The 72,089-nt window shown below is 34.7% G+C and overlaps 1 long non-coding RNA gene across 1 annotated transcript; it reads right to left on the reverse strand.

Annotated features, from left to right (window-relative positions):
• Positions 1 to 11,611: 11,611 nt before the first annotated feature.
• LOC141392031 (uncharacterized) lies at positions 11,612 to 49,236 on the reverse strand. The gene is made up of 3 exons (XR_012409767.1): positions 48,069 to 49,236; positions 35,589 to 35,620; positions 11,612 to 12,021 (listed from the first exon to the last, which is right to left on the reverse strand). It is a non-coding gene; the product is annotated as an uncharacterized lncRNA (long non-coding RNA).
• Between the last annotated feature and the right edge of the window lie 22,853 nt (positions 49,237 to 72,089).

A 72,089-nucleotide genomic window follows, 5' to 3' on the forward strand; every position in this document is an offset into this window, starting at 1 on the left:
CCAGCGTCCGCAATAATTGAGATAGAACTCTAAAATTTTGCAACCGAGTTCTTTTCATAGGCAGGTCAAGTTCCAAGATCTGCTATATAGGTCCACGTTTTGGTATATCCCCGGTACCTCCCGATTTAAGGTATTTTGAGGATTTTAGCTAAATTTTTAGACCGAACTAGCTGTAGTTTGACATTTGAGTGGTCCCGAAACTTCTCCAGCAAAAATCGTCAATATAGGTCCATGTTTTGGAATAGCCCCCATATGACGGAACCCCCGATTTTCGGTATTTTGTGGATTTTAGCTAACATTTTAAACCGAAATAGCTGTAATTTGACACTTGAGGTTTTCAGCGGTCACGAAAAATCGTCAACATAGGTCCATGTTTTGTTATAGCCCCCTATTTTCAGTATTTTGAGGATTTTAGCTACAATTTTTGATTGAACTAGCTTAAATTTGACATTTGAGGTTCTCAATGGTGAGGTTACCGGCGGCCCAGCCGAACTTAAGGTTTTAACTTTTTATCGCATCAAAGTGTTAGGTATAAAAATAGTGACCGTTAAATCTTACGGGACATTTTTTATGTCAATTAGTATAGCATTATTCTTTTTTAAACTAAAGTTCAAAATAAAACCCGGTTCTGGATTTTCTGAAATCACGTATTTCGTAGGCCCAACGTATCGTAACAAAATGTATCCTTTGACCATAAATAAGGCACATCACAAAATCCCGAATGTGTATTCGTAAATAAGTAATCAGTAAACAGTTAGTTTGTTCAAATACTTAGTAGCCCGCCTCTTCGTGTAAGTCATACGTACGTTTGAAAATCCCAATTCTTATTCTCCATTACCACGGTACATGGTTGTCCTTTTTTCCTTTTTGTTGAAAGCCAACCAAATTGATGTTGTTCAAATTCATAGCAAATACGTCCAGTTCTTTTTTAGGAATTTCAACTTTAACTAAACGTTTCAATGACCAAGCAAATGAGCTAGCTCAGTTGGCCAATCCTTATGGTCAGCTTTTGCTCACCTAGCACCGAACATGTTGGCCGATTGTTTTGTGTATGGATCGTGGTGAATTTTTGGACACAGCATTCCTGTTGTTCGCTTACATCTTACATCTGTTGCAGACAAAGCAGCAGCAACAGCACTATGAGTGTCGCAGAGTGTGAGCAGTGTTTGAATAAAATCTGCAATATGCGACCCGGCTCCATTGGAAACACAATGCAAGTGGAAATCCTTTTATGGCCAATGGTAATGCAACTGTAGCACTTGTACAAGAATGCTTTTTACTATTTTCTTTTTTCAGTCTTTGTGTTTGGAATTAGCCTGATTTTGGATTACAAGACCCTACCTGCGGCACTACAGTTTGCCCAAGAATGTCTCCATTACAGGACACATTACATCAAGTGTAACTGATATTAGGCACAAGTTTGGATTGGAAAAATGTTGAATTGCGCTGAACTTCCAATGTAGCTCCCCATAAGTCGTTGACAATCAATAAGCATACTATCTACCCCCAGACCTTCCTTTTCAATAGAATTAAATGAGTTTATTCCCATATGTGCGTGCGTTAATCCACGGTGCCTTTTTTGATATTTCTGCCACATTGAAAATATTGGAGGTGGTGTTGGTGACGCTAACTGCCAGACATGGTGCATGTGTTGCTTAAATTGGTAAATTGCTGGCAACAAAACACTTTAAATTGTCAATGAGGCGATATTCACAGCGTGGTACAAACATACCACGCCACGCCATGTAGACAAGCTTACTCACTTTACGCTCTACCATCCAATATATTGTGTATGCCCATTATGGTCTGATGGAAACACTAACAACCACAACCAACAACCGAGTCATAATCCAAAAATAGTTTTTTTTTTGGAAATCTTTGGATTTTCGAACACGAAATATGGAATGCAATGTCTAATCTTTTGCTTGTTACAGCATCGGGAAAGGACACAGGCTTAACCTTTTGCATTCGTTCGATTAGTTTATGGAATATTAACATTTCTCTCTCGAATTGTACATAGTAACACAATTTGGATGTGGGACAAATTTGGTTATCGTGCTGAATACGATTTCACAATAGAACTGTAATGAAATGGATATGCTATAAAAAGGGAGTTTTAGTAATCTTTATTAACTTGGGTGCCACCATGGTGTCTGCCTTCCACACTAAATGCATTAGTGCGTTTTTCATGGTAGCATCCAATTTTTCCACCGTGATTAACAGCCCCTACAACATGTTAGCCATGTTTTATGAGTATTTCGGCTATATTTACATAACTATAAATTGGCGTTGTTCAATTTTTCGGCTCGCCGTTCATTCTAGGAAATAACATGGAAGGACTAAAAATAAAATCTCCCCCTGTTCCCTACGAATGTTCGCGGGAAATATTTTATACTATCTTAACTTCGCACCCTGTAAAAGCCCCGAAGAACCCTCTGCTCTTATGACAAACTGAAACGGAATTTACTTTAAAATTACAAGATATAGATGCCTAGTAGAAAATTCCTGCGAAAGGAAATAAACTGAAAATTTATAATGTCTCAATACCATAAGTTTGAAGAAAAATATCTACCAAAAGTCTACAAATCGCAAATCATCCTCACTATAGCCATAACCTTCTCGGCTGCAGGGTCTAACAAAGAACTTCCACTGAGCGCACGGTAACTATCGATAGGTTCCTAACCTATTTGTATTGTTTTATGTGGACCATGTTGCATGTTTTTGTATAGCACCCACATAACTGTAACATCGGATTTCACTCACTCTATGAAAAATTATGGTTCTACGAAAAACCATAATTGACAGGGGAAATTTAAAGTTTAAAAAGGTTGGTAATAAGGTAAAAACGCTTGAAATGTACGTACTAGGGTTATCACTTTTTTACAACTTCGTATCCCTGTATCATTTTTGACGAGTTTTTACCTAAGATTAGATAAAATCTTAATTATAAGGTGATTCCATAAAAAAGCTTCCGCACAAAGTCATTTGAAAATGTTTCTATGTGAGGTTTTTTGACAAACTTTTGAAGTCACTATAAGCAGATAAACTGAAAATAAGCTTTGGTGCCACACGCATAACGCATAACCTTTTGTTTCTAAATTTATCATCATATCATCGCATATATATCATTTTATATCATATATAATTTTATTTCATATATCATATCATTCAACAGTGGTTTATGCGGGACCTTTTTCAATATTTAAATGGAATAGAAGTTATTATAGTCAATGAAAGGCAAAAGGTCATTCATTCGTGCAACAGGAAATGTTTTTTAAGGAAAATTTGTTTTGCATTTAATAGTATTTCCTCAACTATTTTTTAAGGATGGTTCGTGCGTACCTTTTTTAATAATTAAATAGGATAAAGGTCATTTTAGTAATAAATAGCCAAAAGTTCATTCACTCTTGCTACAGGAAATGATTTTTGAAAAAAATATCAAAAATTCATAACCCCAGTGCGTACACTCCAATTGCTTGTCAACAGACAATGGTAGATTTTATTATTAAATTCGGCGAGGCAAGTTACGCAGTACCAAAATCTTAATACCCGATAATTTTAACATCATTCTTACTCAAGAGTGAGTTACCCAATGAGTGAGATTCCAATCGATATGCTTAAATAAAAACAACATGCATACGTTAAGACAGCTCAGGGAAAACTGTAGTACACCACGGTAAATGTAGTGAAAAACAGGGTTTCTTGGATTTTCAACCTAAAACGGACATAACTTCTTTTTTCCATAAATTTACAGTTTATTATTTAGTTAAAAGGAGAAAATCATATCGTTCGAACAAGCCATAATTTTTTTAAAATCGGGTAACAAATGGTTATGTTATAGTGATTTAAGTCTGACAAAAACGCATTTAAAAATTGGAAAATGCTTTTCGTCGTGCTTTAGGCTGCGTAAAAGACACCAAACTGCATAATTATTAGCATTTACCAAGGAGGAAATGAAATCGGTTGAAAAATAGATGAGTTATGACATTTTTTGTGTTTTAACTTTTTAGTTTTTCCTTTATAAAAGTTGGTACGTATGATTGTAATTTAAATTTGTCTGCATAATAATTACGCACAAGGTACCTATCTTTTAAAAAGGAAAAGCCAAAAAGTTAAAAGGACTGGGTTTGAACCAGTCAGCTGTGAAGACATAACAATACTTCTGAGGGAAAATAATTCAAGTTTGCTTTTCAAAAGGGCGGATAACTTATAACTGGACCAGAACAAGAGGTCTAAACATTAACCCGGAAAAAAATAAATTATTTACTAAGAAAACAAAGGTGGGAGCTTTGGAGGAATCAGTTATCCCGAATAAGACAATAAACATTTCAAATACACTTAAACAGGATTCCTGGATATGAAAGTCAAATGGAAAGATCATATCCAGTAGATATTGGTCAACCTTGAGAAGACTATAGGCTCAATCTGCGGATTTATTCCAAAGATTAATCACTAGTTATACAAAAATTTAATTAGACCGTTCCTAACTTATGCAGCTGTGGTATGATAGTAACAAATGTAATGAGAAAATGCAGAAATTCCGGTAAGTTATGAAGTGGTCATAGCCTAGGAGACCTAGCAAAAATACCTGCGGTTACAAAGATGGCTAAATGATAGAGGAGAGAACGGGTCTGGGGCTTTATACATAAGAAGCGAAAACATCAATCTCTCTTGAACTTCCGGATGATAATATGATCCTTGAGATGGAAATCCCAGCAGTTACAGAGTGTCTGAACTGGTTTAATGCTAATTAAGGTGAATCACTAGTATCGTCCTTACGGACAGTAAAATAACAATTAATGCCTTTACAAACAAAACTCGAAATTCAAGAACTGAATTCAATTAACAACTACTTCCATCATCAAAGAAGGAGGAAAATTAAGAAAATTTATACGTCTAAAGCAGCGTCGTGCTTCTTTGCTTAGACCGTATAGTGAGGGCGCCCACTGAGTTGTTTTTGCATTTGCTTCTCTCTCTCACGTACAGTGTAAATGAATGAAAACAAACAAAAGCATAATGTGGTTGTTGCTTTTTTTCACTTATACGTTCATACATGTCTTCGCTGTGGCTGTATTTCTGTGGTCGTCGCTGGTCTAAAGGGTCAACTCGATCGCATGATTAGTCTTTCCGAATCGGTGGAAGAAATTATTAAAATAATATCACAAGTTTCTTATTTAGGTAAAACACATAAAGTCCGATCAACTACAAAACTTCAGATCCGAAGATCTCAATCAATACCTTCCACAACTATCAATCAATACCTTTACCTAAAATATCCAAGCTATAATCAGCGAAGAAAATGTTTAAAAAAAGCATTATGCTTGATGTGTGGGACTTCGATAGACTCCTATAGTACGTTTATATATAACCGGATTTAACAAACCCGCTGGGTTTCAAATGTCAATTCCATTCCTAATGTTTCAAATAAATCCTCATAAAGAATGTTAACCCTGCAAAAAGCTATAATATAAACATGGCCCTAATCTTTCAATGTAGCTCTTAGGTCATTAAGGGGTGCATAACCCCCAGTTTTAAAGCCTAATAAAAAACATTTTTCATGATTTTTTTCCAAGAAAACTACGAAACTTTTTTGAATTTTTTTTTTTTTTTTTTTTTTGTCTTTATCTACTTTCTGAATTTTTTTGTTGAAAAATATTACGTAGTTTTGTGCAAATAACGGTCTACGGAGCCCTGTTTTTATTAAAGCGGTTTGAGGTGTCAACTCAACCTTGCAAACTAATGAACCGATAGTCGTTTGTAAGCTTATTTAGAACATAAATATCTTATCATTCACCGATCAATTTTTGAAAAGAAAATATTACGAAAATGCTGGGCCAAAAAAATCAAAAATTTAATTTTTGGCCTAAAACTGGCGGTTTTGGTCATAAAACTAACAAAAACCTTTTAAAGTAAAAACTATGAATGACAAGATTTTTATGTCCTCGATTAGTCCACAGAAATTAGACAATCGGGTTGGCACCGATTCAAAATGTTACATACAAAACACAATAAATGTTCCTCTTGCAACGTACATACCCAGCAAAAATTCGGATTCGTTAGTCATTATGTAACCCATTACAAAGTAATGTAAACAAAAATCACTGCTTATGTTACTCCTTACTTAGTTATGAGTACGGTGGAACAGAGCGTGTGTGTCTGACTACAAATCAGAACAGTTGGTGGTGCACATGCAAGCACACGTAAGCGTTTAAACAATATTTAATGCTAGTAGGCGTGGACTAGTCTGTAGTGTGTTCGGCTACAAATCAGAAGTTCGCAAGATCAAATCCAGCAGACAGCGGAATAAAATATAATAAAAAATATGAAATGAAATTGAAAGTGAAAACAAATTCTACTTCAAATCTATTATATATTTGAGTTTGGTGATAAGTGACTGACTCATCATCAACGCCCAGCTAAAACGGCTAAAGCTAGGAGCTTTTACCAGTAGGTCGCTGTTGGTGCAAATGTGCGAGATAAGGCCGGGTTTTGCAAAATTCGTCCTGGAACCACAAAAAATAACAAAAATCCTTATTATTCACTGTTATTACTTACTTATGTACTTAGTTGGCAACACATTTGTCAAATTAAATGCTATAATTTCTTAATACCGTAAAATATCACAAACAATTTCAAATTTTCTAGGCACATTTATTTTATCGTAAACCAATATATATTGGAAAGCCAATGAAGGTTGTTATTTTCCATTGCAACAGATGTCGCAGTTGGTGATAATGGTATAAACTTCAAGTAAGCTATACAATTTTGTTATAAGCTATATAATTTTGTTTTCACATAACAGGTGTCGCACAAAAGATTTTAAAATCCAGTTAGACAAAAAATGATTACAAACGATGAATTTGTAAAAATTTTGATATTCAATTTCAAATTAAAACAAAAATTCTTTCAATAATGTTTGGTTTGTTGTACATATGAGTTGTGTTGAAGACAAAATTAGGGTATTAAATTCAGAAATCGGTCAGAAATAACAAAAAATATAAATAGAACATATGTTTTTTATCTTATTTTACAACTTGTAGTGACCATAGAATAACTTGTTATTCTGGTGGTCGTAGAATACCAAGTTATTCAGTGTGGCATGCCCTTGTTAAAATAATGGGTAAGTAGGTGGGTTTTATAGGTGACTATAGTCACGACTACCAAAAAGTGATACATATAAGAAACTATTATTTTGGGAGTTTTTTTTTTTTTATTTGAAATAAACCAATATTTTTTTACATTTTAAAATTTACAAGTAAGAGTCACCCCATAATAGCCCGACTCGAAAGAGAAACAAATAAAAATATCATTCAAAATGGCATTCGCCTTAATGAGGCAAAAATAAAAAAACATGCTGCCAATTGTTTCAGGTACCAACAGAATCAACCAGGAAATGTTTCAATCGTAGCCGTGGTATTTTTGTATTTCATATTTTTTAAATGACCAGAAAACATATCTGTGTTCACGTTTTATCGTATCGCCTACATTACGAGGCTAGCTTTTGTATTTGTAGCATTTTTATACTACACTAAATAAACGTGTTCTGAGCGACTTGAGAATCACTTTCCAAAATGTTCCCATAATTGATCCATGTGGATCCATGAAGAGTTGGGTATTAAATTCAAATGATTTTATTAATATTCCATTACGACAAAATTATTGAAAACTGTAAATATTTTAGGATTTTACCTAAGAGTCTACATCAAAGTAGTAGTGTATGAGAAACTTTTTTACTGCCCCTAAAAGATAATTACCAATGATGCCCTAAAAAGAAAAGCAATATGACATTTGAATAAAAAGCTACTTTTTTTTTGTTGTTAATTTTTTCGTTTAGAGTTAAGCTTGATGATCTGAAATTATTTGCAAGTGAAAAAGGAAAGCCAAGGACTCGAACCCACATAGTCACCAAATTACGTTACCTGGTTTCATTGGTGGTAAAGCAAATCTTCGGACGTGTCGACTATGTAATGGCTTCTCTGTCCTAGAACTTATCGTTTTTCAAATGCAAATGTGTTTTTTTTTTTTGTACATTAACGGGGATACTTGGCAACAGAAATGTATTTTCTTCATGACAAACGCTTTTTGCGCTGACTTTGAAGTTATGAGTTGGCTTTGAACGCTAACACGCCATGAAAACATTTTTTGATATGTTTTTCAAGGACGTGGGTTCAAATCCTAGCCGAGCTCAACCTGTTTTTTATTTTTCGAAATTTTGCCTTTTTAGGGCGAAGATCATTTTTTAATGATTTTTGTTAATTTTCTCGTTTAGAGTTAAGCTTGATGATCTGAAATTATTTGCAAGTGAAAAAGGAAAGCCAATGACTCGAACCCACAAAAAAAAAAATACATTTGCATTTGAAAAACGATAAGTTCTAGGACAGAGAAGCCATTACATAGTCGATACGTCCGAAGATTTGCTTTACCACCAATGAAACCAGGTAACGTAATTTGGTGACTATGTGGGTTCGAGTCCTTGGCTTTCCTTTTCCACTTGCAAATAATTTCAGATCATCAAGCTTAACTCTAAACGAGAAAATTAACAAAAATCATTAAAAAATGATCTTCGCCCTAAAAAGGCAAAATTTCAAAAAATAAAAAGCTACTTTTGTTTGAATGCACCTTACCAGAGATAATATACATACATATTTCAAAAACCAAGTATTAAATTTGAGATGGAATTTATATCCAATACAACTATTTATTCTATAAAGAATTAATCTTTAATGATCTAAGGAAAGAGAAAGAGAATTAAGAAAAGTACGTATGCCACATCTTATTATACCGTAATCTCCAGACAATGATTGGTCAACATTGTAAAACTTGCAACATTTCTTGTTGTTTTTTTTTCATATAAGCGGAAATATAAACCTAACTCCAAACAAATCATTAAGAGTTGCTATTTTGTACGCCATTTTCCTCAACAAATAAACCAAAGGCAACAAAAAACACAGAAATAATTAATTGCCAACTGGTGAATGGATGTTATGTGTAAAATTTAGTATCTGTGAAAGAATATTAATGGAGAAGACAACCGAACATCCACAACAACAACTACTACACCATCAACGGCAACAGCAGCAGCTACGAAGAATGTAACATTTACATAAATTATCTTTATATGTGTTTAGCAGCAGCTAGTCGAGGTTAATGGATAGGCAAAAAGAAACAGGGGTATGAAAACTAAGCGAAGCTTGGAAGTCAAGAAATGATAAACAACGATAACTGGAAGGGGAAGTTTTCATCATATTTTGTTGTTTGTGCTCTGTTTACTTGAGGAAAAGTTAAGTTTTAAAGTTATTTTGTACCTTGGATGCCAACAAACGAAATTAAACATAATTTATGCATAAAATCACTGAAGCATAAAACTAATGCACTGCAAAAAAATGCGAATAGAATAGCTGAACGGAACGGAACAATCATCCGAAGACAGAAAAAGAACAAAAGGCCACGGCAAGCAACAAGTGTAACGAAAATTCCAACCAAATGAAACCGAACTGAGGTGAACTAAAAGGCGGCGGCACAACATACAGACATATGTATGTACGTACCTTAACTGGACAGCTGGGCTTGGAGCTGGTGTCGTTTGTTGCAGTTGTTGTTGGCATTTTGCAGTCACATAACCTTTTATTACAACATTACGTGCCTGCCAGAACACTGTTAGTGAATTTTTGCAACAATATTATGTTATTTGATGTTTTTATCCATGGAGGGTTCTGCAGATAGCTCCCCTTATGGTTTTATTAAAACAACAAAAAAGAAAAAAAAACTGAAAATATTTACACCAAAATGTACTTGCTTAGTTAGATCAAAAGAACATGCAATAGTTCCAGACAATTGAATTTTCAATTTTCCTCTTGCCTTTTTTACTTTTGATATTGCATTTTACCTTTTACAGAACACTTGTTGATGTATTCAGAAATAATTATGTATAGCTTGTATGTTGGACGACCCTTTTTTAGTATTTCTTATGAATCCCAGTCTATTTTATTTTTACACTTGCGATTCCGTATTTGTTGGGTCGTCGTTCTCAGCCAAAGGTCTTTGACCTTTTAATTTTCTCTAAAGTAATGACGTGTGTGAAAGATATAATTCTTCAAGGTTGATAACTAATTTAAAAAAAGAAAGAAATAGATTTTGTAAACTTTGTTCTTTCTAGAGTTGCCAAGATGGGTTGCAAAATAAGCAGCCAGCCACACTTGAACGCGTCCGAAGATTTGATGTTATTGTGTTTGTGTATTGGGGGGAATTTAATGACAAAAAACAAACGACTTAAGAAACAAATATGAGGCACAAACACCAACAAAAAACAAAAGACTTAAGAAACAAACATGAGCCACCACCACTTCTAAAACAACGGTTCTTATAGTTTGTCTATTAATTTTAATTTTTCCGTTAAATTTTGACAGACAGTCGTTAAGCCTTAATGAGTAAATCTATTATTGCTAAATATTTCACAATTTGCGCCAATTCGAAACTGAGAAAATAAATTCCGTTTAGATTTCTTCGTTAAATATATAAAGGGAATGTAATTATTTGAATTCTCTCTCAATAAAGTAAGACGCTACAAAATAGAATTTGTTCAATTATTTGGTAATTGCTTGTAAAAAAATAGTTGTAGACCAATCAAAAGATTTACACGTGACTCAACATGATGATAGAGTGAAAACATAATTTCGCTTTCGCATACATACACATCATTTTACATTAACCAGGTGTCGTAGCAGGACTAGAATGTGTGTTCTCTTGTTGTCAAAATACTTTTTTTTTGTATTACAAATAAATAAAAAATATTTCAGTTCTATCAAAATATGTGTATCCAACGACTTTATTAAGGAACTGAGAAGGATATTTTATAATTTGTTGGTGGATTACTATAAAAAAAATATTGCCATTAAGAGAAGACTAAGACCGTCTGTGTGCACTTACCAAATAGACCTTATTGCACATACGTACGTATGGCATTATAAGATTTTGGTTTTTCACTTGCCAGCTATAGTATTATTAGGCAAATAATGGTTGTTTAGCATATAATAAAATTAAATTAAAACATTTTATTTGAAAATAACCCTTTTTTTGAAAAAAAATTATTAGTTTCACACGAATTGTCAAATGTTGTAGATCGATTTTCACGCCTTAGCGCTAATGTAGTGCGCTGTTTTTTTAAATGAGGAATTCATAACTATCCATGGAACGCGTCTACGAATAAATAGATCTGTATATCATCTGTGGGCTGAGCTATGGATGCCTAAATTATTACGAATATAGACGAACGAACAAAAATTAGGTGCAAAAACAGGGGGTGAGTTTATTTAAGTGGAGTTTAACTTTTCTTAATTTTGTATACACATTTTATAAACTTAAAGAATAAATATTTTTTTCACTTAAACACATTTTTTTTAAATTCTTTGTAGTTGTCAACCCTGCACTATAGATGCCACTAAGAGATCACGGGAAAGTATAGTTAAAAACTCCCGTGAATTCTTCCAGTGCCATTAACTGTGCTGAGTTTTATTCAATTTGTTCACACTTTATAACTTTACACAAGCATACATTTACATGGACATTACTTACTTACCCATTCCTTTCGATGAGAACCAAACATACATACACATGTACTTTGTTTGTAAATTTATGAAAATTATGCAAAACTTTACATTGAATATAGTTATCACTGCCAAATAAAGCTAATCAAATAAATTTGAACAAATAACAAACACAAGAATCACTGAACATAAATCCGCCAGACACAATCTACAACAAGTGTTTTGTTGTTTTTCTCATTTGCTTATCTTTAATTTCTTTCCCAAGCTTTTTGTTTTGAGGCATCGTAGCTTGGGTATAGCTGGACATGTTGCTGAATCGAATGTATGGGTAAAAAAAACATGACTTTAATAGCAAATTTACGGCATTAATCTCAACGACATAATATGCAAATTAGTTGGGAAGCGAAATCTTCATCATTTCAATACATTCGGACAAGTATTGGCAGCAGCGTGTGGTCAGGCATCTTGTGGTGGCATGCTGAAAGATACAAATAGGGTTATAAAAAGTACAACAAATAGAATATAGAACGGAAAAAAGATATAAGCCAGAAATTCACATTTCCAAAAAAAAAACTTCTCTTCTATGGCGATTTGAATACAAATTCGTTCGAACTTCTGGCAAATTCAGTTTTTTTTTAATATTTGATTCTTTTTTTTTTCAATGAAACAAAAATTTTCTACAACAACAGCAGTTTGGTAGTAGTTCGAACGAATACAAAATTTTGTACATGGAACATTTTCTCTTAATTCAAAATCTTCTGAATGAAACATTGTTTTAAGTTTGTGATCTGATCTCTCTTTTGTAATAACCCTTCATATCAACATCATTACTTTTTGGTGAATATCAGATTTGTGACCGTGTGTTTCCTCAAAAAATGGACAAAGCTCTATGTTTCTAAGGTCTTGTGGACAGTATATTGCGTGAGAGATATTCAAATATAGCCACATTAGACATCATCATTGTCACAGCTTGGGACATAACGAAACCATTCATGTTTGTATTATATTGTTAATGTTGTCTTCAAAGCAAATTGTACATGGATGGTCATTATCGTGACATTTGGTTTTTTGGCGGCAAAATACGTTAGCAAATCAGTGTGGCCAATGATAAAAAACTGAAAATGTATCCCAAATTAGAATTGGACACAAAAGTTTGCATTTCGAAGGTAAAGTCAACAATAAAAGACCAATGAAAGTTGAAATAATTCTGGATCTCTTAACCTTTTATGGATAAACAAGTCAAGAACGTCCTTTAGCTCTCCCCCACACACACACGACATCTTTCTAGCCATTTGCCTGGTTTGATGATTGTTTTATATGTTTGACAAGATAGTGTCTTAGATTCCATAAATGGCATTGATGATGATGGTGGTGGCAGGCATTTGGTGCAGCTGTGGCGCCTGGCGTCTGGCCGACACACACTTGTAACCATTCAAACACGAATGTAGTACACCGTTAAATGAGGCAAAACACACAATGGTTGCACAAAGTATTCCACGCATTGTTGTCACTACTCGCAACAGCAGCCGCAACAACAGCATCATCATTACCAATGACATCGATTGAGTGATGGCAACCAATCAACAAGCCAGCTGTTCCGATGTCTGCAATTAGAAGAGGCCAAGACAACGGAATGATACAAACTTCTTCTGGCTCTCTTGTAGCAAACATCGATCGCCTCCATTGATGACCAGTAATAAATCTAATAATTTATTGTTGTCATCAATAATGGCAAACGGAAAAAAGTTCAGAATCGAATAGCATGGCACAGCATTCATTGACTTGATTTACAAAACCTAGTAAATAAAACATTGCTGTTTTAGCACATTTTTCCGTTCATCTTTTTTTCCAATGACATTCTGCCTGTAAGTAAGTGACGCCTCATATTTCGATGTCTGTTTGATGATGATAATGATGGTTAGTTGGTTGGTTAATGTGTACTTGTTGGTCTGTGTGGCAAGTGATCTTGACCATAAACTTCATTGTTGTTGTTGGCAGTGACCAGTATCGACACTTGTTGTCGTCTAGATGACCATTTTTGTTGGACAATAAATTTTCAGCATTACCGTTCGTTCTACTACTTGGACATTTCTTGTTGTTTCTTTTGGTTTGTTGTTGTGATATTTTTCGTAATAAACGCCTGCTTATTTGAGACACCGCATACACCGCATACATACATACGTATGTATGTATGTGGCCTTATATTATTTAATGATCGTTTCATTACGTTGACTGTTGAGCGTTTGTTGCAAGTCCCCGAACAGTGCCAAAGTTTTGGCATTGCCTTGCCTTATATTGTTCCTTGAAATGACCGCCATTTGAGGCGGTTGACGTTAAGCTGGCCATACTTATTTGTATTATTGAGAGACAATTATCACTGCCTAAAAGGGATCTAATTACTTGTGGTGCCATTTGAGGCAATGACGGTAGTTGTGAGCGTTTTTGTAAATATCAATAACAACAGGGACAAGTGACAAATCGGGAAACTATGCCAAAAGTCAATTGAGACCAAATAGGAAGGGGTTACTATGATGCTTCAACATTGTATGGTAAAAAAATATTTTCTCCAATTATAATTTCATACAAAATAGGGATGAGAACATTTGCAAAGAGGACAGAGGCGTAGAATTTTTAGTTTTTTGTGAGTACCTTTTTTGTATTGAATATTTTTTTCTTTTCAAGGACTCCTGGCTTTATGTCTAAAATTTTTGATCCTTTTAATCCAAATTTATCTTTCTCCTAATGGCATCTGCTCAAATTTATTATGAGAAATGATTTCTATTTTTCCTCTTCCAATCAAATCAGGAATTTATTCCAATTAGCAAACGTATCGATAGTCCCCACCAATCATTGCAAGACATTTTCTTACATACTGACCCTGAACCAAAGCATATTATGTATTTACTATTGCCAAGGTATTGTGAAAAATTCCCCTCGACCCCCTTTCAGAATTCTATCAATCTGCATCTGCAACAAAATTTCAATCTAAACCAAACGTGCCACACACATGCACGAAATAACGAAACAATCAAAACATCAACTGCTCAGGTGGTGGCATGTGCTGCTGGCGCGATCACTAACGGTTCACATACCGACACACAGCTGGCAGCATGAACGTGATTGCCATTTTTATAATAACAGTCAACTGGGTAGCGGGCCATGGCAAACCAAATAAAATCCGTCAAGTCATAATGTCGCCAATTGAGCTTTGATAACAAAACAAAAAAGGAACAACAAACTAAAACTGAACGCTGCCGCATTGCAACTTCTGCTGCTGCTGCAGCAATCTTTACGCATTCAACATCCCAGTCCAATGATTTCGTTATCCCAATTGACAGTACAATCACGCATCAATGTAGCACGTTTATTATGATGATCGAATGGTCGACAGATGGCAGGCAATGCTACAACTACAACTATAATAAACTCAAACAACTGTAGCATGAAGTAAGTATGGAATAAGTTTGTATGTTTGTTTAACGAAGATAGCAAATGCCCACATCCAAACATCAGCTATGCGTCTAACAATTGTTAGTTGCGATTTGTGAATTGCGTATCAACGCCATAGCAATAGCTAGGACAATATTGTTCCACGGCACGACAATGATGTACTTGTAGTCCATCATCACAGTTACTAGTAGCACGAGTCATTTCATGTCTCGCTGACTGGTAGCTGCTCTTCTCTCGCTTATCGTGATGTTGAATTTTTTTTATTGAACTGAATTATGTTGATCGATGAAAGACGACTGGTGGATGGATGGTTGGATGGATCGATGGGTTTGTACGTAAGCTAACCAGATCCACATTTTGAAAGAGAACAGAAAAATCATTTAAAACACATACACACGCACAACTATACATACATTTTCCTACATACATACAAACATTGTAGATGTCTTGTAACTCCACGATTGCTTAAAATATTCATTCATGCCGAGTGAATACGTTTGATTGCCACATTTTTTCTCAATGCGTCTACAATAAATAAATTGAAAAGTTTTATGGATAACTGCGAGCTGAACGCATATTTTATAAAGCCACGAAGGAGGGTGGGGAATGTTGTTGCGTTGTGTTTCATTGATAATTGTGCGGTGTGTGTATATAAACTGAGAGCATGAATGCAACATAATTGTACGAGCATTCTGTTACACATGCGTATTCCATGATGTCGTTTTGTACGTGCTTTACATCCTCAATAGGTGATAATCATTTCTTACACTCATTACGCTTTATATTGATGTTCCAACAACATGAATCGACTAAAATTGTTAATCATAATGTGGGTCAGTGTGTGGATTTCCTTTTGAACTAATTACAAATCGAAACGCTAATAAACCAATACTTTATACGATCTGAATGCAAGTTCTGATTGGATAAATTTTATATAAACACCAAGAAGGGGGACACTCTTGAATGTTCCATTTATAGGTAATTAAGTAGACAATTTGATTGTTAGCAGTTGGACTTTCGGTCTTAAATAACTTCTCTGTAAGTGATTGGGTGTAATATAATATATGTATAATATACAACACACATCTCAGTGGTATGATATGATTTCATTCCTGCTGGGTTCTTTCTGGGGTATATTGTTTTCAAAATAGTCTGGCTCAGTCCTATTGTTGTTATTTTAATAGTTATTTTATAAAATTCACAAAAAAATAAAAAATAATTTATATTTATGTATGTTACATTACAAAAACCCTTTTTTATCGTCTTTAAGGTACAGCGATAATATTTTAATCCACAATTAGCTTGATTTTATCTCATTCTTATTTTTCCCATCTACCAGACCTTTTCCAATGACTCACAGTATAAAATCACACAAACACTCACACCATGTCTGGCATTTCAATCCAACTTAGGTGGTACACCCTCACTTTTTTCCGTGTGTTTTCTGAACAACAAACCTACAATGCACGATCTGCCAGTTAAAAACAATAGCAGCAACAACAACAACTCAATTTTATAAGAGGGGAAATATGTCCAGTTCAATTTACTTTGAATAACTACACTTAAGTTATTGTCTTGTCAGTAGTCGATTGGAGGCAGAAAGAAAACATGGAATCCAGTCCAGAGCAGAGAAAAATTTTTGGACAAATCAACATCCGTGGCACAAAAACAAACAAACAAACAAAGACACCACCAACAATTTAATTGAAGAATCATGATGAGAAAATATTTCCCTGTGCTTCATTACAGAATGTTGAAAAATATCTAAAATCTCAGAGGAAAACAAACAAAGCCGTAAGCATGGCTGTTAGCTAAAAGTTTTCTTTCTTCCCCAAAAGTCAACTACATTTTTTTCTCGTAATGGCAATTCAATTTTCAGTTTGTTTTTATTCTTCTTTTTTGTTTCTCCGCTAAGACAGCATTTCGGATCCAATAGATATGTCAAAGACGAATTTAACATTACAAAAGATTGATCATATTACATGTTCATCTCCGTTTTGGGGATTTATTTGCTTTATTGTCAAAAAAAAAACAACGAAAAAACAAGCAAACACCGCGAATATAAATGTCCATTTCGTTAGGCCTTAAGTGGCAAAACTGTCCATACACTTTACGTTAATATGACAGGAATTGATGATAAACATTAGGATAAACGAAACAAAAAAAACACACAAAACACATGTGAAATTTTAAGGCCAATTGCTGCTGTTAGCCAAGACTACTACTAGTAACAGTTAGTATGGATATGAAAACATTGAGGTACATACTCTAATATATACATATATAGGTGTGTTTGTATATATGAAATGTTTGTTGTTAATAAACTGGTTTTCTTTTCATCTATATCTAGCTGGCGAAAAGCCAAAGTGTGAGAAGAGAATTGAATTTTTGTCGAGGAGTAAAGTTCATGAGTACAAATGAACAACAAGTTTCTTGCTTAAGTCTTTCGTTTGTTTGTAATCATAAAGTACATGCATATACATACACACACATACATAGCGTTTTTTACAATAATTATTAATTAATTGAAAAAAGAAAAAAAATATCTAAAATATATTTGTTTGTCAAAACATCTTAATTTAGATTTGGATAGACGAAAACTCTTATGAAAATCCGACTTAAGATTCATAGTTGTTTTGTTGTTGTTTTTTAATAAACTGATATGACATTTGCTGCATTGTATTAATCACAAACTCTATAACCTGTAAAATTGAGCCAAATTGTGAAATTAATTGTTCTAAACAGTTTTTAATTAACTATTTTATGTATAAAGTTTCTCAGAGAGAAGATTTGTTATTCGTTTTTTTTGTGAATTTATTTATTTACATGAAGCCAACACAGACACACATACATACACGTAACTGTGTGTAAGTCAATGTGATGTGCATGACACGACCACCGCAATTACATCCGGTAATTTAATGTAATTTTAGATTTCATTTCAATCACATGCAATATCTCTCCTATAATCGACCCCCCCTCTGCTTTCGCATCGTCGCCCTCATATCAGAACTCGACGACGAAGACAGGCAAAACTTTGATTTGTTTGTAACCAAAAAAGTAAATACGCTAAACAACGAGTTGCCAGTTGCTACATTATGTCCGTCTGTTTATTTTTTTTTTCGCCAGTGTATTTGTATGTCCACCTAGGCTAACTGTCTGCCCCGTTTGTATAAATGTTGGTGTGACTGTGAGTTGGTTGGTTGGCTATCTTTGAATAGAAATTGTTGGTTTGGCTTGTATCGTTTGGCTGCTGATTAGTTTATAACATTGATCAGATGATTGCCTTTTTTAAAAGAGATCTCGAGAGGTTATCGTCATCGTAGCATTTGAGTTTTGTTTTTCTATTTTAGTTATCGGTTCACACAGAGTGAATGTTTTGCTGTTTAGAATGGTCAAAAAAGTGAATGTATTTTATTTCGATTTTATACAAAATGAACGAATGAAGTAGGGAACGAAGTTAATGATTTAAGTCATTTAACCCTTCTAAAACAAATGGTTTGACATCACAACAAAAAAACCAAAGTGTGGTGTTAATTTTCAACATTTTTGAGTGCTCTGTTTTTTTCAAAAGCAATTAAACTGTGCTAAAAATGGATTAAATGTCCGAAGTTTCCAAATTAAGTTCAAAACTCAAAATGACCAACACGTGTCACTAATAGGCTCGAATGACATAATTACATTCACACATACACTCTTGAAATTGGATCAAAATAATTGTTATTCCATACATTGACTTTTTTATAACGATAAGAATCGCAACAAAACCTACCAATACATGCGTTAACAAATGTTTTACAATAATGTGTGTTAGGTACTCAAAAAATTTTCAAATTTATTTAGGAAAACATTTTAAAATTGTTAGATTCAAGCGGGTTCTGGAGCAGAAAATAAAGATATTTATATTTGATATTACACGTGACATGCCAATTGGTAGCAATTGTTCGACTTAAATTTTCCAGCAGTAAGACTCATAATGCTAGGTCACTTGTCAATTTGCTTAAACGTCAAATGAAATCCAATGGATTTCAGATACGATTTCATTTGACGTATACACAAAGGAATTGACAGTTGAAATCCACTCGATTTCGTAAATGTAAATGTACTATAAGACACAATTGTGGATAATTTAACTGTACCAGTTCTTTACCAGTCCTTCCAAAATAATCTAATTTATTAATATATTGCCGTGTGTCTCAGAGATTTTCTTAAAAACGTTTCGTTTTTTTTATTGCTAGCTATAAGCGATGATAAATTATTGGCCATTTGTTGAATTCTGTGATGGTGCTTCCCCTTCCATTTATTGAAATTCCCATATATCTATATTTGTATTTCACAAATTCCATCACATTATAAAATCATTAACTTAATCTCAACTCTCTGCCTTTCTCTTGGAGAAGCTGCTAGAAAGGGGCGTTATTTAAAATTAAAAAATGTTAAAACCTCATTAATTGTAATCAGTTGCCGTTTAGAAAACTGAATTAAGGACAAATACAAAAGTGTTGGATGTTTAACCCAAATGTATGCCTACCTTGAGTATAATGGCGATTTCTTCATAAATCTCATTTTCTATGATTAATTACCAAAATCACAATCTTTTGACTTGCTTCTTGTTCGTTGTTCCTCTAGCATTGTTAGGGTCAAGGCTGACACCGTGGTTCAATAAAAAACAAGTTTCTACTGACATGTAACAAACATCAATACATATTGTCTTATCAGTATCAATACATACATATATATGTTTATTAATCTTTGTTTTTGTTTAAACCATTTTTATCCATCGACAATGATATGGACCAGCAAAAACATTGAGATTCAATATTAACAAAACAATTTTGCATGTAACTAAAGAAATTTTTCCAATGAACATCTTATGTGGAAAAATGTGTAGTGGCGCTTGCCCTGTTTGACTACTGATGGTTTTTTTTTCGCAATTGAACACAAATTCAAAAATATCCCTTTTTAACGTATCCTCATACGCCCTCTGGCGTTGAAAAGAGCCATAGACAAGATAATCTTACCTATCAGTTTTCTGGTTATTTGGTCAAATGCTTCATAGTTTTTAACTCAAACGTTGGAATAGAAACGTTAATGCCATGCAATGTCGAGGGTTTAGTCCAACCATGGATCCATTTATTCGTCCATTTTGTCGTTTTAATTAAAGCAAAGAAGATCATTCTAAGTGCAAACGATTTGCAATCTAACCAACTTTACATTTTTCTAAAAAAAAGACAAGTTTTTTTTTGTCCAACTTTGCCAAAATACTTCTATTGGTTTTCCAAAAGTGTAAGAAGTTAATTTTTTTAATGTATGTGAAAGGCAATTCAAGATTTGTTTCTTTAATTAAATCTACAGGGTTTACTATATTTGGTGGCTATTGTGAGTTTTTTTACATGTATAACTCAGCCACACAATAATCGAAACACATCAACACGAAAGGTAAATCAAATTTTAATCCAAACCAATTCGAGAGACTAATAATAATCTCTCCTCAATCATTCCCTTTTGTTACAGACCTGCTTTGAACCACATATTTGCAGGAGAATTCTAGATTAAAAGCTTTCGCTCTCATTAAAATCGATAGAGTCGCAATTCCTGTAATACCTTGCCTTGTGTTTGGCTGTTCTGCGGATCTGCATTAGTTTGCATTTTGCCTGCCATCCTCATAGCATCATATCCATTAACGTTGAAAAAAATACTCACAATCAAACGCACACCCATCAAGAGTGGAAAAAAAGAAGAAGAGGGATGTAAATCAACATTCACCGATCGAGTCTTAAAATCTCGGAAAGACGTGCCGAAAACTAATAATATTGATAGCTAAATAATCCCTAAAACTTGGTTTGAAAACCGGGAAAACCCGTCTGCAAATCCCCAATTAGTGTTAACGTTAGTGAAAATAAGTATGGTATGGTTTTTAGTGTGTTGAGATAATTTTGCAGAAACCAATTAATTGCAAAATTTATTATAAGCAAATCCATTTTTAACGATACTGAAATTGCTTAACTGGCGAGGATTAAAATTTTTGTGGAATTCTTGCATACCAACACTCATTTACATTATAAAAAGAAATATAGAGATTACTACAAGAATAGTGTTAATTAAGCCAATATCGTATTAAAAGAAGAAACAAAAAAAAAACGTTAGCTAATCTGAAAGTGGTACAGTTTTTAATGATCATCATTTATAAAATTCACCGCGTGTAACATTTTTTTTTTTTTTTGCATGGGACAAATGCCTATTACGGTTTTTTTGTAATTCTTCTTTGTTAAAAGTGTAAGTGAAGCGAGAGATATCTACTGATGAAACAGAAGATCGCTGATGGATCAGTTTGAGATCCATTCAGCAAACATTTCTCATCATTCATATTTGAACTTCAGCAACATTTCTCAATTACACACACACACTCAAGTTAAGCTCTTAATTGAAGATTGATTTCTCTTATTAGCAAAATTTGATCATGTAATACAATCCACATTATAACAGAATTGTCACCCACCAAAACCACCGCTGCCGCTCACCGAAAGTACTTTCTGCGAGGGAGCCACAAGTAACGTAAGTGTTGTTATTTTTATTTATTTTGTTTTGATCCTATTGTGCTATGAAGAAACCGTAACATTTGCCAATGGTTATTTTGCTACTTGAAGAGAAATTGTATTCTAATCTGAACCATCACCTGAACTTAAAGAAAGAACACAACAACAATACTATATCAATTTTTGATTTGGCATATTTAATATTTTTAATTGTTTTGCATGGTTATCAGATCAGTGATGGTAGTTTAAATCAGACATTAAAGATTCGCTTTTGTCATTAAAATGTGTACCATAATGCCATTTATACCGAATGCCCTTGAATTTTAAACATCTATATAGACAAGCTAGAATCGTTATTGCAGTTAATATAGTTAATCATCTTTCTTTTTGGATGAATCAGTTTTTTTAATCGTTTCCGATCAGCGAATCCATATAAATGTTACAAGCATTCAATGACATTCGGCACTTTGATATTATACAAATTTATTCTATTGTTTTATTTTACATTATATAATAGTTATTAATTTTTAAGTTTGCATGAACAGTATTTCTCTACGCATATTTATACGATATACACTATATAGCATGAATTTAAGCTCATTTCATATCATTGATTTCCTCCCATTTGATTTTGTTGATATATTGTTGCTTAGGCTGAAGAAACGTTCATGTTTCTAACCTCACCTTTATTTAAGATAGCTTCTTTGTTAATTTGTAAGAAGAAAGTGTTATGAAAATAAAACTCAATATGAATTCCGAGTAGATCTTCGATTACTTTTTTGATCTACCCCATGTAGAGGTGCTTGCCGGAAGATGTTTTGGGGTCACAACTCTCTTTCGACGTTAAACTAGGGTCCTAGGAATGTGACTATGGTTGAGGTGGGCACCAGAGCGTAATACCACCAGGCGCTCTATACTTCATTAGAAAGTCTCCATCTTTTCTATCTATCATTTCTATTTGTTCCTCTTTTCCAGAGTATCTGAAACTCTGTTCTTTATCTAGCTTCTTAAACATATCTGACATTACTTTGTATTTCAAACCTTCATACACTCGAAGGAAAATGGCAGTGCACGCAATGAACTAAATGTATTTATTATGTTCTGTGGTACAACTGACTTAGCAGCACAATGAACCCAACCCATCCGACGAGCTATAAGGCCGTGTTTAAGCGTGCAGCTGCGGTGTACAAGTTGGTTAATAACATCCACCACATTCTAACCCGTTATATGCTACATAATAAACATAAATGGCGCCCAACGTGGGGCCCGAACATTGATATATTGTCCAAAAATCCATCATTTATAGTGCAAATCTTGCATCTAAAACGCATGTTCGGTCTCAACCTCCTTTCTACACTTTTTTATACCTGTTTACTATCTTCTTGAACTGACATAGATTTTCCTTTTCAAGAAAACATTTCATATTAGTTGGATTTTGTTTTTGGTCTGAAATATCCTCTAACAACCAATAATTGGGAATATTTTCGTCTATGTCTACTTTTTGGGATTCCTTGTTTGTACTAGTTGGCATCTTTTGGAATACGGATTCTGGATATCTCCATAAGCTAGATCTGGCCAAGATACAAAACTAATCAACAAGAATTCAACCTTATATACTTCCGTGGATTTATAGAACCGATGACCTATACCATGGAGTAATAAATTTCACCTATTCTGTATTCTTTTCCTATTCTATAGACTTCTGATGATAGATTTTTTTTTCCAGCAAGCACTTTTTCTACGGGGAAAAGTCAAAAAGTTATAAGTTCGAAATTTTGGCTGTCCGATTTTCTTAAAACAAATAAATATTTAGCATTGATTTTCTTAAACCTATTATTAAATGTGATCAAAAAGTATTTATCTTTTTCTGTTTAATATTTTTGAAATTAAATTTCGGAAGTATTGTTGAACCTTTGAAATTTATTCTTGTTCTTTTTTACACTGACTCTGATGTGTATGATTATTTCACACTATCGCTGATTTCTTTGCCTAGTATCAGACGAATCAAATTGTTTGATTAGTCTATTGCGAGATATTTGTTACTTATAGATAACACCTTTTACAGATTTACGTACCGATTTTTCCGAGTTATATTAGTTTGAAAGCTTAGGAAATGTCTTTAGAATCCGATATGGATGAAGTGAACAATGAAGTTTCCGGTGAAACTGTGCCTGCATGCGGGGTATGTGGACAGAGTTTCACTGATGTTTCTCAGGGTCGTAGTACCAATTGTGGACATTGCTTCCACAAGTCGTGTTTGGATAAATGCATAAAGATGAGACCTTATTGTCCGACGTGTAATACACGCCTTTTTGGTGATCCACCCCCAACACCTTCAGGTACGAAAACAAGATCACAGACTAAGCAATCAACTAATACTCAGCATGCGTCTAAAGTTTCAGTTAGCACTGTAGAAACCGAAAGTGGACCTAGTGGTGCCTGCGGTGGTAGAGATCAGGCTAGCATTGATCCTAACCGGCTTACGGAGATGATATCGAGTAGGGTTTCTGCTCAGCAAACACAATTGTTTTCTGCCTTTAGTAGCCAAATGGCTAAGCTTGTGCAGACGAATATTGAAGCAGGTTTGTCTCGCTTAAGCGTTCAGGAACCACATCGGACGCCTACGACATCGCATGCTCATACTCAGTACACTCCTCCCCAAATTCCGGCTGTAGATCAATTCGCACTCAGGGATTTTTTAGGTGTTCCGGTTAATAACTCTGAGAATCCAAATAGATCAAGCAGTAACCGGATAGATCCTTCGGCAGATACAACTCTGTCGAATGTGTCTTCATCGGATCTAGCCTCTAGACCCGATAAGGTGCTCCATATAATGGCCAATTGGAGGTTGAAATTCTCGGGAAATCCCAGTGGCTTATCAGTCGAAAATTTCATTTACCGTGTTGAAGCACTTACTGCGCAAACATTGCAAGGGAATTATGATCTCTTGTGCAGGAATGCTAGTTTACTTTTCGACGGTAAAGCTGCCGATTGGTATTGGCGATACCATCGGTCTGTAACAACCCTGTGCTGGACTGGTTTGTGCAGTGCTCTGAGAAACCAATACAGCGATTCTCGCAGTGACGTGGACATTCGTGAGCTAATTAGGGACAGGAAGCAGAAGAATGGGGAAAATTTTGATGGTTTTTACGAATCAGTAGTTGAACTGACGGATCGCCTTAAGGATCCACTAACTGATGAGACTCTGGTGGAAATTCTGAGGAGGAATTTGCTACCAGAGATTCAGCACGAAATCTTGAATTTGAAGATTTCGACTATTCAGGATTTAAGGGATATTTGCCGGCGACGCGAATTTTTCCTGCAGGACATCAGGCGTAAGCATGGCCCTGTTGTTTCCAAACCCCCTGTGTTTTCAAGACGAGTTTCTGAAATAAATGACGTTTTAGACCAGGATGAAATTAATCAGTCAGTAACTGAGCATAGAGAAATTTCAGCGTTTGGTCTTGTCTGCTGGAATTGCAGAAAAGATGGACACCGGTACCACGATTGTCTGTCCGAAAGGACAATATTTTGCTACGGCTGTGGTACACCGGATGTATACAAACCCAATTGCAAGAAATGCATCTCAAAAAACATGAAGATGGGTGCACAAAAGGGTGCACCAATCCCGGGGAAATGCCAGGAACTCGACCTGGAATAACAATTTTGAAGGATAATAGAATAAACCGACCCGAATGTAGAGTAGGATTAGGTAGCAGTGACCTTGATATTAGTGTCACTAATAGTAATAAGTTTGTCATAACGCCATTGCATATACGTCTGCAACAATATTACAAGATAAGAGACAGGATTTTTGGCGAGGAGGTTAAACCTTCGAGGTCTGCGAAAAGGATAAGATCTTTTTGGAGAGGTGTTCGAAATATGAGAAAGAAGTTGGTGTGTTCTGTCTTTAATAAATCCATGGATGTTCGGCCTTATGCTGACGTCATTTTGTTCGGAAAGAAGATGCTCGGACTCATGGATACTGGAGCATCACTAAGCTGTATTGGTGGTAAGACAGCTGAGGAGTATATTGAATCTGGTCAGCCGTTTAAACGGATTAATTCGGCTGTGAAGACAGCTGATGGGAGTTCTCAGAGAGTGGTAGGCTTTGTGAAGACTTCTATCATATTTAAGGGCGAGAGTAGGTTAATCACCATATTTATAATCCCAAGTCTGGATAAGGATTTATTCCTGGGAATAGACTTTTGGGAATTATTCGATCTGCTTCCTCAAGGGCTGTTGAAGAGTGATTACTTCGTTGATAATCAATCGTCTCTGTGCTCCATCTCCACGCAAATTCCTCTCTCTACTGTCGAAAATCAACGACTCTGTCAGGTTGTGAAGTTGTTTCCCTCTTTTGCGATAGAAGGACTTGGCAGGACCAATGTTCTGTACCATTCCATTGACACCGGTTCCGCCAAGCCCATAAAGCAAAGACACTTCCCGGTTTCTCCAGCAGTGGAGAAATTGATTTATGCCGAGCTAGATAGAATGTTGGACTTAGGGGTAATAGAGGAATCCAACAGTGCTTGGTCCTCCCCCGTCGTCCTTCATCGCAAGCCCGGGAAGAATCGTCTATGCTTGGACAGCCGTAAAATTAATGCGGTCACCGTTGGCGATGCTTATCCCCTGCCACATATAGACGGCATTTTAAGTAGACTACCCAAAGCTGGATTCATAACTGCCTTAGACCTCAAAGATGCTTTTTGGCAGATTCCCCTCGACAAAGAATCGAAAGATAAGACAGCATTTACCGTTCCTGGGAGGCCATTATATCACTATACAGTCATGCCGTTTGGGCTTTGCAATGCCCCGCAGACTATGTCCAGATTAATGGACCGAGTGATACCCCCGGCTCTCAGGACGGAAGTGTTTGTTTATCTGGATGATTTGTTGGTGGTTTCTGAGTCTTTCGAGAGGCATCTTGAGGTTCTAAGGTTGGTAGCACAGAGGATAAGAGAGGCTGGTTTGACAATTAATGTCGAAAAGTCCAAATTTTGTGTAGAAGAGGTTAAATATCTGGGACACCTGGTAGGCGGAGGTGTCATTCGCACGGACCCTGAGAAGGTATCTGCTGTTTCAGACTTCCCCGTACCTCGTTCCGTCAAACAGGTTCGTAGGTTTTTGGGTATGACGGGTTGGTACCGGAAGTTTATCCGGGACTACGCTACTATTGCCACGCCTTTAACGGAATTAACTAAAACAAAACGTAAATTTGAATGGTCCGAAGAGGCCCAAACGGCCTTTGAGGCTTTAAAGACCCACTTGAGCACCGCTCCAGTTTTGCACAGTCCGAACTTTTCACAGCCGTTCTTTATACACTGTGACGCAAGTAAAACTGGTATAGGAGGAGTCTTGGTGCAAAAAGATGCGGAGGGTGAAGAGTTTCCTATCGCCTTTATGTCGAAGAAACTCAATCAAGCCCAACGCAACTACTCTGTCACCGAACAGGAGTGCTTGGCAGCAATGCTGAGCATTAAGAAATTCAGGGCTTATGTTGAGGGGCATGAGTTCACCGTCATCACAGACCATGCGTCTTTGAAGTGGCTCATGTCCCAAACGGACCTAAGCACACGGTTAGCTCGGTGGGCATTAAAGCTTCAGGGGTATAAATTTAAAATTGAACACAGGCGTGGTAGTCTTAATGTGGTTCCGGATACTCTCTCTAGGGCCAATTCCGGTGACCTGTCTGAATTGGTTGTTGGAAGTTTGTTTTCATTTGAAGAGCATTCAGGTATGTTTGTTGATTTGGAATCACCTTGTTTCAAATCTCAGGAATATTTACAGCTTTTGAAGAAGTTAGAGAATAATTTGCATCAGTTGCCAGATTTGAAGGTCGTCGATGGTTACGCTTATAGGCGAACGGAGCACGCAGCTGGAGATCAAGTCCGTGATGATCTGTGTTGGAAGCTGTGGGTCCCTAGAGAGCTTATTCCTGAGGTGTTACGAAGGGCCCATGATGACCCACTTTCATCACATGGAGGCATAAACAAAACCTTGGACAGAATAAGAAAATTTTACTTCTGGCCCAATTTAGTAGTGGACGTGAGAAACTACGTCAACAACTGCGAGGTATGTAAATCCTCCAAGCACCCGAATAGCTCTCTTAGGCCACCAATGGGGAGGACAATCGAGACACAACGGTTTTTCCAGAAGATCTACGTCGATTTTCTGGGACCATACCCTAGATCGCGGTCCGGTAATATAGGGATATTTGTTGTGCTCGATCACTACTCCAAGTATCCGTTCATTAAACCTGTCAAGAAGTTCTCTTCTGATATTGTAGTTAGCTATTTAGAACAGGATCTTTTCCATGCGTATGGAGTACCGGAGCTGTTGGTATCTGACAATGGATCCCAGTTCCGATCCAACCACTTTAGTCAGTTTTTGAAACGGTACGGAGTAAAACATATTTTCACGGCAACCCATGCTCCCCAAGCCAACGCTTCGGAGCGGGTTAATAGATCGTTATTATCTGCTATTAGATCGTATGTCAAATCTGATCAGAAAAATTGGGATGAGTTGCTAAGCAGTATTGCCTGCTCTCTGAGATCATCACACCATTCGGCCATCGGAACCTCTCCTTATTATCTGGCATTTGGACAATCTATGATAACAAATGGTTCCATGTATCCATTATTGCGTCAACTAGAATTGCTGGAGGATAGGTCGATCAGATTTGATAAAACTGACTCGCTAGCAATAATGGGTAACCGTGCAAAGAATCTTATGCAGAAGCAGTTTGAGCGGAACGAGAAATCTTATAATCTCCGAGCCCGGGAAGTATCATACAGAGTAGGTCAAGAAGTCTTCCGCCGGAATTTCAAGCAAAGTAGTTTTGCTCACGGTTTCAACTCTAAACTGGCACCAACCTTTGTAAAAGCGAGAGTTAGGCGCAAAGTTGGGAATTCCAGTTATGAGTTGGAAGATTTGGGTGGAAACTTAATAGGAGTCTATCACGCAAAAGACATACGCCAATGAATGTCCTTATGGTGCAAGCGTGATCAGCTTTGGTTGGAAACTGTATTCCCCCCAAAGTCTGATTTTGTCAGGGGGGTATTGTAGTGGCGCTTGCCCTGTTTGACTACTGATGGTTTTTTTTTCGCAATTGAACACAAATTCAAAAATATCCCTTTTTAACGTATCCTCATACGCCCTCTGGCGTTGAAAAGAGCCATAGACAAGATAATCTTACCTATCAGTTTTCTGGTTATTTGGTCAAATGCTTCATAGTTTTTAACTCAAACGTTGGAATAGAAACGTTAATGCCATGCAATGTCGAGGGTTTAGTCCAACCATGGATCCATTTATTCGTCCATTTTGTCGTTTTAATTAAAGCAAAGAAGATCATTCTAAGTGCAAACGATTTGCAATCTAACCAACTTTACATTTTTCTAAAAAAAAGACAAGTTTTTTTTTGTCCAACTTTGCCAAAATACTTCTATTGGTTTTCCAAAAGTGTAAGAAGTTAATTTTTTTAATGTATGTGAAAGGCAATTCAAGATTTGTTTCTTTAATTAAATCTACAGGGTTTACTATATTTGGTGGCTATTGTGAGTTTTTTTACATGTATAACTCAGCCACACAATAATCGAAACACATCAACACGAAAGGTAAATCAAATTTTAATCCAAACCAATTCGAGAGACTAATAATAATCTCTCCTCAATCATTCCCTTTTGTTACAGACCTGCTTTGAACCACATATTTGCAGGAGAATTCTAGATTAAAAGCTTTCGCTCTCATTAAAATCGATAGAGTCGCAATTCCTGTAATACCTTGCCTTGTGTTTGGCTGTTCTGCGGATCTGCATTAGTTTGCATTTTGCCTGCCATCCTCATAGCATCATATCCATTAACGTTGAAAAAAATACTCACAATCAAACGCACACCCATCAAGAGTGGAAAAAAAGAAGAAGAGGGATGTAAATCAACATTCACCGATCGAGTCTTAAAATCTCGGAAAGACGTGCCGAAAACTAATAATATTGATAGCTAAATAATCCCTAAAACTTGGTTTGAAAACCGGGAAAACCCGTCTGCAAATCCCCAATTAGTGTTAACGTTAGTGAAAATAAGTATGGTATGGTTTTTAGTGTGTTGAGATAATTTTGCAGAAACCAATTAATTGCAAAATTTATTATAAGCAAATCCATTTTTAACGATACTGAAATTGCTTAACTGGCGAGGATTAAAATTTTTGTGGAATTCTTGCATACCAACACTCATTTACATTATAAAAAGAAATATAGAGATTACTACAAGAATAGTGTTAATTAAGCCAATATCGTATTAAAAGAAGAAACAAAAAAAAAACGTTAGCTAATCTGAAAGTGGTACAGTTTTTAATGATCATCATTTATAAAATTCACCGCGTGTAACATTTTTTTTTTTTTTTGCATGGGACAAATGCCTATTACGGTTTTTTTGTAATTCTTCTTTGTTAAAAGTGTAAGTGAAGCGAGAGATATCTACTGATGAAACAGAAGATCGCTGATGGATCAGTTTGAGATCCATTCAGCAAACATTTCTCATCATTCATATTTGAACTTCAGCAACATTTCTCAATTACACACACACACTCAAGTTAAGCTCTTAATTGAAGATTGATTTCTCTTATTAGCAAAATTTGATCATGTAATACAATCCACATTATAACAGAATTGTCACCCACCAAAACCACCGCTGCCGCTCACCGAAAGTACTTTCTGCGAGGGAGCCACAAGTAACGTAAGTGTTGTTATTTTTATTTATTTTGTTTTGATCCTATTGTGCTATGAAGAAACCGTAACATTTGCCAATGGTTATTTTGCTACTTGAAGAGAAATTGTATTCTAATCTGAACCATCACCTGAACTTAAAGAAAGAACACAACAACAATACTATATCAATTTTTGATTTGGCATATTTAATATTTTTAATTGTTTTGCATGGTTATCAGATCAGTGATGGTAGTTTAAATCAGACATTAAAGATTCGCTTTTGTCATTAAAATGTGTACCATAATGCCATTTATACCGAATGCCCTTGAATTTTAAACATCTATATAGACAAGCTAGAATCGTTATTGCAGTTAATATAGTTAATCATCTTTCTTTTTGGATGAATCAGTTTTTTTAATCGTTTCCGATCAGCGAATCCATATAAATGTTACAAGCATTCAATGACATTCGGCACTTTGATATTATACAAATTTATTCTATTGTTTTATTTTACATTATATAATAGTTATTAATTTTTAAGTTTGCATGAACAGTATTTCTCTACGCATATTTATACGATATACACTATATAGCATGAATTTAAGCTCATTTCATATCATTGATTTCCTCCCATTTGATTTTGTTGATATATTGTTGCTTAGGCTGAAGAAACGTTCATGTTTCTAACCTCACCTTTATTTAAGATAGCTTCTTTGTTAATTTGTAAGAAGAAAGTGTTATGAAAATAAAACTCAATATGAATTCCGAGTAGATCTTCGATTACTTTTTTGATCTACCCCATGTAGAGGTGCTTGCCGGAAGATGTTTTGGGGTCACAACTCTCTTTCGACGTTAAACTAGGGTCCTAGGAATGTGACTATGGTTGAGGTGGGCACCAGAGCGTAATACCACCAGGCGCTCTATACTTCATTAGAAAGTCTCCATCTTTTCTATCTATCATTTCTATTTGTTCCTCTTTTCCAGAGTATCTGAAACTCTGTTCTTTATCTAGCTTCTTAAACATATCTGACATTACTTTGTATTTCAAACCTTCATACACTCGAAGGAAAATGGCAGTGCACGCAATGAACTAAATGTATTTATTATGTTCTGTGGTACAACTGACTTAGCAGCACAATGAACCCAACCCATCCGACGAGCTATAAGGCCGTGTTTAAGCGTGCAGCTGCGGTGTACAAGTTGGTTAATAACATCCACCACATTCTAACCCGTTATATGCTACAAATGAGCGACTCGTCTCATATTAAAGAGAGCTGTCTGATTCAACTAGTATTTCAATGATATGGGATATCCTCCTTATCACTATGTCCGAGGTGCCAACGCAGAAGCAAGTGACGTTATTTTGCCGGAATTTTGAAACCATGACATTATATGAACAAGGCGAACATGTAGCACGGTGACATCCATTATGAAATTCAAATTTCAAATAAAAATATTACCTATATTTTACTTATATGGTGGGTATGGGTAGTTATGGTCACTAAACTGTTTCAAATTACAGCTCTGTGGTTGACTCATTCTTCACATTTAAAAACACTTCCATTTTTTTGAACACTTGAAATAGTTTAATTTTTGGTCATGCTGCTAATAAAGTTTGTGGCTTCTTAGATAAAAACAACCCTTGCCTAGCTCAATAGCCCTTGTAATCAACACACAAATTATAAATACTCGTATCTTTAGTGAAACATTCCTCATAGAAACTTAACCAACGAGGATAGAATGGAAATCGGGCGCATTTTATGTTTCAATTTATTTTTTTGAAATTTAATATCGCACACTGTTGACGAGCTAACGAATTCGTTCAATATGAACGGTTAATGACCTTGAATATTTTGTATCACTTTGCTGTACAGTTTGACGCGAGTTTGCCACATTTATGCTGACACAGGTGTTCTGTTTAACTGTTCCAAGCTGAAGCCTGCTGATGTTGTTGTTACCTCTTGTGCTGCTACTGCCTGCTGGTGTTGTTATTTTCTATCCGTATTGGCCAAAAAAGCATAACTTGCTGTTCGGGGTAATAAAATACCGACTGTTGGTATAAACAAATGGAAGAAAACGAAAAGAATGCCAATAAACTTGAAATGCTTCAGTTTCGAAACACTCCAAAAAATACAGAGAATAACTTTAGTGTTTTTCGGAAGAGTATTTATGTGAAACTTTAAAAATCTCAAAACACCCAAGAGCTATAAAAAACGTGAACATATTCCCTCAACACACACACCTACAAAAAATTGATCAGAAACTATGAATAGCGGAACATAACATTAAAGGGTTATTGATCCAATTCTGGGAGCATGAACAACTTTACTTTTATCAGAGAAAACGAAAACCTGTTTCCCAACCGAACTACAACTTAGGCAACATCTCAATCACATTTGCCCCCAAACAGCAGCAGCGGCAGCATCTACCAAACAACTCCCATTAATCATTGCCACCACAAGAAACTATGTTTGGAAGTGTCTATCCTCTGCATCTGTATTAATTGAAAGCATAACCATTCTGAACGCATTTTGATAGGCTTGCTCAGTTCTGTCAACAGTCTCATCAATTTAAAGCTTACGAGGCATGTATGCTCGCTTTTATTAGATTACAATAAAAATTTAAATAATGTGTCATCAGGTGTCACCTCCGGCGCCTTTGTATGGCACATCTGCAGCAGTGGCCGTAACAACAAATGGACTATGTTTGGAAGATCGCCCCACCACTACTTCCATCGATCCCCATAACTGACCACTTAAATTAAGTGTTTTCGCTCGGTATTCCTTGTAGCTGGCAGTCATTCGTATATCATGGAATTGTCCATTTTATTAACATTAATGAGTGCATTTGTGTCGTCACACCGAATCGCAGATAAAATGTTATGCATCTTCCATGGCATCTGTGGCACCACCACCATGTGTGATGGTCATCTTTTGGTGTGTAAGCTCCAGCATGTATGGATGGATGGATCCTTTGGTTGGCTGTCGCATTGCAAGCATGGATGAACAAACGAACATTGTCTTAACACTAAAAGAGTTGTCATGAACCAACCATGCGCATTTCATGTTTGTGAAGCGCATGAAACATTTTCTTCTTCATGGTGTTGCTGCTGTTGTTGTTGTTGCTGTTATTGGTCTTGCTAGCACAACAACGTTCTTCAATGCTGAATGCTAATAAATATTGTAATTATTAGCACTTGTAAACGGGCTTTTAATAAACACTCGACAAAAACAAAAAAAGCAACAACAACTCTTTACGCGTTTTGTTCCATGTACCTACGTTCGGACTCTGATTTATAGCCTGTAGTGGCCACAAATGCCGTGGATAACAAAATAGTGGCGACATACTCACATTAATTGAGCATTGCATACGCATAATTAAACGCATGTCGGCTCCACATGAAGCACATCCTCCATAGAATGTTAGAACAGTGGAACAGGTTTTCCACTCGAGTAGCCGTGGTTGAATGCCTATCGAAACCAAATTGATTAGATTATGTTGTACGACAACAACGAACGACCAGGAACAAGGCAATAACTGGCTAACTACACTGCCACAATTACTTCCTGAAATGTTGTGATATTCTGATCACTTGAGTAACTCAAGTTGAGTTTGATCTTTAAGTGAATGAATGAATGGATGCTGGGATGTTGAATTAATGAGTCAACAACTATGGTAAATGCTTACATTGGATAAGTGGCTGGCACTGTAGGTGTGTTAACAATTCCCATGCGAATGTGTTCATGTGGGTATGTATGTATGTGTGTTTTAATGTCATATCCCCCAAGATAAACATTAAACGGAAGTTTCACTTCCAGCAATAACCATCATCATCATCATCTTACCAACCTTTTTTTTGCTCTCCAGGAAACCAGTTGTCATATTTTTGTATTGCGTGGCCCAAGGAGTCTCATGTCTTGGCCTCCCACGTATGAATAAAAACATTTTTAATAATTAACTATAACGGAAGGTATTCCGCATTCCATGACTTGAAGTCTTGTCACACTGGATGGCATTGCAAAAGAAAACTAGGTCAACATTGCAAGAAGAACTTAATAAAGGAACTTTTGCAATAATATGTCACATTGACTTCGATGAGAACCAATTGTTGTATATATAGTAGTATACATTAGGGCTATTATCTAAAAATGCCACGCCAGTACCATGTGCGGAATATTGTCCTGATAACGAAAACTAGTTTTTTTAATTCGATTCGATGAAAAAAGTTCAAGCACTGACAACGACTTCCAAAGACCTTTGGATAATTTTTTCTTTGTAAAATATTTGATTTTAGTTTTTTGAACAAACATTTATTTTGTATAGGATTTATTTATGTTAAAATAAACTCTCAAATATCGCGATTGATATATTGAAGATTATATTCAATTTCAATAAGAGATAGCTTATTTAATGGAAAACATAAAAGAAATAACTGCAATGGAAAACTTGTATGCAATCGGTGCAAGAATGTTAGGGGAATAGCGATAACGCTTAATATTTTAATGTTAATGTTTAATATTTTCTTAATATTTTTCCATGTGGTGGTATTTTTGATATTTGCAAAAAAATACAAAAAAGTTATAACCCTAGTATACATACTTAGAACTTTATATAAATTATTCTAATTGTATCTGACAATTGTGTGTCACTTAATGTTTGTCATCGAAAACATTGTTGCAAAGAATGCGTACCTTTGCATTTACTGTTGTTATATATCATATTTTCTTGCCTGTGTCTTGTAAAGCCGTTTCGTTTGGCTACCTAAGACCAGCCATGATTTTTTCCCCAACAATAAAATTGTTAAGAAAATCTGCATCAAAAACAAAGATGCTTGACATCCGAATCTAAATTTCTCACATTACAAAGCGCCAGACAACACAATTGTTGCACAGTGAAGTGTATCGCATTTGGTTGTATTGTTTTTGTTGTTTCCCTATGTCATTTTCAGTTTGCGGTTGAGCTTTTGTTTCTGGCGCGGTGTGGTCTGGTACATGTCTTCATCATTAACAACGTCATTGTCTCCCCAAAAAAAAAAAAGTTCCATTTAAATGTCAGTCTCATCATGTCTGTCTTTCACTAGCCGACTACGTAAACTAGGTCTTTTATGGTCTACTGTGTCATTGGAAGGTATCAAATTAATTTTCTATAGACGAGACAAACAAACTACCGTTGCTCTGACAGCCATGTAAAGATATCAAATGAACAACGATGAATGTGAAAGAAAAGAAAAATTCACACGCTTTCACTGATTTTTACTTTCGTTTCTTTTTGCAGCGTTAGTGTCACACAAAACCAAACGCATTTCATTTAAATAGAATTAACTAATTAAAAATAAAGAAAAAATCACTTACTGACCTTATTTTACAATGCCAATCGAATTTGCAAATCTGGAAAAAGAAAAAATAAAAAAAATAAGTGAAGAATATTTGTGATATATAAACAAATAATAATAGCCTGTTTCACTGAAACGTTTTGAATACAAATTCGTTCGCACTACTACCAAACTCCTGTTGTTGTAGAGAATTGTTGTTTGATTGAAAAGAAATAAAATCAAATATATTTTTATTAATTTTCTCGTTTAGAGTTAAGCTGGATGATCGGAAATTTTTGCAAGTGAAAAAGGAAAACCAATTTTATTTTTTTTTTTAAATTTTGCCTGTTAGGGCCAAAATCATTTTTAATGATTTTTATTAATTTTCTCGTTTAGATGATCGGAAATTTTTGCAAGTGAAAAAGGAAAGCCAAGGACTCGAACCCACACAGTCACCAAATTACGATACCTGCTTTCGCTGTGGGTTAAGCAGCTCTTCAGACTTGGCTTTCCTTTTTCACTTGCAATAATTTCCGATCATCCAGCTTAACTCTAAACGACAAAATTAATAAAAATCAATAAAAATGATTGATCTTGGCCCTAACAGGCAAAATTAAAAAAAATAAATATATTTAAAAAACAGAATTTGTATTCGAATCCTCTTAGTGAAACAAACCATAATATTTAATATTTTGTGCAAAAAATTTAAATTTATAGGACAACAGATGGATATAATCCTTAATAATGAACCAATCAAAGCTCAGGGACTTACTTTTACCAGGACTAGACATTTTTATATCATTTTATTTTTTATTTTTTTTCTGTCAAATGAAGTCCCTACACCACACTGTGGTAAGGGGTATTATGCCTTGGGCATATGCATGTTCGTCCTTCCGTCCGCCCGTTCGCAACGTACAGATCGCATTTATTATCCGATGCTGCTGAAAATTAGGGAATATCATTTTTTAGCCATCGGAAGAACGCTATTGCTTTTGGTGAAAATCGGTTCAGATTTGGATATAGCTCCCATATATATATTTTCTGCCGATTTCACTATTTTCTGCACTAAACACGCTATATTTGTCCGATTTCGATGAAATTTAGAAAGTGTACATACATTTGGTCTAGAAGTAAATGTGCCAAATTATATCGAAATCGATTCAGATTCGGATATAGCTCCCATATATATGTTCGACCGATTTGAGGTATTTGATGCACCAAACACCCCATATATGTCCAATTTTGATGATATTTGCAATGTGTGACGGAATTTAGTCTAGAAATAAGTGTATCATATTTCATCGAAATCGGTTCAGATATATATACATATATCTTACATTTTCACAGTGGTGTGGGGTACAATAAGGTTGGTCCCGCCCGACTTCGATCCTTTCCTTACTGGTTTTAGGTTATTGATATGGTACCCGCATTTTGTAGCCGAGTCCGAACGACGTCTACAATATAGAACGGGAGAACTTTTCAAAAGTTTTTTCCCATGGCCGAAATATTCATAAAATGTGCCTAACATTTCACTGAGGGAATTTGCCACCGAAGAAAAATTTCATGTTCTACGTGCAGGCATCCTTGACACTATACCACGTGGAACACATTGCTTTGTTTTATATTTAAATCCCATATGTTTTTTACAATTATTTCGAAATTTCGAAACAAAAAATTTTACTCCTTTCTAGTATGTCTGTGGAGCTGCTTAATTAACTGCTAGACCTAGTATATTGGTTGGATGTGTGTGGAATTTACTTATTCAATACAAAATAAAACAAGAAAATGAAGACTGATAAAATATTAAAGGGTATGAATCATTGACTCATACACTCGTTTAGACAGAACGGAATAGTTATACAATTTCTATGCTATATAAAATAATAAACCAAAAGGACTCATCATGATTAAAGTTTTCACTACACAACTTTGCTGAGCCAATCCTATAATAAAACCAATTGGCAAGAACATTAATGTAAGAATATAATTTGGAAATAGCCACTTGGTTGGAATCCATATTTATTACGACTATCTAAAATAACAACAATTTTGTTCTTCTTCAACGTTACAGCTGTTTGTTAAAATGAAATTGATTCAATTTGTTCTCCGATAAAAAGGACCAATATTTTAGATTAGACATCAACAAATCTATTTGGATTACAATTTATTTGATTCATGGTTCTATTTGGCCTCCAAAGTTCATTTTTTTTTTCTTTTCTCATTGACACTATTCAATACTAGCCCAACATGATGTTTATATGTTGACATTGTTTCTTTCAACTAATACGCTGACTCTCTGTCTAACAAACCGGCAACTGGGTTCGGGTTGTGGAGCTTTTGAAACAACATGCGGTAAAACGTGACTTTGGCCGAAACAAATCGTGTAGTGTTTGAGTTTCAGTTCGTTCGTATTTCACATACAGAAACAGTCTAAACTTCTTATGGTGTGCAGATAGAAGATAGATTGCCCAGTTCCTAGAGTAATTACGTATGTTATGTCGATTTGTAGCCCGACCAAAGAGACTGATGAATGTCTGTGGCGAGCTTTGAAATATCTAAACAATGACAAAAATGTTTATGATAGAACAAACCAATGCGATTGAACGAAATCCACATCAACATTAACTTCATCGCCATCATCACAGTCATTGTCGTCATCATTATCATTGCATATTAATCGACATTGTATAGCAGATATGTACATATGAACAAACACAGTGTGTATATTTTGGTCAATTGTTGCTTTTGAATGTAGTATTTGAAAGAAAATGTATTCAAACATTTGAATATTGTAGCCAGTTGCTGACTAACAGACTAACATCATGGGGGTAATAAAGAACAACTTCAACCGGCGGCGAGGCTGCTATATACCAACAACAGGAATTTGTTTTTGTTGCTTTCATACCGGCTGATGAACGAAATTCAAAAGTTGAACAACAACAAATAAAAACTCATCTCATGATCTTTGTGTTTGTCTGTCTATTCGTCTGTATTTAGATTTAATTGTCTTTTGTTAATGATTTCCCATGAGTTTTTGTACCCAGCTCAGCAAAAACAAACAGAATTTCACGAAACGCGCCTAAAGTTCATGAGAATTGAAGCGCGTACACCGTGTTCTAGGTGTACTAATAAGTATGAAGCGAACCGTGTCGCATTGGCTAGTAGTTTGTAGTAATTACAGTGACACCGCACTATGACACAATCCAATGGAATACTACTCTGGCCCGGCTAACTTGCCGAACCTCTAATCACCCAACTGTCACGTTGATGATGGCTATGTTGCTGTGTTGATAGTGGATGATGCTGGAGAGAAAGGGAGAACATGTTGGAAACATTTTTTAAGTCTAAGTCTTTGTATTCAAATGTTAATCGCAATAGAACCTATAATAAATGTTCACATAAGTAATAATTATTTAGTACAGTGGCGCCCAACAGTAATACCATAAATGCGAGAGAAAGGAAATGAAGCAACAATATTTGGTGCGTACTGGTTGTGCTGACTTTGCAAAGAAGGGAGGCCCAGTTTAGAGAATACAGGACTCTCTCTCTCACTCTCTAATTCAACCGTTATAATTAATTGTACATTAATGTGTCATTTCAACATTTTGTAACCATTTTTTTTGCGCCAATGTATACAATATTAGAAAATGGGATAGTAGAATTTCCCTTAAATCTGATGTTCTTACAATTTTGACCAACTATGCTCTAGGGCTGAAAAAATCTAATAAGTCATTTGCAATGACCAAACATTTTGGTCCTTTTTTATTTGTTTGAAGCAAACAGAAAGGAAATAATATGTATGTATATCGAAAACTAAATTTTGGCATCTTTCTATCCCATATACGAGTATTTTAATATTTTCAGGCCATAAGAAATTATGTAATCGTGTTTTGACATCGTTTTGAATGACATCCTATTGATGGGCATAACCATATTTTGCTTAGTTTTTTTTTCACGAACAAGAAAATATGTTTAAGCAACAACACATCCGTTCACTTTTCATGGCATTTGCGGTAATCATTAAACTTCGGCATCTTTTTAATACACACAAACATATGTGTGTATGCTCAAACAAGCAGACATGGCTTGTCAATATAGAAAATAAACCGCAGCCCAGGGCTTCCTATGCTTAGGAATGTTTAAAATGCAGTAATTTGCTTAATATGGAAGCGCAAAGGACAACAGGATGGATGGATGAATGACTTAAAAGAGTCCAAAAGAAATTGATGTTGGTTGGTAAGAACAAATACTGTTCACTGAGAAAAAAGTGTCAGAAATAAAGTTAATACTGCACTCAAAAGCTCCCTAGATTATGGCTATTATGGGAAAATAAAATCAAACAAATTACATTGTAATTTCCTCAATGAAAAATGCAATTGTTGCGAAGACAAATTGACCCCAACAGCTGAGTGAAAAAGGTCCCAAAAAGACGAAAATAGGCCCCAAAAATTTTGTTGTTGTTTTCCATATACCAGTTTGGGGGCTTTTTTCATTTTCAATTTAGGGTATTATTTCATGAGGCCTTATTTCTCTACGCCGACATAACTTATTTAACCCTGTTATTAAAACCTTCCTTCATCCCCTCCTCTCTTACAAAACACTCTATTCACTCGGCTTTAGCATCTATCAATTGACGACTGCACCTTTTGCCAATTTGTAAACAAAATTTACAAACTGGATTTTTTCTGTTAACACAAACCAAATTCTTTCAACATATTTGGCTGTGTATATTTCTTGTGTTTGTAGTTGTTGTGTTTTGATGTTGACTCAATGTGTGGGAGAGGCCAACGTGCTGTTTTATTTAATCCAAAAAAACAACAACAAAAACATTGGCTGGTCAGGATCCAAACTGAAAAAGCAAAAACCACCAATTTGGGCTTACCTACCGCAAAGTATTTTGGAGAAAAAAAACCCCAAAGACGAAGAAGGGCAATCTCTTGATATATGTAAACAGAATATGGCATGTGAACCGGTTATGTTGTTGGCATTAAAATGTACCAACAAACTGAGAGCACATGCAAAATAAGTACAACAATGTACCGAAAAGCTCAACTCTCTTGTCGAATCCTGCCAGTCGCTTTCGAATTACCATAAAATGTAAGTAAAAGTTAAGACACACTTGTTGTGGTGGCAAACTACAATTGGGGGTCCTTTCCCACCTGCTTGATTTATTGAGTGCCAAACTAGAAGGTGGAGCACTGGCTGTTTCTGTTGCTGCGGCTGCCTAGTGTTGGGTGATATGATTCGAACACAATGAAGTCAGCGCTTCTTTTCATTCTGATGTGGCCATAATAATGGACACTGTTTATTTTTCCACTTCCTGCTGGGCCTCATGTCCATATATTCCCCAAGCTATCTTCATTTTTATCAATTCTTGTGCAAAATGACAAAGGAAGTAAATGACCAAATACAGAAATTCACGCCACAATGCAACGACACGAAGAGAATGCAATAGAAGGCCAATCGCCAGCAGCACCAGCAGCAGACCAATAGTAGTACAACAACAAGTCGAGAATGTAACTGACCACATACTTGCTGGCTTGGCTAAACATAATCAATATCGCAAAATGACGATCACACTCTCCACACAATTCATAAGAGACATTCGCTTACTAACGCTTAGCGTTATTCCTCAATGATTCCTTTAAAGGCAGCCACAGACGAGGAAGACAGACATCATCATCATCTACATCATTGCCCTGGCGACGTCACTGAACGTTGTCCTAAGTGAAACAAAACTCAGAACCGGTATTAAAAACCCATGGCGTTTCTTATCGCCAGAACAAAGCTACTGATCATATTAAGTCAATGGTTAAACAACTGTGTTTTGTTTTATTCCCTAAGACATACCCTTTTACCCATTTCCCCTACTCCAGGACATTTCCACCAAACAAGCTGGATGTTTTAAATCCACCAGATCTTGGTAAGAGTCACAGAAATTCAAACACAGTGGTAAGTTACCACTGGTAACACATAATAAATTCTTGTAATGCTTTTAATAAAGACTTTCATTTACGCCTAATATTGCAAGCTTTCTTTTGTTATTGGCTGAATATTTCAGAGCAGAGTTAATCACCATTAAGTAAATTACCATTTAATGTGAAATGTATGTTTTAAATTCTTTATATTGTCTTTAAATCCAACCAATAACAAAAGGTAACTTATGTGAATAGCCCTTAGTGTTTTGTCGTCCTACATCGAACTAGTTCAACTGAAACATATTTTAAAATGAAATACTGAGACAGGTTCATCAATGCTGCTCTCTTTTTATTGCAATAACAGAGCGATACATGTTAGAGGCTATGGACTGTGCTCCTAATAGCCTTAGACCCGCTTGTGATACACTTATGCTCTATTTAAAAATTAAAGCTTCTTCAACATTTTTCTGAAAATTTATAATTTTTGCCGCCGACTAAGCTGGTTATAATTTGTTATTGTTTTTTACTTTCTAATAAAAATTTGTTATTTTTTTTCATTATATTTTCTGCCACCAGCTACGATATAGACCTTATTACAAATTGGCCACAGAAAGAAATAAATAAAATGAAAAGAAGAAAATAAAAAGCATCTCTAACAGGTGAACACTGAATTTTGTGAAACTGAACTGAAAGTTGGAAAACGAACGAACAAACATCGAACTAAATTGTGGGATGAAGTAAAGAAGCGAACGAACGAACTACTCATGGGTATATGACGAATGAACCGAATGAGCCGAATGAGTTATTACGTTATCACCACAAAGTCAATTTTGAAGGGTCATAGGGTGGAACCTCGTCTCTAGCATGACATAACATCAGCAAAAAAATAACTTTGGACATATTTTGGATGAGGTTTAGACACTGGCACAAAATTAGACAACTACATACATATAAATAAATAATTCATACATCAGTTTCCCAGTAGCCATAAACCCCTATGACCAAAATTCAGCCATCTTGTGAGCTGACACAGACTATAAATGTTAATTATTGTACTTTAGATTATGAGAAATTCCAAGCACTCATAACATTGATGTGTGTGTGTGATCTAATAATAATGGATTTGATAAAGTCTACATACAAAGATATCAATGCGATCAAGAGGTAGCATGCACAGTTAAATACAGGGATATGTACTGTATCTCTGAGCTTAGGCTAAGTTAGATTATTCTAATTAGTTCTTAAGGAAAATAAATTTCAATAAAATCAGACTCGAATTGACAATCAAACCATCAGAATTTTTATTTTATTCTCAACGCCATCAGTGCAAGTTGTTCCTCACTGAATTGTACACCCATGTCGAGGCGTGGAGTAAAAAATAGTTTCTTATAAACTGATTATTTAAAAATTGGCCACTCCAACTTCGTTTCACCTTTAAAAGCTGAACAAAATCCAATTAAATCTGTGGCATTCAACTTACGGTTAATAATAAAATATTAATTGTTTCAATTAATTTCTTATTAGAAAGTAACGACTAAGGAAAATCAATAAATTCGTTTCAACGATGTATTTCCTGCACCGATTTATTAATTTGTTTCTCTTTCTCTTCCCCACTTCTAAAAGATCTAAATCTTGCATCTGCCCATTTCACTTCGATGGGACCACTGTATCTATAGCCGCCAAGCTTGGCCTTTCGCCAGTGCATTTTGCACAATGTACACCTGTGCCACAAGCAATCGTCATACCCCCTTTTGTTTTGTTTTTGCATCCATGTATAGAGCTTTAGCATATACAATTGAAGTTGGACCACATGCTCCGACCGCCGCCGTTCGGTTGGTTGGTTGGTTGACTTAATGATTTTTAAATGTTCGCATTTGTAATGAGTTTAGTCAGCATTGGTCGTAACCTGACACATGCGTATGTCATGTTCGCGCTGAACTGAGTGTGCGTAAAACCGAAGCAGTAGAAGAACAGCATGGCGTTGAGCTTGGACAGATGGACGGGCGAATGGGTGCAACATAGCATATGAGCCTCGTCAATAGCTGTGACAATTCATTTTTAATGCATTTTTCTTTTGTTTGTTTTGTTTCAAAGCGCGAGAGAACAAACACAAAAGGATCATGAATGAATATTTCTTTTTTTTTGTTTTGTTGGCGGTAGTATGAATGAATACCATAAATGGTAAAGGCAGCCAAGCAAGCAACAATTCATACGCACTGTCATCCTGTGACTTTTTAAATGTACCAAATATTTTACATATGACTGAGTGTGTGCGTATGTTTGTATGGCGACAAGTTAATACATTTTTGTATGTAGTCAGTCGGCAGGAAGGAAACTGGTAGCAAAATTCTTTTGAAAAAAATCAGCCGAACATATAAAACTACAAGCAAAATACAGTCAACGTTTGGGTTATGTTTTTTTTTCTACAGGGTACAAGTCCCCCCGAACTACCTTCCAACCAGCCAAGTTAATTTACAATTTCTTTGGAATCTGCTTTCAAATGGTTGTGTTGCAATTGTGTTGAATTGTCGTTTCTTCGTCGATTTGGTTGTAGTGGCTGGTCTTGGCTGTTGTCAAAAATGCTATCAAAATGCTTTAGCTCAGACTTACAACACAAAACTGACAACATTTGGTGGTTTCAGTTTCCAAGAACTAACATCAGCAAACTTCTGTTGAGGCCGCGCTGCTGACATAAACTAAAGACACTTGCTGGCAACGGCTACTGCTGCCGCTGCTGTTGCAGTAACTTTTGTTGCTGTTTGCCACTAACAATGAAAACCGCAGAAAACCTTACACAGCATACAGCAGGGGAACGGATACCCAGGGATGTGGGGTGCACAAGCTAAGCCATGAGAACCTTAAACAAATAGTTGGGAAATTACCGAAAGCAAAACAACTGCAGAAGACAATCTGGCCAACATCGCACAACTCCATCCACTTCATTCCACTCCTCGAAGGTAATTAAGGTTTTAGAATTCTTTTTTTTTTTTCTATCTGTCTCTCTTGCTTATGCAACTGCAACAGTTTTCCCATTTGTGTCTTGTGGCTAATAAAAAATTCACACGGCAACACTTGCTGGGGCTAAAGTTTCCTCTTGAGAGTAAAGTGGTGGTTCGCCTTTGATTTGATCGTTTGAGTTGCATGTGATTTGTTCGTTTTTTCTGCTCTACTGTTCTGTTCTGTTGGGCGAAATAATCTAGGCTTAATGCAATTAGACATGCTTAGTCAATGAACCATTGACCGATTGGCCAAAAAAAAACTTCAATCAGAAAGAAAAAAGAGGTTCAGCTATCCCATCAACATGCCACCTATGGCGAATGATTTAGTTTAATGGTTGGGGATAAGATACACCGGGCCCCCCTTTTAAAATAATTAGGTTTGAGAAATTTAACGCTCGGTTTTATAACTAAACGATAAAGAAATGTTTCAAAGAAAATTCCACGGCAGGTATTCGCTCAATACTTTAGAAGAGCAACATATGGAGAGTTAACGCCATGGGAAAAAAGTTCGAGGAACTATGATTTGCTTTTTTCTTCAATTTGATGGAAAATTTGTTTCTATTGTTTCTGGGAAATTGTAATAAGAAATTTTGAATGTATTTGAAAAAAAATGTAATATTTGTGAAGGTATTGTACATAGCTTTGAAAAATCTGATCTATTTTTAATACAAACAAAGCATTTCTTTTTTAATGGTCCGATTATATCATAAATCCTTATTTAAAATTCGTCTAAAATATTTTAGGAACATTGTTCGGTGTATGTCTTATACACGAATGTAATTGAAAAGCACAAGATAATTTAGTTGGAAAACTCGTGTTAACAGAATAGGATGTGATAAGCTGATAGAATAATACAAACTATGTAATTATTATTACAACATTTGTTTTATATATATATTTTTTTTTTCAATAACTACGTTCGAACTTCGATTATCCGGGAATCGATTATTCGCAAACCTCCCTTATCCGGGAAAGAAAAACACAGAATTTTTTGTTCATTTTACACCGATTAACCGTGAAAATCTTTATGATCCGGGATTATAATTCATTCTACAAAATTTCAATGGACAACAACCATGCACAAATAATTTTTTAGAGCTGATTCAACACGGTCCGCCTGAATTAACTTCAAATGTAAGGTGCTTACATCTGGGAACTTTTTGCGGATTCTGAAACAGTGAAACAGATGAGAAAAATCCAAAAAAGAAAAAAATCCAAAATCCAATCCAAAAAAAATCGCGGTCAAAGTTTACAGTTTTAGGTTTTTTTAAGGGTTTCACGATTTTTCTTAGAAACCTCAAGCCTTATCGACATGGGACTAAGGAAAATGTTGTAGAGATTTTTTACTCCTGCCACATTTTCTTTAGTCCCATTTCGATAGTACTTGCGGTTTCCAAGCAAAATCTTGAAAACCTAAAATAAACCTAAAAATGTGAACTTTGACCGAGACATATTTAAAAAACGCTCCAACGATTTTTTGGTTTGTTTTTTGATTTTTTTTTTCATCTATGAACATTTTAGTTTCAGAATCCGCAAAAACTTCCCAGGTGGGAGCACATTTCATTTAAAGTTAGTTCAGGCGCACCGTGTCAATCTTTTTAACTTGAAATTAAATTCATAATTGCTCGTAATTATAAATATATCCAAAGACGCATATATTTTACTAAAAATATATGAGAAACAGTGTTATTCCATTATCCGGGAAAGTCGATTATCTGTAATGCCTCCGTTCCCGACCATTACGGATAATCGAGGTCCGACTGTATTTGTTTTTAAAGACAATAATTCGCTGATGATTACTATCGATGAGAGTCGAAATATCGAAAAAAATAAATCAACATTAAAAAGCAAAATGTGTTTTTTTATTTTTACTGACCTTAAGCCGAATGAATAGAAGAACAATATACTGATCAAAAGTCAGCAATAATTAAGCGAAAAAAATATTTTAAGATCTTGAAAGAAGAACTATATACAAGAAACTCACTCAGGAAATGTATCCAACACCACGGGAGTGGTTTAATCACTATTAAAAAACTGAAATGTTGTCTTGCCGTAGATTCTAAACCACGAACTTCTCAGTGCAAGGAACTTAAATGCAGATGAGTAACTTAAAAATAATAATAAGTCCCATGTTTAGAATCTCTCCTTGCTGTTGTTTGAGCTGCCCCAAATTTGTCCCTTGATCCTTGAAAATTATGAATGGAAACAATGCCGGGAAACAATTTCTTCAAACCATAAACTGTGTTAAAAATCTCTGATCAACAAGCTTTAGTTTATTGTGGTAGCCATATATACAATTTCACAAATTTCTTAAGCGTCACTGATGGATCAGATTCGAGTGATTCGACATATGCAAACTTCGCAAGGAGGAAATGTGTTCTTATTTTTTGCCAGCTTTGTTTGCAATACAGTAAGTCAGTCAGTCAGTAAGCGAGAGTAACATTGTGGTCATGAGTGACAGTTGAATATGTATGTCTCTTGTTTTTCTGTCTGCCTGATGGGTTGGTTGCAGGAAGCTAAACCATAACAGACTTTTAGTTTTTGTGTGTATGATACACCCAGAAAGCATGTGTTTCCTTAGTACCTTTACCGCCTGCTTTGCGTTTTTTTTCCTTCCCATCCTTGGCAGAGCATTTTTTTCTTATTTTAGTGCATGAAATTGTTTAGGAAGACTGCTTCTTATGCTACCTCTTCATCTTCTTCTTCTTCAGTATACAATCGAACAGAAAACCAAACCAGTTCTGTAGGAATTTTGTAATTGATACTATACTTCAGCATATGAATGGTTGGTCGGTCAGTCGATCGTCTTGGGCATATGGCGGGAAAATAATTGTCTTTAAGTTCATCAAAGTAAATTTCCTATAACAGAGAGTTTGGTCAAATTTTGAAAGATCTCTATAAAGGCTACCGCCTATAAGGAAATTGTTGTTGTTTCTTCATTCTTTCAAATCAACATCAGGCATGGCATGAACTTTTATAAGAAACCATATTTTGGATTTGAGTTCTGTACAAGTGTGTGAACCCCGTACGGCATTGACTTACATGAAAATCATTTATCATTCTTCTGCCCAACCAAAAAGAAAACATTAACTCCACTTAAAAATCTCAAGTTAATGATGTCAATTTTTGAAAACCTTAAAAATCGAAATATGGATGGATAGAGGCAGAGCCTAGGCATCATTTGCCATAATTAGAGGTCATACCATGTACGGTGGTACTGAAGAACAGGGAAATAAGAAAACCGTCACAAACAATGGTTTATTTTTAATCGTTTTTGTGTTTCATAGCAGCTTAGACATTATTGTTGTTGCCGTTGCTGGCCAGATAGTCTGAGAGATGTTTGTACCCTCCAAAAGTGTTCATATTTGTTTTGTACAAATTATTTTTAATGATTGTGCAAAAAAGAAACCTGCCTACAAAATTACGGAGAGCTAGTAACAAATAGAAAAAACACGATATTGGAAAAAGCGACAAACCTAACAAGACAATCTATTTAGCAAAAAGTTGTAAATCACATGAAAGACCAGAATATATTTATGGATCCATCTCTCATTTTGACAAAGGATATAACAAGGATATGAATGAATATTGCAAGGATAATACATACCTTTATATATTGCGGCACAGCAAAACGATAACTTTGAGGCCTTCATCCAGTTTTTTTATTTTACGTCGAAAGGTTTCCTTCTATACAAGATCTTTCATCCAATAATAGCCTATTTTCGTCCTTATGTCGTCAATCTCCACTTTCCTTTGTATTCTCAGATAATGCGTCAGCTGTTCTTTCACATTCATCATCCCATAGCTACGTTTGGAAAGTTACACTTGTGTGCTAAATTCAAAAGTACGTTTGAATGTTTTTAGATCGATCTCCAACACCTAAAGTACAACCAGATGACTGTTATATTTTGGCTGTGTGTGATTGGTGATTCTTAACGGCAATTCGACAATCTCATTGACACGTTTTAATTGTTGTCGAGCGGGCAAATGAATGGGCTCACGTTAAAGAAACAGAAAACAAACACATACAGCGTGGTTTTTGAACGAACATTCATAGTTCTTGACTTTTGATTTATATTTTGTGTTAATTTTTATCTGAACAAGACCAGATACGGGTTGCTGTGATGTAGAAGGTTCGTAGCTGGGTACTGTTGTTGCGTTGTTGTGCTATTTTGTTATTGAAGGTTTTCTATTTAGCTTTCATTTTATGAGAGGGTCGGGCGGGCGAGCGGGTTCTACTTTGTTTTTTTTTATAATTCAATTTCGATTTGAACAAACACCATCACTGTGGTCGGTTGTAGCAGTCAACGACGACAATCGACAACCGCTCTGTTCACTGGTTGCTTGTAAACTGAAGTGATCGTTTCGAATGTGGCCAACACGACAGGTAACTTAACTGAGACTTTGGCAAAACTCAAAACAGTGTCTGCAATGAAGAGGGCCAATTGCTGCCGAACAGCTTACTGTCTCTCTTTTGTGCGCCCCTATCATAATTCGTTTCTAAATGCCAACAGCAGCAAATTTATGATTTTAACGATCTGAGCGAGCAATTGAGACTTTTTACACCACACACTGAAAAACGACTTAAATCACAAGTTTTCATTGTCACTAGAACTAGCGTGTTCATATTGTTTTGTTTTATTTTGTTTATTATTGTTATTTTCTTTCTTATCTACTTCTTTCTGTTCATATCTCTGTGGTGATCACTTTTGATTATGCGAGGCACTGGATGGAATACGTCCAACACGTTTGATGTACGTTTGATGACTTGTCCCATGCTATGGAAGACGTTTGGTTTTTGTAACCTTTTTCCCGGAGAGTAGTCGCAGTAAGAAAACCTTTTTGAGGGTTAATTTTGGCTCTGCTCACCTGTTTCTTCTCCACCAGAATATAGTGTACTCTTTTCCTCCCGTTGATTTAGACACAAAGTGTCTCGGTTCTAACTGAGCATGACGCTCAATTAACACAGGTGTATGTATTAAACACCTGAGAGTATAAATGTAACTGTGTGTGTTTTGTTTATGTATTATAGTCGTATTGACTAACTTCACTCTCTAAATATTGTATTCGACTTTCTCTTCTTCTCGTTCTCTTTTCAGACTAATGATGATATTTGTCAATTTTTTGGGGATTCATAGTGATCTTTTGCTCTCGCAATGTTTTCAAGTTACAAAACACACCGAACGAGAACATAACATCAGTCAGATTCAATGTCTGTCCCAGAAGTCGTCGTTGTCTTTTAATTTTCCAGTAAAGAGTTCACTATTGGTTTGACTAATGGTGTTGTTGTTAGTAGGATGTTGTTGTTATTGTTACATGTTGCTGCTGTTAACGTTTCCACACTTCCTGTTTCCGTTTTTAGTCTCGTCTATTCTGTATCAAAATTTCAACTGATCTCGTATATGTATTAAATTTGGTGCAACAACTTTCTTCACGTTAATGTGTTGTTGTGCTTTCTTAAATGCAATAACATTTTTCGTAGAATGAATTTATTGTTGATAAACATTAAAAAAAAAATATAATTCTAATCCAATTGCAAACACATACAAATATTTTCATTTTTAGAAATATGTAATTATAATTGTGTAAGTTGACAACAATGGTGTTCAATGAATATACACTTGTATTAAATAAATTTATTAATATTTGCGATTTTTATCTTTAAAGTAAGCCCAGCTTAATCACAGACTTGTTGTTTTCAAATTTTAAAAACAACAAGTTTGTAAAGTGGGGTGTGTGCGATATTTATATTTTTATAACTCGGTTCAAAATACATAGCTTCTTCGTGACAGTCAAAAATAATTATACTATAACCCGGTACTGGCTTTTAAAATGACATCAGACTAAATTCCAAAGGTTTCTTGGAAATGTTATATGGTGTCGATTTGATGTAAATTCCTATTTCCAAAAGTGTTGATTTACGATTTATCTGTCAATGTTATAATTGTTGTACTTTCGTTGTTTCCTCGATAATCATTCAGTTCATATTGTCTATGGAGCTTCTACAAAATTGACCCAATTACATAAGGATATTTTTGAGGCCTCTTTAAAATAAGAGTTTTAATCATTGCTTTTGCCCAAAACATATTTTGCTGGATCCTATGGTTGCGTGTACCTATGTATATCGGTGTGAACCTAAGTACTCGTAAATTTTTTCTTCACAAAATATATTTTATGTCTATTTCTCAAGTTTGCCCTGACCGCTGACCTTTTGTATAAACCGTTATTTTGGACTTGGATAAAATTACTTCCAACCTTCATAGTTATCAGTACGTTTCCAATGTTATGAGTTATTTTGTAGTCGTACACATATATTCTTATTAAAGAAAGTCGACATGTATACTTTGCTTCCTTCGATGCAAGGTTCATTTAGTAAGATTACCCAGAAAGCAAAGTCAGGCCTTTATCTTCTCTTGATGTTAAAATTTTTGTAGCGAGGAATGCACAAAAGACTATAAAACTACTTATTGGTAAAATTCAAATAAAAAAGTTTTATAAGTATAATTTTGGTTGAATTAAAATATTTTTTTCTTATTTTTTTAAAACACACCTACAGGGTCACCTTGTTATTGCATCATGCTTCAGCGTTTCTAATTATTCAGAAATAAAACATTACATTTTACAGCGTTCGCAAACCCCCTCAGCTATGTAAAACTTCTCTAGAAGTGTAGTTATACATGTTATTCGGACTCTCCGATAATTTTGAACTAATACGAATCGGGATGCAATTATCGACGATATAGAAGAAGTCTTCACAGTACGTACATGGATGTTAGTAGGAAATATTTGCATATGTATATTGTCCGACTTCGATTATCCGTAATGGCCAGCACGGGAGTCATTACGGAAAAGCGATTGTTACATGCGCTGTAGTAGGGGGGGGTCATCTTCTCATAGGTACCGACTAGCCTTGTCGCCTCTCTGGGTGTGGTCCCAACCCATCAACCCCTACTTCTGACATGCAGCAATCATTTGATAAAGACTACACAACATATACACTTAACTATCACAAAATGCATCACCTCCTACAGTCCCCCCAACTGTTGACCCATATATTGCCCGCCAAAGCATGATCACGACCTCCTTTTATTCCACTTAGTTACCCCACGTCGATAGATTTTCCCGGATTATTTTGTCATTAATTTTTAATAAAAATTACATGCTTTTGTAAGTATTTTTAAATTAAAGTATTTAAAGCGAAGCTTAAGGGATTAAAAAAAATTAAATAATTCATGTTGGTGTGTGTTTGAAAATGTTTCATTTTTCCCCTAGGATAATTGAAGTTTTCGCTGTTAATCAGTCCTAAATAAACAAAAACACACTCCATGCCAGGCTACATCAAATTTTCGATGTTGAAGATATTTCCTGTGTATTTTAGCCATGTAAAACTTCTCTACACGTGGTGTCTTAGGCACGCCGCACGGTGGTCGAAACCACTGATCTAGCGGCGCGAAATAAATAACTTGCAAACGAATTGAGATACGTTACTGAAATTTTGCACAAACTCAGCCTGTATATGTGGGTAATAATGGGCCAAATATAAACAATATCGTCTAATGTTTTGGTATTGCCCCCATATACAGTACCTTCCGATTTTCAGTATTTTGAGTATTTAAGCCACATTTTCGCAGCAAATTACCTGTAATTAGGTACTTAGGGTTTCTAGTGGTCACAAAATATTTCCACCAAAAATTATGGACATAGGTGCACGTTTTGATATAGCCCCCATGTAACCGTACATCCCGATTTAAGTTATTTTGAATATCATGACCACATTTTTAAACCGACTTGGCTGTAATTTGGCATTCCGTGTTCTCACTGCGTATAAAATCTTCTTACCAAACATTTTCAATACGGATTTATGTTTCGATGTAGCCCCTTTTATGGTACCCCCCATTCGTTGAATTTTTACTTGTTATCCCATATTTATTAACATATTTATGTATAATATGGTATAATAGTGCCTCCGGTGGTAGAGCTCCTCCTTGCAAACATTTCTCAAGATAGGTCCACATTTTGATATAGCTCCCATACAAATGCACAGTTAAATTTGTATGAATTTCATGCAAAACCCCTTATTTTAAAAGTGCAGTCGTCAGAAGATTTGCAAATGTTTGCAGCCTTAATGTGGTTATTCCGTATCCAGAGAGTTCAATTTAATTCCCCAAAAAATAATCGAACCCAAGTTCGGCCAAGTTTACAAGATGCACTCTATGGAACAAGCGCGTACAACCCATAAAAACACTAAAAAAATTGAATTTTTTGAAAATTTATTGCTATATAACTAATCACACCCTTTGCTATTAATTAAAAATAAATGTTGTCCAGTTTTATTACGAATTTGTTTAACATTTAAACAAATATGAAGCTATTTTTTTAGCAACAATTTTTTTTTAAAATCTGATGCAACAAAAATTCTTGTATTTGATAGTGATATACTGAGTCTGCAAAGTGTCTGTAATCGATACAAAGGAAAATATTTCGCAATTTTATAGTTCGATTTTTTTACTTTCGCGCTGCTAGATCAGTGGTTTCGACCAGTGTACGCCGCACAGTGTTGCCGCTTCCTTGTAAACGTGGACAAAAATAGAAGGAGTTGACCTAGGTCGATGAATTTTTATACAAGTACTTATGCGGGCATAGGAATGAAAAATTCCCATTTTGGTCCATATCGGTTCAGATTTGGATATATCCCCCATATATATATTTCTCCGATTCTGCTATAACTCAGCCAATTTTAATTGCACCGCCTTCAAATTTAATATGCGATATTTTCTTGGGCCTCTGATCAGTTATACCGATTTTGTTAAAAATATGTATGGTAACATGGGGCGCCTTCGCCACTGGAGCGGCTACGCCACCGCCGATTTTCTCGCAAAATATAAGTGCTAGAAAAAATGCGTTAAAAGCAATATTGTGAGTTTAATGAAGATCTATCATCTCCCAAAAGTTGGCAGATGTGTCATAGGTATAATAGCGGACGCAGGCGGTTTTGTGTTTTCAGGGTATTGGGAAAAATAATTATGGTAGGTATTTTTTGTAATATCTTCTTTACCTTTTGTGATATCAAAAACACATTTTATACCGTTAGAAGACAACTACTGAAGAATATAAATCCCAATAATATATAATATATTAATATTATGAAATATGTAAGGGGTGGGGAGCCTACGCCATGATAGGGGCTTGGTGGGTTAATGTTCGAAATATGTCATGTTTAACTTAAATTCTTTATACCATAGATATACCACACTATAATACGAAGTTAAAATCAAATATTATCCTAAACGTATCTTGTTTTAGTTATACTATGATTTTTGTACCTAAATTCAAGGCACCTACTTCAATTAACCGCTAGGATCGGTTACTTTTTGTGAATTTTAAAATAATTTTTGATTTTTCAATAGAAAACATGTTCCTTTTTTGCATAATGTTGATATTTAATTAATAAGTATGGTAAATTACAGTTTTTGAGTCCGTTGGAGAATGTTCAATATCGATGGCGAAGCTGCCCCATGGGTGGGGAGGCTTCGCCACTTTTTAAACATTTTGTAAATTCTCAAAAATAATATTTTAAAAACAAAATTATAACCATTTATATATCAAAACTTATAGTCAAGATATGCTTATATTTGTACCAAAAATAATAATTGAAAAAACTTTAACGGTGTCGGTATGAGAACATTTTGAACAAAAACGTGGCGAAGGCGCCCCATGTTACCATATATATATTTTCCCGATTTTGCTATAACTCAGCCAATTTTAATTGAACCGCCTTCAAATTTAATATGCGATATTTGCTTGGGCCTCTGATCAGTTTTACCGATTTTGTTAAAAATCGGTTCATATTTGGATATATAAAACGAAGCAGTCAAATAAAGTGAATTTATCCACTGAGGAAAAACAAGGATTCTTGCTCCTTTTGTACAAATTGTGTATGATGATATGGTTGTGGCTCCGAGAATCGGATTTTATAGGATGTAAACTTTGCATTTTTTAATTCGAAAGGGATGTATGTTTCCTGTACCAAATGGTCGAAACTGCAATTTGCTGCAATTTTTAGATACACTCCATGAATGAAGCGAAATTCGTGAGTTTTGTATAACACGTTACTGTTTCAATCAACATAACGGTACTTTTTGTATACACATTATATGTAAACTTTTTTTTCATAAATTGCAAGACTATCGACCACTCTTTATTTCCCTATTCAAAAGTTGTGGACATATTCCACAACTTCTTTAAAAAATTTCGATGAACATGGGGTTCTTTTTTAAATACATTTTAGTAAATGTCACATACGAAAAATGTTCTATGTTTAACGAGCTATAACTTTATAGTAACACCAAATATCGACAACATCTTTGAGGTTTGTCCTATTTGAAGTGTTCTCAATAAAATAAAACCATAAAATTATTAAAAAGTCAAGAACACATTTTTCGATTTTTGTCCACTGAGGCAACACTGTGCGCCGTTCGGACTCGGCGATAAACAGTATCATTGAGCTAACATGAATCGTGGTGCACTCATTAATATGAGAGAAGTCTCCCATGTCCCTTCTGGAATGTTTGTGGAACAATTATAATGTATTAGGGTTAAAATTTTTTGAACTTTTTTCTCAAAAATGATTTCCTGTAGCAGGAATGAATGAATCCCTGTTAATGACTACAAAAACGTTTATTCCATTAAGGTATTTAAAAAGGTTCTGCATAAGCTACTTTGAAATTATATTTTTGTGATAAATACGATGAAATGAAAAAATCTGAACAAATTATTTCATGAACTTTTGTCTGACTAAAATAATGTTCATTCAAATTAAAATTTACAGAATGTTACGCACAAACCACTAATTGATTTACTTGATGTATCATATATGAAATAAAATTATATATGATATAAAATGATGCCTTACATCCTTAACCTCATATCTTAAACCAGTAACCAAAGGTTTAAAATTGTGCAGGCCGACTATATGACAGCCCACACCACCACGATTTCACTAAAGGGACTAAAGTTTACATACCCTATAAATCTCAAGTTTTAGGGTAAGTAATGATTTCTATGAAATTCCAAGTACATAGTTTTATTTCTTCTCACTAATAAACAATATTTAATACAACAAAAGTATACATATTCTGTAATACAAATAACGGTAAATTTTATAAAAACCAAACAATAATAGGGACATAAGTTTACATACATCCCAATAAAATTTGTGTATTACCCTAAAACTTATGGAATTAGCAGCAAAATCTATACATTTTATTGGTTTGGCGAATGTGTCTGCGTGTCTCAGATATTTTTAAGGAAAAATAAAACTATATTTGGGAGTTAAATCCCGTTACTTAAGGTCAGACTTCTTGAATAGCTCGTTACAGCATACCTTTGCTGATTTCTTAGCGTTTTTTGTTATTTATAAAAACCACAAAATTAGTGTCAGATTGTAGATCTTGAGATCCTAGAAAGCTTTGAAGTTATCTTTGTGCGTAATATACCCTCCCTGGCGTCGATAAATGCACATTTTTCCTGCGATTTCTCAGGAAATTAATACATTCCGCTGAATTCTTGGTATAGCTTATATGCAGAAATCTTGGAACTGCCTCGAAATAGAGTCTTATATAATACTTGGGTCTTTATTGTATCAGAAATGTGAAATGTTCTGTCACAAACCTGCTCCCAAAGCTTCCAAGGTGTCAAAATGAAAACAACACCAAACAAGTGAGCCAAGGCTATAGTCGGGTCGGGGCCGACTATGTGGTACCCTACACCACTACCCCTGTTCATAAGCTTTTGACTAATAAAATTCAAAATATTAAAATTGGGATAGCTTAGCGCCTTTGCTCTGAATGTCTACATTAACACAGGTCAATTTTTTTTTTTTTTTTTGAAACGCATTTAAGTGCGTCGACAGTACAACCCAAATAAAAAATGGAAAAGTGGGATGTACGCCAACCATCAATAGGCTTCTTTCTGTGTTAGATCCCCATCAACCCCCAAAATTTCGTGAGGATCCGATCAAAATTTCATAGTGCGATTGCACAAAAATGGAAAAAGGGATGCATTACCGACTATTGCGATATCTCTGTTGTTTGACCACCTATGGCAACCTACTTCACATCGTTGTAAAGGTGATATTTTCTACTTTCCTTACCAGGTTTTGCTTTCGATATACCTCATACAGAAGGGAGATATTAACTTTGAAATAAAACGTTGGCCTTTTTTCCAAACATTTTTGTTTGTCACATTCCGACCCCTGAATAATATCCGACCATTATCATTATCATTTTTTTTTTCCTCTGTGGGACCCCCAATAACACCCAAAATTTCACTGCGAAAAACATTCACCATATCATTAAGAATTTCTTGTCCCGATAAACATTTTTTATGTAAATATTTAATGACAGCAAGCATTTCTAATACGATATACACGAACAGCCACATGTTACTGGCTTATGCCGACCACATTGACATCATGGGCCGATCGGTAAAGGAAGTAACTCACACCTTTGCAAAAGTCGAAAGAGAATCTGCTAAAGTTGGTCTGGCAGTAAACGGCGTAAAAACCAAGTTGATGGTATCGACGCGTAATATGTCCATAAACACCGCACCATCTGTGAATGTTGGTACCTATAATTTTGAGGTAGTAAAGGACTTCGTCTACCTCGGCACCGCCATAAACACAACAAATAACATCAGTTGTGAAATACGAAGAAGAATAGTGTTGGCTAACAGATGCTACTTTGGGCTGAGTAAGCAGTTTAGGAATAAAGCCACCTCTCGTCAAACAAAAATAACACTGTACAAAACACTGATACTACCCGTGCTAATGTATGGTTCCGAAGCATGGGTACTTGCTCAAGCAGATAAGGCAGTGCTTTGTGTGTTTGAGAGAAAAATTCTTCGAAAGATCTACGGGCCAATCTGTGTTGACGGCGAATATCGGCGTCGTATGAACATCGAGCTGTATCAACTACGAGGGCGGTTCGGAAACTTCTTAGCCTATCAATGAAGGAGAATAGTTAGCTTTTCAAAAATATTTTTATTTTTCAATATAATCTCTTGAAACTTCAATACACTTAGTCCAACGCTTTTCTAGCAATTCTATCCCTTGATTAAAATAGTTTTCCTCAAGGTCTTCAAAATAGTGGTCTACAACTGTAATTGCATCTTCATTTAAGGTAAAACGCTTGCCATCAAGGAATTTTTTAGATTTGGGAACAAGTAAGAGTTACTAGGAGCTAAATCAGGAGAATAAGGTGGGTGATCAAGCAACTCGTTCTTTAATTCGTTGATTTTAGCCATTTTTAAAACACTCTTGTGCGCTGGTGCGTTGTTTTGATGAAAAATTATTTTTTTGTTCTGTAAGCCAGGACGTTTTTCTCGAATTTGTACATTTAATTGATCCAAAAGGTTGCAATAGTACTCTGAATTTATTGCTTTGCCCTTTTGCAGATAGTCAATCAATAAAATACCTTTGAAGTCCCAAAACTGTTGCCACAACCTTACCAGCCGATTGAATTGTTTTTGCCTTCTTTGGGGCACTTCCTCCAGCTTCAGTCCATTGTTTGGATTGTTCCTTTGTCTCTGGAGTATAGTGGTGGATCCATGTCTCATCAACAGTTACGAAACGACGCTTAAAATCCATTTTATTTCGCTTAAAACGATCCAAACAAGCTTGAGAAATGTTCATTCTTATGCGTTTTTGATCGACTGTTAACAAATGCGGCACCCATCTTGCAGAAAGCTTTTTCATCTGTAGTTCTTCATGCAAAATGAAATGGACTCGATCATTTGAGATGCCCATGATATTAGCAATTTCACGCACTTTTATTCGTCGATCATTTAATACCATATCATGCACTTTGGCTACAATTTCTGTTGTTGTTGCTGTTTTTGGACGTCCACTACGTGGTTCATCTTCAATGCTTGTACGACCACGTTTAAATTCAGCAACCCAATTTTTTACTGTTGCATATGAAGGAGCACTTTCACCTAACACATTCACCATATCATTATGAATTTCTTGTCCCGATAAACCTTTTTTATGTAAATATTTAATGACAGCACGCATTTCTAATTTGTCCATTGTAAAAAAATTGCGGATGAGTCTTGTTTGAACACCTGTTTCTATATGAAGGAGTTGCCAGATCGAAAAAAATTTAACATGTGTTCATAACAGAGATGGAAGTTTCCAAAACACTTAACTTTTTTCTGTTTATACCGCGCTTTTTGTGCTAGTCTAAGAAGTTTCCGAACTGCCCCCGTATAGGTCCATGTTTTGATATAGCCTCCATAGAACGATATCTCCCGATTTTCGGTATTTTGAAGGTTTTAGTCTCATTATCCCACCGAAATGGCTAAAATTTGGTATTTAGTCTTCTTTGGGGGTATACAACTTTCCCCCAGAAATTTGTAGGTATAGGTCCACGCCTTCATATAGCCCCCATAGAACGGTTCCTCCCGATTTTCGGTATTTTGAAGGTTGTGGCCACATTAATCCACCGAAATGGCTGAAATTTGGTATTTGGTCTTCATTTGAGGTACAAAACGTTCCAAATGAAATTTGTTGGTATAAGTCCACGCTTTTATAGCCCACAAAGAACTTACCTCCCGATTTTCGGTGTTTTGAAGGTTGTGGCCTCAATATTCCTCAGAAATTGCTGATATTTGGTATTTAGTCTCCGTTGGGGGTATAAAACTTTGCCCAGAAACTTGTCGGCACAGGTCGCCTTAGTATAGCCCCCATAGATCGGTAATTCCCTATTTTCTGTATTTTGAAGGTTGTGGCCTCAATACTCCACCGAAATGGCTGAAATTTGGTATTTAGTTTTCGTTGGGGGTATACAACTTTTGAGCGGAAATTTGTCGGTATATGTCCACTTCTTCTTCATATAGCCCCCATATAGCGGTACCTATTGATTTTCGGTATTTCGAAGGTTGTGACCTCAATATCCCACCGAAATGACTGAAATGTGGTAGTAAGTCTTCGTTAAGAGTATACAACTTTCCACCTGAAATTGGTCGGTATAGATCAACGTCTTCATATTTTGAAGGTTTTACCCTCATTATTCCACCCAAGTGGCTGAAATTTGGTATTTAGTCTTTTTCTGGGCTACAAAAATTTCCCTCAGAAATTTGTCGGTATAGGTCCACGTTTAGACGTACCCCCCAAAGAACTCTCTATCCGAATTTTCGGTATGTTGAAGGTTTTAGCCTCATTATAACACCGAAATGGCTGCAAGTTGGAACTCAATACTCCACCGAAATAGCTGATATTTGGTATTAAGTTTTTGATAGGGGTATGAAACGTTCCACCCGAAATGTGCCGATATAGGTCGACGTCCTCATGTTCCATATTCCCCATAGATAGTTCCCTCCCAATTTTCGGTATTTTGAAAGTTTTCGCCACATTATTCAACGGAAATAACTGAAATTTGGTATTTAGTCTTCGCTGGAGTTACGAAACTTTCCTCCAGAAATTTATCGGTACAGGTCAACGTTTTATACAGCCTCCATAGAACAGTGCTCCCGATGTTGTGAACTATCCAAATCCAGAATATCCAGGTTTAGGTCTAGTCGATATAGTCCAATTTTATGTATTTCGCTCAATTCGGAAAATTCTAAATATTGGTCCATGTTTTGGAAAGAACAAAAATGTCGCACCAAATAGGCTGTTTTGAAGGGAGTATTATCAGTTGAGATATATGTACTACTCCTGTAATAAAACGAAATTAAACTAATTGTTCCTATTCACTTCCATACAGTTCGTGGTAGAGGATATAAAAAGTTTGGCCCGGCCGAACTTAACGCTTTTCTTACTTGTTGTTTTTATAAAATTTACCGTTATTTGTATTATGGAAGTTTTTTATCGAATCACCTAATTAATATATTATCCCATTAAAAAATCATTACCTAATTATTATTATCATTACCTAATTTATTATTTTAACAAGAACATGTCGCACTGAATAACTAGTTATTCTATAACCACTAAAGTAACAGGTTATTCTATGGCCACTAGAAGATGAATAATCAGCTAAAAAACAAATGTTCTATTTATAGAACAGTTGAGATGGAATTTGTTTTCAAGTTAAACAATCTTCATATTTTTATTGTATTTTACTTTTGCTCCCTGCTCGATTTGATCGTCTGAACTTCTGATTTGTAGCGGAACACACTACACACTGTACGAACATTAAGGGTTGTTTAAACGCTTTCATGTGCACCACCAACATCTTTTTATATGTTTTGCATATTTTTTAAGTAAGTAGTTTTACCTTAGTACATAACTGTAATGCGTTACATAATGACTAACGGATTCGAATTTTTGGTGGGATCTAATCTTAGGTAAAAACTCATAAAAATATGATACATGGATATGAGGTTGTAAAAAAATCATAAGCCTAATGTATACAACTTGACTTTCTATGTATGATATTTTGAGAATTTCTTTGACTGCCATTTAACATTTAATATTCCCATAGTCTTAAATCATTATTGCCAAAAATGGACTACCTATATATAGGTCTATATTTTATAAGAACCTTATAATTAAACATACTACAATATAATAATAAGAAAATAGTCGATTTGAAAAAAATAACAAACAATTGTTTTTATGTGTTACCAGCTTTTGAAGAAAAACATATGTAAATATAATGAATGCACCATTTTTTTAAAACAGTGATCTTCAAAAGATTTGTGTTTGTGGCGTTGAATCACAAGTCATTTTCTCTTAAATATCTATTAAATTATATTTATATTTGGAAAATTCGGGTTTGAAATAGTTTTCACTTTAAGACATCAAATAATACAAAAAACTCCCTAATGAATAAGTTTTCATACGAATTTTTTACATACTCATACTTCAGCAAGATAAAGCAGAAACTGTTGCGTGTCAACATTATGACAATAAAAAAAAGAAACGATCGAAAGATAGGGCACTACAGGGGGAAAGACCTATTACTGCCACCCCACATTTCTTAGCTGTATGAGTTCATATTTTAGGTTCAAATGAATAGTAATGGGGAGGATAGATTGTAGGTAGCTTCATAAACCGAAGCGGTGGCATTTTCCACTCATACTTGGTATTATTGCTACCATTTGATGTGTTCTTCTCAAAGTTGCTGTTGTTGTTGCGGTTTTTGTTTTTGGCTCTGTTACTATTGTTGTTTAATGATAATTATCATAATGTTAAAGTGTTGGTTTTGGTGTTAGTGATGGTGGCGGTGTCGGCGTTATTTTGGCCATGGTGGTGCTGTTTCATATCAAATACACAATATTTTCACGTGTTTGCAACCAACCAACCGTGGCAAAAGCAGGAAAATGGTAATGGCTAAAAACTCCAACTACCACGACTGATAAATTCAGGAGTTTGTTGTATTTGTTGTTTTCCAAACTTATTTCTTTGTCTGTTTGGGTGGAACAATTAAAAACAACGACAACGCAATTGCAAGAGAGGCCACAAAACCCATAGAATTGTTAATAAAAAATTAAAAAAAAAAAAAAAAACAAAACAACAGCAACTAAAACAACTTAATGGGGAATGATGAAATACACACATGTCTGTAGTCCACGATCAGAGCGGTGATGATCATGCAAAACTTAAACAATATACCTATGTATAAAAGAGAAATGAAGCAGTCTGGGGGACTTAAATGGTTCAAATTTAATTTTTTAGAATAGTATTTCTACGGCATTGTTGTAATTCATTATTGAAAAAATATATTTTGTTTCTGAATTATATCTCTGAATATGGCATTTAAGTATATAAGAAGATCTTTCGGTTCTCCATACGAAGACCCTTCAAATGTCTATAGAAAGACCCTTTGTTATTCTCTAAGAACCCTTAGGTCACTTATACGAAGACCCATCGGTCTTCTATAAGAAAACAAAGTTCTAATTGATATCGAATGTTTTCCAAAAATTTTGGACACATTATTTATGCGACTTATCTTTTGTTCTCTTGTTTTTTTTTTATATAATTTCTGTATATTCTTCCATTTTCAATTGCGATATATTCCCATGAAACGAAGTGGCTTCGCTTACTGGACATTTTTCCATCAATTACTATCTTAAATCTGATTGCGATCGGGAGGCAAATTTTTACACCTTATTCAGATGTAATTCGAAAGATTTTAGTTGTATATTTGTAATATTTCATTTTTAATTCGATAGTTGCATTTGTAATTCGAATAATTTCATTTGTAATTCGAGAAATGTTATTAGTAATTTGAAAAATCAGCACAAAATAATTTCTTTCATTTTTCGTTTCGAATTTCAAATTTAAAAAATCGAATAAGAAAATGAATAATTCGAGTTTCAAATAAAAAATTTTCAATAACAATTAGACAAATTCGAATTACAAATGAACTACACCTTTTTCAGATGTAATTCGAAACATTTTAGTTGTAATTCGTAACATTTTATTTGTAATTCGAGAATTCTATTTGTAATTCGTAACATTCCATTTGTAATTCGAATTATTCCACTTGTAATTCGAATTATTCTATTTGTTATTCGAATTATTCTATTTGTAATTCGAATTATTCTATTTGAAATTCGAATCGTTCCATTTGTAATTCGAATTATTCCATTTGAAATTCGAATTATTCCATTTGTAATTCGAATTATTCTATTTGTAATTCGAATTATTTCATTTGTAATTCGAATTATTTTATTTGAAATTACAAATTAAATCATTCGAATTTCAAATTAAATCATTCGAATTTCAAATGGAATAATTCGAATTACAAATAGAATAATTCGAATTACAAATGGAATAATTCGAATTACATATGGAATAATTCAAATTTCAAATCGAATAATTCGAATTACAAATAGAATATTTCGAATAACAAATGGAATAATTCGAATTACAAATGGAATAATTCGAATTACAAATGGAATTCTCGAATTACAAATGAAATGTTACGAATAACAAATAGAATTCTCGAATTACAATTAAAATAATTCGAATTACATCTGAAAAAGGTGTAGTAGAATAAAAGGGAATGTAACGAATTACATATGGAATTCTCGAATTACAATTAAAATGTTTTGAATTACACCTCAAAAAGGTGTAGCTGTTCAGACAATGAAGACTCAAATGTTTTACTTTCTTAAATTCGCGTTTGGGTACTTTTAAAATATTAAAATAGCAAAATAGTGATTCGACCAGAATCCGTTTTTGTTTTGAATGTTCTATAATGTTTTTTTTACTCCTTCACATTTATAATATTTGAACAATGACATTTTTAATATCACTGTGTGTAATTTTCTGAGTCATGTTTTATTAAGAAGAACACCAAAAATGAGAAGACACGTGTCTCGTCGTTTTTCCCTATCTCATCAACTTTCGCGGTTATAAGTCTCCAAAGGTTTGAGGCTTTGATGTAAAAAGGGTCATTTAGTCAGGACTATATCTTCAAAACCGTTAGAAAATTTGAATTTATCTCAGAGGCAAAGTTGTAGCTCTTGTCTTAAAGAACAAAAATTGTGAACCCATCAAACTTCATCTGCAAGGTCAAAATCGCCATGGTCAAATTTCTTTTGATTTTTCTTTTTGTTATACAGCTATCAAACCGATCAAATTTGAATCAAACAACCAACTACAAAAATGCACCTCAGATCTCAATAAACATCTTTCTAGAATATACGAACCATGAAGGAACAGGTCTTAATGGTCAAAATAGCAAAACAATTGCGATTTTTATCCTCTTTTTTTTCGTCTTCTGCTCCATAGATATTAAACCGCTCAAAATTCAAGAAAACAAACAACCACAATAGTTAAGCAAAGGCTTCAATAAACAACTTTCTGGAATATGCGAAATGTCTATGAACGTTTCTTAATGGTAAAAATAGCAAAAATCTTTTGAAAATATCCAATTTTTATACTTTTTCTCCAACTCTGGTCCAAAGATACGAAACCGCCCAAAAATTAAGGATACAGTCAACCACAAAAATGTACCTAAGATTTCAATAAACAACTTTTTAGAACATATGAAGATTCTAGGAATGATTCTTAGGGCTGAAATTCGCGAACAATTAAATTATTTTTAACATTCCCCCTGCCCAGGTTTGGAAATAACAAACTGCTAAAAAAACTCAAGGAAGCTTGAAAGGATTGTTATTTACGGACCTGAACAGGAAATATTTAAATAATCGAATTTTGAGCTTGAAGAATCGTTCCTAGAATCTTCATTTGTTCTAGAAACTTGTTTGTTGAAATCTAAGGTACAATTTTGTAGTTGACTGTATCCTTAATTTTTAGGCAGGTGCGTATCTTTGGACCAGAGTCGGAGAAAAAAGTATAAAAATTTGATATTTTCAAAAGACTTTTGCTATTTTTACCATTAAGAAACGTTCATAGACATTTCACATATTCCAGAAAGTTGTTTATTGAAGCCTTTGCTACACTATTGTGGTTGATTGTTTTCCTGAATTTTGAACGGTTTAATATCTATGGAGCAGAATCCTATAAAAAAGGATAAAAATCCCAATTGTTTTGCTATTTTGACCATTAAGATCCGTTTCTACAGAGTTCGTATATTCTAGAAAGATGTTTATTGAGATCTAAGGAACATTTTTGTAGTTGGTTGTTTGCTTTAAATTTGATCGGTTTGAAAGCTGTATAACAAAACTTGAGAAAAAAAGAAAAGAAATTTGACCATGGCGATTTTAACCTCGCAGATGAAGTTTGATGGGTTATATGTGTTCACAAAATTTGTTCACTAAGACAAGAGCTACAACTTTGCCTCTGAGATAAATTCAAATTTCCTAACGGTTTGGAAGATATAGTTCTGACTAAATGACCCTTTTTACATCAAAGCCTCAAACCTTTGGAGGCCTATCACACTGTGGTGTCAGAATATGGTTAATAATTTTCGTGTTGCACAGTGTATGTAAACAACATTTTTAAGGAAATATGAAAGACGTAATATGTCTAATCATTCTATCACACAAAAGCCTTTTCATCTACAGTTTTTGCATAAACTCTCATCTACAAATAATATATTTCACTGGAAATCGTAATAACAATCGGCACGTTGCATACCATCAAATGTTACACATTTTCACAGAAATGAAATTAAATTTAAATTGGATCTCTGCAAGTCCCTCATGAATACGGTCAAACATACATACACATTTCAACATAGTCATTGTGGCATTTGTCAGAAAATCAAACAGGTAGAATAGAATGCGGGTTACTATTTCACCATTTCACACAAGCCAATCACCATATGCTTGAAATGGGAATAGACCAATTTCCATTATCGATACAGGTGACAATTATTCAACAAGAAACAGCTACGCTCACACTCCGACAACAAAAACAGTGGCAGTAGTCCATGACTTTCCACTTTTTTTCCTTGTTGCATTAGAATTCTCTCGGTGAACATTACAAAAGGAACAACAAGAAAGAGGAAACTAAGTTTCGTTTTAAGGAAATGACAAGGCGGAAAATGTGTCCAAGAATAGAATTCCCATACAATGCAACTGACTTTACGAATGGGAATTCTAATCTACTCAACGATCGACAATGAATTTTAATTCATTCTCAGTTTAAACTAAATTTTGACAAATTATAAATATAAAAAACGCCATTGTCATTACTCATTTACTATATACATATGTTTGTTGGAAGTGTATAATAAAGTATGTTATTCTAAATACTTTCTTAATTGACAAAAACTTTTACACTACTTTTACTCCAGTCATAAGAAAATTAATTGTAATAAACATTATCTATCCATAATAGTTATTAGTCAATTATTGTTTTACCCGTTTTAAGAAACGGCCAATAACATTATACATACATATGTATTTCAATAAACATGAATTCAATTATTCATACATTGATATGTATGAATGAATGTGTGGATACTGTTTTAAAATGGATCATTTGTGATCGATGTATGTACATTAGGGTTATGACTTTCTTACAACCTCATCAATCATATTTTGATGAGTCTTTACCTAAAACTACATAAAATCTTAATTATAAGGTAAATGGATAAAAAATCACACCGCCTAAATCAGCTCTTTGGACAATTTTTTGAAGATATATAATTGAAAAGAAGCGTTAGAGCCACACGGCATAACCAAAATGACTAACCACTTGGTTCTAACTAATTTCATCATCATATTATTACAGATATATAATTGTATATCATATATAATTCGTGCCGTTATTCAATATTTATGTGGAATAAAAGTTATTTTAATTATTAATAAGTTTTTTTTGAGATTTTTTTCATTTCATAGTATTTTTTATAAAACGATTATTTCAAAGTGGTTTGCGCGTGCTTTTTAAATACTTAAATTTAATGAACGTCGTTTTAGTCATTGATAGACAAAAGTTCATTCATTCTCGCAACAGGAAATCATTTTTGAGAAAAATATCAAAAAGTTACAACCCTAATGTTTTGAGATACACTTCAAGCCAAAATTTGCTAAAAACCTTAAAAGTATAGCAACAACACAAGAATGAATAACTGAAGTTTCATTGTATGCCACTGCGTGCCTTAACAAATTTAAATGGAAGGTGCTTACACCTCGGAAGTTTTTGCTGATTCTGAAACTACAATGCTCATAGATGAGAAATATCAAGAAACAAAAAAAATCGCCGGAGGGATTTTCAAATAAATCGCGATTTAAGTTCACATTTTTAGGGGTTCTTTAGGTTTTCACGATTTAGCTTGGAAACCGCGAGTTCTATGTAAATAAGTCTAAAGAAAACGTTGTAGCAGAGAAAATTCTCCACAAGATTGGCCTTTATGATATTTTCGTAGCTTTTACCGTTTTTGAGATATAGAATTTCAAATTGAGACAATGCACTGAGTGTATCGCCTCCTTATAAAACAATGTCATTACTGCAATTTCCCAAATTAAACTTATATATCTTGAAAATGGTACAACCTAGAAAAAAATAAATCATCCAATCTTGTAAAGAATTTTCACAGCTTCACTATTTTCTTTAGTCCCATTTTGATATGACTTGCGGTTTCCAAGCAAAATCTTGAAGACTTAAGATAAAAACCTAAAAATTTGAACTGAACCTCTATATCTCAAAAATGGTAAAACCTACGAAAAAACCTAAAGGTCATTCTTATAGAGAATTTTCAAAGCTACAACATTTTCTTCAGACTCATTTCGATACGACTTGCGGTTTCCAAGCAAAATCGTGAAAACCTAAAAAATCCCTAAAATTGTGAATTTTGATCGCGATTTATTTAAAAATCCCTCCGGCGATTTTTTCAATTTTTTTATTTTTCTTATCTATGAACATTGCTGTTTCAGAATCCGCAAAAAACATCCCATGTGTAAGCGGTTTCCATTAAAAGTTAGTTATGGGGTACTGTGCATAATATTGTTTTATAAGGGGACGATACAGTCAGGGCATTGTCCCAATTTGAACTTCCATATCTCAAAAACGGTAAAACCTACGAAAATATCATAAAGGCCAATCTTGTGGAGAATTTTCTCTGCTACAACGTTTTCTTTAGACTTATTTACATAGAACTCGCGGTTTCCAAGCTAAATCGTGAAAACCTAAAGAACCCCTAAAAATGTGAACTTAAATCGCGATTTATTTGAAAATCCCTCCGGCGATTTTTTTTGTTTCTTGATATTTCTCATCTATGAGCATTGTAGTTTCAGAATCAGCAAAAACTTCCGAGGTGTAAGCACCTTCCATTTAAATTTGTTAAGGCACACCGTGATGCATTATCAGCCTCAGAAAAAAAACCTCTAAAATTCCTGTAGAAATAAAACTTTTATATTCATTCTAACAAATACTTTTGCAAGTAAACAATTATTCGGGTACGTGATTATTTGATCATTTATTGTACGGGTACTTATAAATTTATTTAAACTCATGACAATATTATCACAAAGATCGGATCTTTCACCACTTCATTTGCACTAATGACAAATTCGATGAGAAACATCGGATCTTTCACGACTTCAATTGCACTCATGAAAATTCAATGAAAAGGATCGGATCTTTCACGACTCCATTCGAACTCATGGTAATCCGATGTAAAAGATCGGATCTTTCACGAGTTCATTTGAATGGGTTCAAATGCTGATGAAAAGATCGGATCTTTCACGACTTCATTTGAACCGATGCAAAAGATCCAGTGAAAAAATGGCATCTCATGGAACCACTACCATAAAATTTTGTTGGGATTAGAACGAATGTTCCCCCAAAGATTATCATATGAAAAAATGGAAACTTGTACATATTTTATTAATTATGAGTGGTATTGAAAATTACCATCGGAGTCGACTCCGGAGTCTGGAGTCCTGAAAAAAGTCGACTCCAGAGTAGGAGTCGGATTCGAACTAAGGATTCGACTCCGAAACCCTGTTTTGTACGCCTGAGGATATTTATGCATAAATACGTAAACATTAGACTGAACCAAAAAATCCTACCCCCTAATTTTTTCCATTTTCTCGAACTCATTTCTTGAGTTACCGATAAAATTAAATTGTTTATAAATTCGGTAATTAAAGATATATTTTTCAGTAAGTTAGCGACCAAAAGAAAGTAGTCGTAAAGTTCTACCGATAGCAACTGTGTTGTCATTTTATTTGAACTTTTCATTCATAATTTTGCGTTCTAATTTTACCGACATTGTCGGTAACTCAAAAAAATGAGTTAGAGAATCGGACTACTGATCCGATTTTCATAATTATTTGTAGAATTCGTTGGATCAAATGGAAAACAATTTAGGGGGTAGGAGTTTCAAACAAAAGAAATTGTTTTTTTTTTTTTGTGTTAGCCTAATATACATATTAGATACTCATTAATAACATTAATAACTTATTAGATATTCGTCGAATACACAATTGAGAAAAAATGTAAATGTCCTGGCGCGGAATGTAGTGTCTACATGGTATTTGGTATTATTTGACCATATTTATTAAAATCTTGATTTTGAATAGGAGGTCTCGCTGTTCTTCATACTCTCGTAAATTTGAAGCACACATTTTAATAGGATTTAATATTACATCACAATTTTGTAATACATCGATATAATGGTCGTGACCCATTCATTTTGGTGATTCAGGGGTCTGAATGAAAAAAAAACTTCTGCCAACGTTTTATTCGTTTGCGAATTTCTTCGCTTCTATATGCGGTATTCCAAAAGCTGACAACGAAAGTAGAAAATATTGCTTTTAGAACGATACAAAGTAGGTTCGAACATGCTATAAGTTTGAACAAAATATTACCATGCCCAAATTTTGGACAGAATCGGTTGATTCGTTCGTGCGCTCCAACCAGTCAGCCGGACATCCTGACGGATATAGTTAAATCGACCTCAAATAGTCTGAAACGGATTTCGTCCAAACATACTTGGGGTCTAGAACCATTATTTCGATGAGGCATATTTTCATCGTATAAAAGTGATAAGTCAACATTTTTTAGTTTTCCATTAAAAAAAAAAGCTTGAAAAAAATTAAACTACGTGGAATGTTTTTGGTACATGGATTGAGCAATAATTCCCATATATTAATTTTTTAAAAATATGTAACCCGTTTATAAAGACTAGCAGAGTTTTATATCAGTACCTGCCGGTGGGTTTTCATTTGTTGCTTACCGATAAGAACCGGTAATATTAAAATGCTAATAATTCCGGCAGTTAACAAAATTTGTCGATAAGTTTGCAACCAAAATAAAGTTGTCGCTAAGTCCTACCAACAGGAACACTGTTGTGAAATTTTACGGGTAGTCTTCATTAACTCATTACATGATCTATATTATAATTTCATTTGATGAAATCGAACAAAAACTCTATACAAAACTATATTTTGATGGCAAAATAAAATAATGTTGAAGCAGGAGGATTGCCCACTTGGCACAGGAAATAAACTTTTACACTTATTATTCTGATAATAAATTTGAGTCGATTCTACAGTCGACCTTTTTGCCTAACGCCTAAAAAATATAAGGCATAGTTTTTGCTAATATTACATAATCTGAAAAATGTGAACAGAAACGTGAAGTAAGAAGTAATAATTAGGAAAAACACCTCATTTTTTCAAAAAATTACACATGCATATTGTACATGGTAGTTCCCTCATATTTACATATACATATACATACTCGTATATTTAGTATCACAGATCACTACTCATTCCCGAACTTGAATTTTTTAATTCACACGCTGCACATGAACTGGAATACATGTATATTTATGTAACCCCCTAATTAAAAAAGGTTACCCAATTTCTTGACCCAAAAAACAGCCTCTGATCCTTAGGCGTGCATAAATATTTACGTATGTATGTATGTGTGCAGTTAGATATTAAAACATCATTCCTATTCCTGAGCACCCCCATTTATTATCTAATTCGTTAAAAACTGTCTCATCACCAACACCACCACTCTCATAGGGACAATGACTAAAGGTAATTGATATGTCCTAAACTGTTAGATATTATCTAACCACTAGATGCAATAATCAAGAAAATGTTCCCACCAGTAACCACAATAAATTAACTTCCGAAATATGACAAACGTCAAAAGAACGAACACCAGAAATACGAACATTGAACTTTCACCGTTTTCAGGTAATTGTTTGTGATAGCGGGGAGAGAGCCAAAAAACTTTTTTCCCATCATCATGAAATCTGACTTAGTTACACACGGAGTCTCTGTGTACGCGAAACAACAATTAAGCCTAAATTTAATATACATATGTATGTATTTTCAGTTAAAATGATGAACTTTAGACGCTTTGCGACAGCAGCAGTAACAACAACAGCTAACAAACAAAGTACATAAACAACACCAAAGGTTAGTTTTTTTACACGCGGTGACCTCCCACTGTGCGTTTTCAAATTCAGAAAAAAAACAAAGACTGAAAACTGGCAAAACAAAAAGCCAATGAAACCAAAAAAAATTAAATGAAATGTCGTTATAGACAGTTTTCATAGAACGGAAATTTTTAGTTTATATTTATGTCGGTATAGTTTGGGATTATATTGGGACACAACCCAAAATTGAGTTTTTTTCGAGAAAAATTCTCACAATTTAATATAGACATAATTTGATTGGCATTATGACAAATTTTTGATTCATTTTGGCAACAGCTTTGAAGAAAAATATCTCAATTTAAACTATGGAAATTAAAAAAAAAACTTTTATACAATCTGCTCTATAACATAATGCTTTTAACGTATTAAAATAGTAAGGCTAGATAATGGTTGTGTTTTTAACATTGATTTTAGATTACTGAAATTATAAACATTTTATATCAGTATGTAGTTTTTAGTGGTACATGCTAATTGGAGCAACAATTAAAAAAATCCAGGCTTAAGGGCGACCATTAAGAGTAGATTCACCTTTATCATTTCATATATTCGAAATTAAATATTTAAATATTGCATATTTTTCTGTAGATATTAAATTGTATATTGATTTATTAACAATGCAATGGATAAAGAACATGGAATGGGTGATGGAAAGATACTAAGGATGGTCATGACCGGCTTTAACATAGCAAAGCTAAGGGCTTTTGTAGGTCCGTCTTTCATTTCAAGTGGACACTGAACTCCCCGTGGTATCACCTGGGCAACTGCCTTTAACATCCGTAGAAGGTAGTGAGCTAATATCAGAT

The sequence above is a fragment of the Musca autumnalis genome, unplaced genomic scaffold (assembly GCF_047663935.1).
Source record: "Musca autumnalis isolate F117 unplaced genomic scaffold, ASM4766393v1 scaffold_2, whole genome shotgun sequence".
NCBI classification, from domain to species: Eukaryota; Metazoa; Arthropoda; class Insecta; order Diptera; family Muscidae; genus Musca; species Musca autumnalis.